This window comes from Blennius ocellaris, assembly GCF_963422515.1.
Source record: "Blennius ocellaris genome assembly, chromosome: 3".
NCBI lineage: Eukaryota > Metazoa > Chordata > Actinopteri > Blenniiformes > Blenniidae > Blennius > Blennius ocellaris.
This window is the reverse complement of record NC_137652.1, coordinates 27,887,854-27,959,942: the sequence shown is the minus strand read 5'-3', so window position 1 is coordinate 27,959,942 and position 72,089 is coordinate 27,887,854. Positions and strand designations below refer to the sequence as shown.

General features: G+C 44.4%; 2 protein-coding genes across 2 annotated transcripts; both read right to left on the bottom strand.

The window, feature by feature from the left end:
* Positions 1–16,301: 16,301 nt before the first annotated feature.
* Positions 16,302–24,104, bottom strand: LOC308149437 (voltage-dependent calcium channel gamma-3 subunit-like; the record flags this gene model as incomplete). The annotated part of the gene is made up of 4 exons (XM_080521169.1): positions 16,302–16,867; positions 18,849–18,989; positions 19,213–19,296; positions 23,894–24,104. The coding sequence occupies 4 exons, from the start codon at positions 24,102–24,104 to the stop codon at positions 16,302–16,304; spliced, it is 1,002 nt and encodes a 333-aa protein (XP_080377295.1).
* Positions 24,105–35,235: 11,131 nt separating this feature from the next.
* LOC308146340 (protein kinase C beta type-like) lies at positions 35,236–68,644 on the bottom strand. The gene is made up of 17 exons (XM_080518111.1): positions 68,222–68,644; positions 67,646–67,677; positions 54,221–54,303; positions 48,138–48,249; positions 42,278–42,406; positions 41,706–41,862; positions 41,197–41,331; positions 40,980–41,076; positions 40,742–40,888; positions 40,492–40,665; positions 40,220–40,311; positions 39,127–39,189; positions 38,468–38,606; positions 38,304–38,384; positions 38,119–38,226; positions 35,866–36,006; positions 35,236–35,391 (listed from the first exon to the last, which is right to left on the bottom strand). Exons 1-17 carry the CDS (start codon positions 68,383–68,385, stop codon positions 35,335–35,337), a joined length of 1,911 nt encoding a protein of 636 aa, XP_080374237.1. The 5' UTR covers positions 68,386–68,644; the 3' UTR covers positions 35,236–35,334.
* Between the last annotated feature and the right edge of the window lie 3,445 nt (positions 68,645–72,089).

Below are 72,089 nucleotides of genomic sequence, written 5' to 3'. Positions count from 1 at the left end.
AGTCAGCATGAGGCGGTCCTGCATGAGAAGAACCTCCAGACTCAGTAAGAGACGGTCATGTTGGGATTTATGGTTGGTAATTAGCATTAATAATTACTGTAAGTAATGGATTACTGAAAGTAATTTAGGAAAAATTGGAATTACTAATGAAGTACACGGTCATTTACTTATCAGCAACTCCGAGAGTAATTGAGTAGTTACTCAAAAGTTAATAAATAAAATCAAACATAATGTATGTGAGTGAGTGTGTGGAAGCCTGAGTGGGGGTGTAATGACCACGAGTGTCCACCAGGTGGCGGCGGACCTTGGAGGGTCAGTGTGAGTGGGTGTAATGACCTCGAACGGACACCAGGTGGCGGCAGGGGTCTGGTTCGAGGCAGTGACCGTAACGACCACTAGGGGCGCGGCGGCGCACGGAGGGAGAATGCAATGACTCGACGTGTCCACCAGGTGGCCTCTCAAGAGATTGCAGTCACCCACGCGGCCACCAGAGGCGCTCGGCGCACTCTTTCTGGACGGTGTGACATCACCGTGCTCGTGCACGGCTCGTCAGCCTGCTTGGAGCGGCCTGGGGGCTGGTGGCCGAGAAATCCCAGGGACAGTGAACTACACACGGTCACAGAGCGCATGGGGAACAGCTGTTACCTTTTTACGTGATTGTTTAGTGAGGATGAGAAGAGAGAAAGGAGAAGAAGGAGGGGGAGAAAGGAGGACAGATCCTACTGTGTGTCCAGCTCTGCACACTGTCTCGGCCTGCACAAGGGTCTAGAAATGATCTGTGCAGGTTGAGAGAGAGAGAGAGAGAGAGAGAGAGAGAGAGCGAGCGGGCTGGAGAAGAAGCGGGTTCAGGTCTGCATGCATGAGGAGTGTGCGCTGCCACTGCACACTCGGCTCCGGTGAAGAAAAGAAAAAGGAAAAAGGAAAAGTAGTTCCACGTTGGTTCTCGGCTCGGTGAGGAACTCCGGCCCGGTCAGCGTTAACACATGCAGTAGTTTCTCTCCGTGCGAAGAGGTGCGTCCGGCTTGGAAGAGAGAGAAGTTAGCTTCGCGGGTGTTTTTATACTTCTTTGTTTTGGTTCCGGGTCCTCACTGGGGTCAGGGTCATATGGACCAATCCTGACGGAGAGCCCGCCCTGGACATTCCAGCTGGTGAGGGAGCTCTCGTGCTCCCCTGCTGTTGGCCTCCAGTGTTGCACCTTGGACAGGGTGAGATCCGGGGGGGGATCACGTGACCAATGGCGAACTTTTCCAGTTCTGATCATGTGGTCTCTTTGTTCTCAAAACGTGGCCCCCCCTCCCCCCTTCCATGAGGTTGACTGGCCCAACACTTGTCACTACATCAACGAGAACATGCAGGTGTGTACATCTGTGTTGGGTGTGCAGTACTTTCCACAAAATCACACTGTTGGCAATTTGGCCCAAGTCAAAAGGGGGCGTGATGGAGGACTGGGCCAGAACCAGTAAAGTAAAGTGTCTTGTGAGCGACGCGGCACCAAACATGATTGCGTCACGAGACGGCTCCGAATTCACCACTCAATTTGCATTGCACATAGTCTAAATGTATTGTTAGGAGATCATGTGATCAGATCCCTACACTTAGATCCATGAGACACAGAGCTCTGCACATTGTCACATACTTTAGATCAAGCACAACAGCCAAGGAGAAGCTTGCTCAAGGGCAGCAACAGATGGGACGACCAACCCTGAAACTCATCAGTGAGGCGTCGACACGATGGAACAGCACATATGAAATGCTGTCAAGGCTCCATGATGAGAGGAACCAGTGTGGAACCTCTGGCCTCAGGACAGATGTGACTCCTGAGACAGCTGGTGAGCAGAACATCAGAGGAGAAACACTTGTTGTGCTTGCTCCTTTCCATCAAGCCACAGTGGAGTTGTCTGAAGAGAGGCGAGTGTCGGGGTCAAAGGTCATCCCGATGATGAAAATGCTCTATCGTGCACTAGAGCGTAATGCGTCAACCTTGCACACACAGGCAGCCATACACCTCCATGACCAGCTGAAGCGTGGAGTCACAGACACTGCTTCCAGTCTGGAGTCATTGAGTGTGTTACCATAGCAACACTTCTAGACCCTGGATTTAAATCACTCGGGTTCCGCAGTAACCAGCCAGGACCGTCTGCACCCACTTCAGGCATGTTGTTCAGCATTCAATGTTTGTTGTTGTTTGTAAATCATGTACTAAAATGCCAATTTGTTGTTTTTTAGATAACCTTTGGCAACATCATGACATGGAAGTGGGCAGGCAGAGCAAAAGTGCCACAGCTGATGCCATCCAGGAGGTGCAGAGAGACCTGGCAGAGGGCAACACTGCCAGTTCCCAGGATGCTTTGCGATACTGGGACAACCGAAATTCCAACTACCCAAACCTCTTCCACCTGCCACTACAGTTTCTCTGCACTCCAGCCTCATCTAACATTTTCATGTTATGAGACATGTTCACATCATTTATTGACTGTGTCTAAAAATATCAAAGATATTTTAAATAAAGATGAAGACATGAAATAACCTACAATACAAAGACTTAAGTTCTATTATTGTATATACACGGTCATCAAATCAGTGTCAGCTGAATCTTTCTCCAATGTTGCCTGTAGGGATTTTAAAGGTCCAGCAGGGGGCAGTATTCAGTGACACAGTATCGACACTATCAATACAGTGTGGCAGCGTGTCGAAACGCTTCATGGTGCCTCATCAACCCATCACTAGTGACAAGACTTCATTGTTTCTGAATAACTGAGACACTTTGTGTCCCACATGGAAAGAACCTATATAAACATATATGTTTTAATATAGGTTTTGATATAGGTTTTGGATATATGTGGCATATATAAAATTGGCCGTTTTCCTATATATTATGCACATATATGTGCATATATGTACCTATAGGCCATATATGTACCTATATGCGCATATATGTACCTATATGCGCATATATGTACCTATATGCACATATAGGCCATATATGTACCTATATGTGCCTATAGGTACATATATGTACCTATATGTGCATATGTGTGCACAATATATAGGAAAACGGCCAATTTTATATATGCCACATATATCCAAATGCTATATCAAAACCTATATGTTTATATAGGTTCTTTACATGTGGGGCAACACTGGATGCTGTTAATTGCTCAGTGCCCCAAGCAGGAATCGAACCAGGGTGTCGCGTGAACCAGTCCGTTGCCTTGCCACCTGTGCTAGAGATGGGGCAAAAGGGGCTGCTAAGGTGGGGGAAGAAAAAGGAAAAAAGGGGGGAAAAGGGGGGAAAAGAAGGAAGAGAGGAGGGAGGAAAAAAAGGCCCTTTTTTTTACTATTTACAAAGAAATGAAGTTTATTTGTGCACACAAAACGGAAAAAAGGCACTTTTTTAACTATTTACAAAGAAATGGAGTTTATTTGTGCACACAAAACAGAAAAAAGGCCCTTTTTTAACTATTTACAAAGAAATGAGGTTTATTTGTGCACACAAAACGGAAAAAGGCCCTTTTTTAACTATTTACAAAGAAATGAGGTTTATTTGTGCACACAAAACGGAAAAAAGGCACTTTTTTAACTATGTACAAAGAAATGAAGTTTATTTGTGCACACAAAATGGAAAAAAGGCACTTTTTTAACTATGTACAAAGAAATGAGGTTTATTTGTGCACACAAAATGGAAAAAAGGCACTTTTTAAACTATGTACAAAGAAATGAGGTTTATTTGTGGACACAAAATGGAAAAAAGGCACTTTTTAAACTATGTACAAAGAAATGAGGTTTATTTGTGCACACAAAATGGAAAAAAGGCCCTTTTTAAACTATTTACAAAGAAATGAGGTTTATTTGTGCACACAAAACAGAAAAAAGGCACTTTTTTAACTATGTACAAAGAAATGAGGTTTATTTGTCCAACAAAAATATTGCAATAAAAAGAAGACAGAAGCTATTTTTCCAGGCTCTCTCTCCATTCTGTCACAGTCTTGCCAGAGGCTGGACAGTACTATTCCCCCTTTATTTGAGTGTGCCCAGTGCTTTTGTTTTTTGAGAGGCCACACATTTTACAGGTGTAGTGATAGTCCTCCTTGAAAGGGGGCTTTTTTGGGTGTCTCCCCCTTCTCCATGGCTTCTCATCTTCAAGTGCTGCCCTCTGGTGCCTCCATTTTAATTGACGGTTCACATAAGAAGGCAACACGTCTTGTGTGGAGGCAGCGGAACCTGAAGATGAAGAGGGGACAGAGGGGGGGTGACGAAGGGGTGTTGGGGAGACAGATGGTGGTGCTGGTGGAGGTTGGTGCAGCTGATGCTGAGGCCAAGCAGCTGGTTGCAGCTGTTGACTCTGTCCAAGGGAGGACCAGGCAGGGGAAGGGGCTGGTGGTGGCTGCTGGTGGGGAAACATGGGCCAGGTGGGAGATGGAGCTGGTGGTGGGGAAACATGGGCCAGGTGAGAGATGGAGCTGGTGGTGGCTGCTGGTGGGGAAACATGGGCCAGGTGGGAGATGGAGCTGGTGGTGGCTGCTGGTGGGGAAACATGGACCAGGTGGGAGATGGAGCTGGTGGTGGCTGCTGGTGGGGAAACATGGGCCAGGTGGGAGATGGAGCTGGTGGTGGCTGCTGGTGGGGAAACATGGACCAGGCAGGTGAAGGGGCTGGTGAGAACGGACCCGGATGGCTAGACGATGGTGTGGAGGAACTCGGCCCTGTATATGACCCAGGATGCTGAGTCAGATCAGTTTTCACACCCCGGCGTCGACGTATCACTGCCATGCCTTCACGATTTTCCGGCTCATTAAATTCCATTTCCACATGTCCATGTTGTGCAGAAACGGCAGGGAGATCTCTTGCTTCCAGAATTGAGTCCTTCACCACAGAGACCTGTTGGGGAAGCTGTACTCCTTGCAGCAACGAGTCCCGGTCTGCTCGTTTCTGGCGTTCATGCAACCTACAAGAACAAATAAATAATGATCAGTATTTGTTTCTCATGAGCACAAATGCACGTGCAAATATTTTGTTGTTTCTATGAATAATGTTGAGCTTAATATTTTCAGAAATAGGCACTTATGAACTGTAGTTCAGGATAACTGCAACGTCTCAGATCACCCAGTGCATCAACCACTGAAGACTACGCCACTGTACCTTCAACTAGTCACTTGACACGATGTCACTTTAGATTTAGAACTTTAGGACTTCTTGTAATGGAGGTGTGTGTGCCAAGATGAAATCACTTTCCCACTTAAGTGTGAACAAATGCTGCATGATCTGCAAGTACCACATTGTAGGTCAGTATTCCCATTAAAATGTGTTTATGTTAGAGTTTCTGATATAATATGTCAGGCACGACTTCAATAGTGAACATAAGAACTGAAAATGTCTCACCAAGCACACACTGTTGTGTTGTTGATGGTAACAAGAACCAAATTAGTCTGGTCCTGTACCATCCGGCTGTCTTCCAGCAGTTGTTTTATGTGGCAGTAAGTTTGCACGACGGACTGTGGGAGGGGCAAGGTTTTCCCCTTGCAGTCTTTTGGCCTGTTTCTGGGCTGTTGATATTCTTTGAGAAGCTTGAGGGCGACACATTCAGAGATCCTGTTGTGATCAGGTCTCTGGGCAGCTTGTCCATGAGTCATGAAAAGTCTGTTGAATAAAAAGATAGCAGAGATCATCTTACTATGTGTTCCAGGAATGTGTGTGAAATCTCAGCTAGTAGAATACAGTGAAATACATTCCTTGTAGAACAATGTGAGTTTACCTTTCAGCAGCTTGTTGACCAGGTGCAGAGCCACTGCGTTTCCTGGAAGCTCTCCATGGCCCTAGCAAGGTCTTCTTTTTGCATTTTAAGGTGTATTTTGTGATGGATTTGTCCATGGGCTGGAGACTGGAGTATCGCCGCAGTATTTCTGTTGTCTCAGCGGTTGACAAGGCAGTAATCGTGCGATCCCATCCTGGAACACCCCTCTGGTCACATCTCTCCTGAAATTAAATTAAAAAAGGGGGAGAAATGATTATCAATCATGATATAATGATGATTGAAGAGAGATGAAATGATCAGGCATGAAAAACATTACTTCACGTGAAGTGCTGGGGCCACTGGCCGGATGCTCCTCAGTGAGGACACTTTCAGTGGGACTGCTGGGACTGTGGGAGACCCCACTCATATCCAAACTAGTATCCTTGGAAGAAAGACACAATCATTAGAAATGATGCCTGGACACATGTGATGACTTTGTGTGGAGGTCACTTCATGTCATGTGATGACCAGAATGAACAGGTTCACGATGCTGAACATCAATAGTCCCCTCTCTGGTACGGTTTCTAATTGACAAGGTTAGCAGCTGAAACTCTGGCAATCAATGATTTGCATCAGTTGTATTCTTATTTTGTAGGTTTTTTTTCAGTGCATGGTGCTTAAAAATGTGGCACAAATTGCTCCTGGAAACTCTGAAACAATGTGTAACGAGTTCTTCACAGCATGTACAAATGAATAATTACTATGTTCAGTGCCTGTAAAACATTCTTGTTCAATCCCTCATTACCTGAGATGATGGATGAGTGGAGTCACCATGGCCAGAGGGACTGTGAGGAGGGGAACTGTCCATGGTGTCCCACAGGGGGCTCTTCAGGTGCTCTCTCACAGAGATCAGCTGCATCACTTATTGTGACATCAGGACGTTCCTCCTCATCCTGTGCTTCAATTTGCAGATCTGGTACAATGATGCCCAGCTCACTGTCCTGTTTGGGGTTCAGGTCTCCCTTGTTGGACTGTGCAAGAAGGTATTCCACAGCGATGCGTTCGCCTGTTGTAAAAAAAAACAAAAACACACAACCAACACATTGAGAAGAACAAAGAAAAGGGAAGGGTGTTTTTGTGAATGAGGAGAATACACATGGTTGAATACAGCCCAGAATACACACTGGGCTGTCAGAGAAGAAAGAGTTATTTGCCTGGTGATGCTTCCTGCAGTAACTTACCAGTAGGCCTACCAGGAGGTGTAAATTCTGGCACAAGAGAACGACCAAGGACTCTTCTGCTTGAGGTCGTTAATGTTCGACAACAGGCGGATGTCGTACATTGTTGTGTGCGATGCATCTCTGGCAGCAACAGCTTCACGGGCTCGGTTCATGTTCCACCTGGAACCACCCTCCAGCATGTACATCTGAGCGTGCATCGCGTTCGATCTTGTTCCTTGCAATAAACACATTTCAAAGACCACTGAAATATTAGTCTTATGTATTAACATGACCCAGTCAAGTGACCTTATCATATTAGCAGTATGTACAAAAACAAGGTCCCAAATAATGTTTGAAATGATGTTGTTAGACTGCAAAGTTGTGAGAGAGTGAAAATTCATGCCTCAGTTACACAATTTGTATTACCTGGAATAAAGCTGCACTGGTGGTGATGAAAGCTTTCCACAGAAGATGAACCTCTCCCACATCTGTAGACATCCAGCAACACGTCGCCCTTTTGCAGACCCGAGCCAAGTCTGGTGTACAGCTCAATGCCAGGGGGGTCTTGAATGCATTTCAGGTGTTTTTGTTGCACCTCCCAAACGTGGGTCATGCACTCAGGGTTGACCAGGCGTAAGCCAGATGTGTCCGTCAGCTCCCACATGGAGTCCAGCAGACTTTGGATCATCCCCCGGGTTTCCTCCACCCCACGAGTTCTCCTCCTGCAGTGCTTTGCCAATTCACTGGAGCTGATGTTGGTCAGCACTTGAGTGTCTGTAGGGGACTGACCAGCATGCTTTTTTTTCTCAGTTCTGACCTCTTTGCTTCCTTGAGTCGACTGAAATCTCCCTGATCCCACTCAAAAATACAACTGGACATCTTCGAACAAAACATGCCGTAGAGAGGATGATGTTCAGTTGTGAGACCAGCTGTGAATCGCCTCATGAAGTGGAATATATCAAGCCTCACTTCAGTCTTCCAAGGTTGAAATAAGGTCAGTACTGCAGGTACACCTGTTTGAAAATGCAAAGATGGGTAAGTGCTTATTGTTGGATGTGTATGTTGATGAGTGATGTGAAAATGAAGTGTCCAAACTATGACTGGAGCAAGCTACAACACAGAATAAGCTATCTTATTTGTGCATTTGAATTTTTGCCTCATATAGCAGCTTGTTAAAAGGAGATGAAGGTCATGTTTCTTTTGTATTGAAAATGACACATTTCAACCTCAGCATAACGGTGACACACCTGAATCACTGCAGCAGTCTCTGTCCACATAGATCAGCTCTGGTTCTGGCTCACCAGCATCCAGGTATGGTTTCACGATACCCTTGCAGACGTCCTCCAGCCCAGCTCCCTCACCAGTGGTCAAAACACAGTTCAGCACCTGCCCACTTTCATTGCTGATGTTGGTCATCCAACTGGCTGTGTCTGCAACATCACCAGCGAGTTTCTTTGTGATCCATTTGGGAAAACAACAACAACCACAAAAAGAGCAGCATAACATACAAGTTTAATGTTTGAATTCATAAATTAAATGATTAGTATATGATTACAGACATTTGATTATACCTTTTTTGTTGAGTCCATCTTTAGTATCCTGCCATATGACGATGTGATGGCACCCCTCATTTCCTCCACATGACCCAGGATTTCGTTGCTGTGAGCTGTCTCAAACCACTGGGCAAGAGGCAAGGGGCAAAATGCTGGTGGTTGACTGTAGACCACCTCCTCACTCTGGACCAAGGAAGTCCTTTTTTTATGAAGTTCGCAGTCAGTCAGGTATTCGATGATGTCTCTAGCCCATTTCTCACTATGTATCTCCTGCAGTGCTTGTCGCAGGTAACTAGAGCTGTTACCTGCGGTTCTTGGTTTCAGCAGGGTCACACACTTCTTGTCCAGGGCCAGCTGTGCGGTGAGCACAGCAGGGAACTTGTTCCGGTGAGCAGGATCCAGTTGACTTAAAAGATCACAACTCCAGGGACACACTGGAATCATGCAGTTGCTGCACCGTGGGTAATCCCCACCAACCAAATAGTATTTGGAATCTACATCAACTACTTCTCGTGCCCTTGTGTAGATTCCAGCGTGGTGCATTTTGCGGCTGCACTGGTGGCACTTTAAGGGAATTCCCCACATGCGCATGGGTGCCCAGATGAACAAGCGCTGCCTGAAGTAATTCACGGGGTCAGGTGCTGCAGTGCTTACTTTGGGAGGATTTGGTGGGTGGAACCAGTTTTGCTGAAGGTGTTGCCGTAGCTGACCAGTAGGCTCATAGAGACACTGCGCTATCCATTCCCGGTCTGCAGGCTTAATGACCCTCAGGAACTGCTTGGGAAGGAAACTGATCTGAGTGGGCACATTGCGATCGATCGGAGAATAAATAATGCTTATTATTAAACCGTAATCCACCGACGGTTCAGAGCATTGCCGCGAGCAGAATGAAAAGCGAAGCGCATTCAGTTAAATTTTCCTCGCACAGTCCGAGACATAATATACACGTTTGCATACAAGTATATATGTATGCATACAGGACATATCGATAAAGATGTCTACTTATAGATATATACATTTATATTTAAAAGTGAATTACCGCGCACGCCTCCGACAATTTTTTCGGGATTCATAATCGCGCGATTATGAATTATGAAGCAGTTATGATATTAGGAGCGACTATGACGGTAGTATGACAACACGAAACTGAATTAGACTTAGGGAAAAGAACAATAATGAACTCACTGGACATAGTTTTCGTGACTTTTCCTCTTCTTCTACTCGAGTGTTCTGCGGCGCACATCTCAGGGAGGCGGAGTTTTGATGAAATGACGCGTGTGTACCACGTGACCCGTTAGGACCAGTTAGGTCTGCGTTCGGACATGTTAGGACTTGTTAGGACTTGGTTAGGAGTTGTTCGGTCTTTGTGAGGAGTTGTTAGTACTTTGTTAGGAGTTGTTAGTACTTTGTTAGGAGTTGTTAGTACTTTGTTAGGACTTCATTGGCAGTCAGATCGGCGGAGGTCTGGGGCTGGCGTGGCATCCTGGGACAGCGTCATATAAAATCTATAATTAATATACAAAGTTATTGCAAAAGTGCCTGACTGACAACCAAGAGCGCTGCCATTTTTCTCTTGGCACCGGAAGTGATGTCATCTTTATACAGGAAGTGGTATTCTTAGTGCGTCACAGTGATTCTTCTCTATTAATTCAGCATGAAGGCGCCGGAGGATTTTAAACCACAGTCGTGTTTATATTGCGTGAAGCAGCCGGCGGATTAGAAAAGAATTATAAATAGTTACCGGGTCGGCAAACTGATACTTTTAACGACTTTATACTGTATGTAAAACTGAGAAGATAAAAAAAAAATTGCAACGTTAAATCAATTGTCTTTTGAAAGTTGCCAATTCCCTTCAATGTTGCGTTTAAAAAAAATTTTTTTTTATTTATGTATTTATTTTTTACAATTAACACGTCATTGAACAATGGAATGTATTTACATTATGTTTAGCTTGAAAACTCTATAAACAACTAATGAATGAAAGACACAAACACTTGGACATCCTCTGCTAGAATGACAATTATTTCAGCTTTTGTGGCGTTTTAGTATCTACAACTCATGTGTAATATAAAGGATTCAGGGAGTGAACTTACTTATGCAGCCGCATGCTAGTCAATTCATAGCCATAGCTCCACCTATTGGTAAGAGGAAGTTTAAGGAATTATATTTTCAAATGCCATGGCCGCAAACTTTGTGATATAATCCTTGAGATTGATAGGGATGTGAAGCACATCAGGAAACACAAACATGCATCAGCATACCAGAGGATTTAATCTGGACAATAATGAACCATCTGAGATGGACGTCAATACAATTTCAGTAACGTGTGTTAACTATGCATTTTAACAAGATTAGGTGGTTTTTTAATTGGGGTTTTTGTCCCCAGAATTTAAGAAAACACAGGAAGACAGAAAAAAAAAATTCATGAGTAAGTTATTTCCTGCTGCTGGAATTCACCAACAGACCCAGATTCTACATTTGTAAAATGGACAAACTCCCATTATGTTCGATTGGTCAGCGAAAAAGACCCGACTCGCAGCTTGGAATTGCCAAGTCTAATTGAATATTTATCTTTTTTTTTCGATTCTTCAAGGTCATTTTCTTTTTCATTTTAAATATGTCATAGAATAAGCAGTCTTCAAAAAGAAAATGTAAATGCAGTTTGGACGATTGATTATTAATTATATTATGAGCCAAAAATACAGTTTTGATCTGAAAATGAAAAAGCATTTCTGTTAATACAATTAAATAAATATTTGATGTACCATAGTGAGACACCGAAACGAACTTTGCCATTGTTGCGCTGCAGCCATGACGCTCCACTCGGTTGCTAAGCAACAACGAACAAAGCTCCCCCACTAAGGTAAATTAGCGGAGCCAATCTACTTCCGGTATAATGCCAGGTCGCTTCACAATAATTGCCATTGCACGGTCGTGTTGCAAAATGCTAATGACATCTCAGCTTTTTATTTCACCATCAGCATAGATTTTATATTTTTAACCAAATAAAATAAATAGTATAGAATGGTTTTTTATTAACACTCTCGTCCCCGATGCTTAAACCGGCTCATAGTGCGATTGATGATTTTACATTGAAATCCAGACAACGAGAAACCGGATGTAGGTTGATGTTAAACCGGCAAAGGGACCATCGAGCTAAAACTACCAGGGTATCAGACATGAGAAGAGAAAACACTGGATTTCTGTAGTTTTTGCCGCGGGTATGTGTGCCAAGATAGGATTACATTTACGTTGGCACCGATGTCCGCCTGTTTTCAGCGACAAATGAAGCCTGGCGATGATCGTTGAAGCAGACGGCTGACGTTAGTGCGGGTCGAGACGAGCTGTGAACGATACCTGGTGATAAACAAACCTCAGCTCAGTCACTGCCGTCAAGTGAGCCGGCACTCAATTTTAACTGCGCGTTTATTAACGCCTTTACGGTAAAACACAGGTCAGCGTACGGCCGCAATGCTAACAGAAAGACAGATGGTCTGATTTCAAAATGCAATAAAACGGAATCCTTCATAGGTTTACACCCAATTTCACTTCAGCGCAATACTAGGCATACTCCTTTGTTACTACAAGAAATATGAAAGAATATTACTGTATAAATTTGGAGAAAAGTACTCTTAAACTTGGATGTGTTGATTGAAAATGATGGTCTCATCTATTTTCAAATTGCAATAAAATGGAATCCTTCATAAGTTTATGCCTGATTCCACTTCAAGGCAATACTAGACATACTTGTTTGTTACTGCAAGCAATATTGAAGAATATTACTGTAGGGATTTGGAGTAAAGTACTCTTAAACTTGGAGCAAATTAACGAAAATAATGATTTATCACACCTGTTTTCAAATTCCAATAAAAAAAGATTCTTCATAGGTTTATGCCTGATTTCACTTCAGTGCAATACTAGATATAGTCCTTTACCATTACCAGTAAGATCAAAGAATATTACTGTAGAAATTTGGAGAAAAGTAATGTCAAACTTGGATCTGTTGGTCGAAAATAATGGTCTTGCCTTCATTAATTTGCAGTTTAAAAGTACTTATCTCCAAATTCCTACTGTGATTTTCTTTGATGCTGCTTGTAGTAGTAAAGGAGTATGTCTAGTACTGCCTGAAGTGGAATCAGGCATAAACCTATTAAGGATTCCATTTTATTGCAATTTGAAATTAGATGAGACCATCATTTTCGATCAACACATCCAAGTTTAAGAGTACTTTTCTCCAAATGTATACAGTAATATTCTTTCATATTTCTTGTAGTAACAAAGGAGTATGCCTAGTATTGCACTGAAGTGAAATTGGGTCTAAACCGTTAAAATTGAGTGCCGGCTCACTTGATGGCAGTTTAATAACGCGTGGCCACGCCTTATTTATCTCGTTCCCACACCTTAATAACGCGTGGCCACGCGTTATTAAGCAATAATATTTTTTTCACCAATGTCACCAGAGGGGCTCCGTATAAAGGGGTTTCTCAACGCCCTGTATTTAAATGAAGTTAACATTGGCTGGAATGATAATGAGGAGCCCCACCTGAAACATTTATCACCAGCCGCCACTGTGTACATGAAATATGTCGTAACTGACAGATGATAAATATCACCTGGAAATCAGTAAAGTTTGTTTCTTAACTGTTGACAGAAATGGACGTTTCTGTTCATTTAAAGGAAAGAATTTGGGCCCAGGAGACAGTGAAGCCTAATTTGCACATCTTGACGAAAGTGACAGCTCATATGAGAAAAACCTGCATGAATAGACGCTGTACCTTGAGTGGTGTTACGTCATTCATTCATTCATTCATTCATTCATTGTAATAATGAGATAAAATACGATGACTTTGTCATTTGAACACAAACCAATAATCGCTTCAGCAACAATAAAAACGTTTCCCATATGAGGGACATATTAGGATATTAGTTCCGAGTGGCTACAAACAAAACACATCATCAATATTCTTCTAATTGTTTTAGATTTCCGAGGCTGGATGTTACATTTTCACTTGATCAAACGGCGCCGATTCATGAAGAAAACAAACAAAAGCGAGAATGTTGGAATTGTTGGGCAGGAAGCTCCGTGATTGGTCAAAAAAAAAACTCGATTGACCCGGTTCCTGAAGGCTCTCGTCTCTTCAATTAGTTAGAAAAACTAGGAAGTACTTCCTCCTCTGCCCATAGATGGGCATGTGTGGGCGGAGCCAGTCCAGCTCACACAGACACAGCAGATTCTGAACGCAGCTCCTAGGATCCCATATTCTAATGGCGGGAAATGAAGGAAAAGCTGGATTTGGAGCAATAAACTTTGACTATAATGTTTTAGGACCAACGAGACCAAGTGACAGTGTTGAAAGGGTGGATCATATGACTCCTTTAGTTTTTATCGATTTACATCATTTTGAAAGTCTATTTTCAAATTCTGCTTGACAGTGATTTTTCAGTTTGACCAGTTTTTACACATTTCGCTTTTTGTATTTGCTTGTCACAGCTAAACAGGAAATTGCAAAGTATTTGCAGGTCAATAAAACTCAACTCCAGACAACCTTTGGTTCAAATCTCACCACTGCCACACCTTCACATTTATATTGTGCTTTCCACACAAGCACTCTCACCTCAGACTTTCAGTAAAAACCAGATCTGTGTCTACAAATACAAGAAAAAGCTGTCACTTCAGTGCATCTGATCTATTGTGCCCACATGTATGACTGAGCGGCATGATCGCTTCAGTTTGACGATGAGCAGCCAGTTTTTATTCATTCATCATATGAACCAGAAAGGGTTGTGTCAGATCATCACGGGGTCGGAGTCGGACTTCCCACCTGGCCTCACGGTGAGAACATCCCCTGGGTTTGCATGTTGAGTATTTGTGGGCTGAATCCCACAAATCGCCGTCTAAATAAAAGCGCTCACAACCTACAGCTCACATTCTGACTGGACACTTACATGATGGAGTTTTGAGGTAATTTCCCGACAGAACATTTTCATAAGCGCTTATCGGAGCGACCGGCTGAGAGTGGCTGCTGCCATGGTAACGATGATTCAGGTCTCCTTGGTCCGGCTCCTGCTGCTCGTCTGGACTGTTTGTCCGGCCTGCCGCCGTTTGGAACCACGCTCAGTCATGCATGTGCACACGCACGTGTAAGTCCTTTTTCTCTCTGATGTTTATGTCTTTGTTCCAGACGAGGAAATTTTTTACCCTGTGCTCATTTATGAAAGGACAAATAGTTAAATATCCTCTCATCCGCGCACATGAGACGCCTGCTTGACAAAGGACACCACGCACCTGGACCGACACAGGATTCCTCTCCGAAGCACGAATTTATAAGACTCTGTGGATTTATAAACTTTATTCAATGTAAACAAATACTCAAGTGACACGAGGGTGAGGGCAGAGCCATTTGTTACACTAATGGATGCTCACCTGCTTACGCAATAAACACTCAGACGCACAATCAGGCGCAGTGAGAGACAGATAGTGGCCATTATTAATGCATTTAATGGGGTTTCGATCTCCTCGCTTATGTAGCCCCCCCCCCCCCCCCCCCCCCCCCCCCCCCCCCCCCGCCCCCACACCTGAAAAAAAGGAGGACAGGGACAAACTAGAGTCAGTTATGTCATTCCCAGATGTATGTGCCTTCTACTCTTCACAACAACCTCTTCTTTCTGTCTCCCTCTGCACGACTGCCACACACACACACACACACACACACACACACACACACACACACACACACACACACACACACACACACACACACACACACACACACACACACACACACACACACACACACATACACACACACACACACACACACACACTACAGATATAGCTAGATAGCGTAATAAGCGGAGCAGAGCCACAAACAAAGAGCACAAATATAGTCGACTGCAGGATTGTGTTCTCGTGTCCCCGTATGTTTTTCCTCAGAATGGGACGACACTAGTTAAAGAACAAAACGAAAAAAGACTTGCCTGGCAGGGGAGCGATGAGAAAGGAAAAAAGAATTCTGACTTGTTTATTTAAAGCAAAAAGGCTGACTTCAGTTTATTTTAAAAAAAGAAAAAAAAAGATTATTTTACTTAACGGGGGTCATACATGTATTATGCAAAATTCACTTTCAGTAATAATCGTCTCCACACCTGGACCGACGTCCCAGAAGAGAAGACAGTGTGTCCTCTCTCTCCCTGGCTTGTTCCAGGTTTTAAAAAGTGTGTTGCTCCAACCAGCCAATCAGAAATCAAACCCTATATAGTGTCATCGGGGGTTCAGCCAATCACAATCAAGGTAGGCTCCTCCCCTTTGACTCCTCCCACAATCAGGCAGCTCTGCTCTGGCACATGGCACCACGAGAGGAAGAACTTCCTCCTCTTCCCATAGATGGACATGTGTGGGCGGAACCAGTCCAGCTCTCACAGACACAGCAGATTCTGAATGTAGCTCCTATGATCCAATATTCTAATGGAGGAGAATCAAGGAAAAGCTGGATTTGGAGCAATAAACTTTGAATATAATGTTTTAGGACCAACGAGACCAAGTGACAGTGTTGAAAGGGTGGATAATATGACCCCTTTAGTTTTTATCGATTTACATCATTTTGAAAATCTATTTTCAAATTCTGCTTGACAGTGATTTTTCAGTTTGACCAGTTTTTACACATTTCTCTTTTTTTATTTGCTTGTCACTGCTAAACAGGAAATTACAAAGTATTTGCAGGTCAATAAAACTCAACTCCAGACAATCTGTTCTTATTTCATGTGCTGCTCCGACTGACCCCCCCCCCCCCCCCCCCCTCAGACAGGCGTGGTCCTCCTGTTGGAAGCACAGTTCCCCTGCAGCATGTCTGTGCTGTTGTGAGCGGCTGAAGTTGTTAAATCGTCGACGGCCAAGTCGATCTTCCCGTCCTTGACGGGCGAGGCTAGAGCGTAGAGCATGAACTCGGAGCCCACTGTCACCGCCGTGGGCAAACCCGTCAGGGTCGTGACCTTGGACTCGGCCGAGATCGACGGCTCCCGGTCCCTCGCCAGCGACGCCCGGAAGGAGTTGGCGTCCCCCACGCTGTGGTTGCTCCTGTGGCTGTACCGCCGGCTGCGGTTCTGGTAGTAGCGGTTCCGGTAGTAGGACGAGCTGCGGGAAATGGGCGGCTTCACCAGGGAAGGCCGGCCTTTGGTGCGCAGCTGGCGGTGCTTCTCGATGAAGACGTGCACGGCCAGGACGCCCACCATCTCGGCCAGCACGAAGGACAGGGCTCCAAAATAGAAGGACCAGCCGTAGGAGTAGCTCTTCTTGTTGTCGCTCTGGCTGGGGTCGTCAGAGTTGGCTGATATGTACACAATGATGCCGATGATGTTACTGAGGCCTGTCGGGAAAGTTTCAGAGGGATGGAACCGGTTAATCGCACTTGTATTGAGTACAGGAGGAGAGAAGAGACGTCAAAATAGATACAAACTATTATTCACACTGGGAAAAGGAAGGAACATTTGAAACGATGGACTGAAAACATTTAAAGGTTTTTTTTTTTTTCCATTGTGGCCTGAACAGAATTATACGTGGAATTCCTCAAGGAAAACGTGTTATTCTAAACATGCTGATGACACATAAAAGTGTCTCCCTCTTTCACTCCAGGATTATGATCCAATAGAATAGCTGAGTGTGGTGAACAGGAAAACCTTATTTTGTATTTTGTGGTTGAAAATAAACAGCAGCAGCAAAGTCAGAAATTTGTGGTCATGGACTCTGAACGGAGTTTTACCGGATAGTTCAAGAAAACAGAAAACTAATTGTCACTTGAAAAACATAGTGAGATTAAAGGGAGTGAAAATATCCACGCTGCTCATCAAGGTATCGTCAATCCAGTTCTCAGGTTTCTAAAATGGCCTCCTGTCACACAGGGAATTGACTTAAAAAAATATCCGTCCAAACATCCAAACTATGTCTGATCTTCTGCTGCTTCAGGAACCATCCGGACGCCACTGATCTCTCCTCCCCGTGCACAACATTTGCTGCGCTTCGGGCCTCATTTACTGAACAAATGATATGAGGAAGCTCCTTCTGAACGGCCCACAGTCCCACAAGTGGTGAGGGAGGACGTCCATCTCCAGACCACTTCCCCTCCACACGTCCACAGAACTCTGATGCAGGCGAGGAAACGAAGGAGAAAAAGTGGGGAAAAGTTTCTCCATGTGGCCCAATTCCTCTGCAGGTCATGACAGCGCTGGCGCCGTCAGTTTATATCATTACCAGCTGCGCAGCTCATCTTCTTTCTGTGTCTCCCTCTGCACGACTGCCACACACACACACACACACACACACACACACACACACACACACACACACACACACACACACACACACACACACACACACACACACACACACACACACACACACACACTACAGATATAGCTAGATAGCGTAATAAGCGGAGCAGAGCCACAAACAAAGAGCACAAACATAGTCGACTGCAGGATTGTGTTCTCGTGTCCCCGTATGTTTTTCCTCAGAATGGGACGACAACAAAACGAAAAAAGACTTGCCTGGCAGGGGAGCGATCAGAAAGGAAAAAAGAATTCTGACTTGTTTATTTAGAGCAAAAAGGCTGACTTCAGTTTATTAAAGAAAAAAGAAAAAAGAAGATTATTTTACTTAACGGGGGTCATACATGTATTATGCAAAATTCACTTTCAGTACTAATCGTCCCCACGCCTGGACCGACGTCCCAGAAGAGAAGACAGTGTGTCCTCTCTCTCCCTGGATTGTTCTGGTCCAACCAGCCAATCAGGAATCAAACCCTATATAGTGTCATCGGGGGTTCAGCCAATCACAATCAAGGTAGGCTCCTCCCCTTTGACTCCTCCCACAATCAGACAGCTCTGCTCTGGCACATGGCACCACGACATTTAGTAGGGCGGTCAAAAGTTGCCGTCCCCAAAATCCAAACCAAATATATCAAAAATTCATGAATCAATATCAGATGACCGCTCCGACTAAGAGTTCTTTTAAAACAGAGAACAGCATCAATCTGAAGAACACAATAATTGAAGCAATGAATCATTTCATGCAGGACAGCGTCTTTAACAGCGTCTTTTCTCTTTCCTTTACACTTTAGTTCTTTTATTCATGTTTCACTTCTCTTCTCTTTCTCTTTGCCCTGCTGCTATAGTTTCCTCAATTTTACTGTTTGTCGACGTGGAGAACTGTCATTCTGGCTCGGTGTTCAAATATTCCATATAAACACTGTACTTTAAAAATAAATAGATAAATAAAACATACATATGTATGTATATGTATATATCTATATATTTCAGCCACAAAAAGGAGGTTTTGTGTTTCTGTGTGACCTGCGGAGACGAAGAGTATCCCAGCGCTGAGGATGACGTTGTAGCGTGACTTGTAGAACTCGCTGGCAGCGACACACACGCCTCCCAGAAACAAGAGTCCCACACTGAGGATGGGGAAGAGGCTGGAGGCTCGCACTGCTCCTGAGGAACCCAGAGGAGAGAGAACGTCATGTCGTCCATGTGTCATCCCAGCAGCCACGTCTTCATTTATTTAGCCAGTAACATCATTATGAACATCAACAACAACCCTCAAAGTTTGATGATTTTCCCTACGGTTCTCACAGTTACATGGCCGAAAATGTAACTTTTGAACTCACGCCGTTGATAAGAAAAAGCATCATATAAGTGAAGTCTGTTTACTCACGTAGTAAATACTCCGCAGCGTCCTGCTCGTAGTCTGCGTCTTCAGCAAAGTGATCAATGTCTTTGCAAACACCGCGAAATGTACCTGCAGCACATCAGAGGCAATACAAAGTGCGTTCAATGTGTGTTCATTACATTACGTCATGCGATGCCTACTATAAGAGAAACTATGGATTTTCAATACATGTCCGTCCCGAGGCCTCCGCTGGAAAACGCTAGACGTTGTGCAAATGAGCGTATCTGCTAAAAACAAACAGGGACAGCAGCTGAAGCAAAAGGCCTCTGCAGGGTTGTCTCTAACAGTAACTTGTAACTTTTGAATACATCATGTACTCATAGGAAAGGCACTGATATTCTAATGGTCGTTTCACACATTTTGTGGTTATTCAACACAAAAGTCACAAGCTGCTCCGCCTGAACAAAGAGAAGCATCCTTCCTGAAGTTAAACAACGTCAAGATGCTCTCAATGAAACTCACATCAGATGCTAGTGAGGACGTTTAGAAGTCTGCAAAACTGTAAAATTACAGTTTTCAACCCCAACTTTAAAAAGTTGGGGTTGAAAAAAAGTTATATCCTGAGTTCACGATTCCGAATCAAATGCATGTGAAGATATGACACTTATCAAGCAGTGACTTCAGAGAAAATGTAAATGAATGCAGGTTGTATAGTCAGAATGTCAGAAGAGCGTGTTATTAAAAGAGAGAGTGATAGAAAGTGCACTCTTCATAAATATCCCTCTTTAAATGATTTGATGATTCTATAATCGTTTCATTGAGGCAGAGTTCCATATCTTCTCTGGTTTGGGTTTGATTTCCTTGTATCTTTTACTAACTGCCCTCTTGTTTTGCTCAAACACTCAATAACCCAGAGTACGTTAATCTCACCAACCAGCTTTAGTGCGCTTGATTTCAGTGCTTCTTCACCACATGCGACGACTCCAGTGCCAAAGGCAGCAGAGCAGCCCCAGAGCATGATGGTCCCTCCACCATGCTTGTTCATGTGACAGCTGCACTCTTTTAACAGGGTTTAGTTTCTGACCAATAAACAAAGTGATGCACTGCTTATTCCAGGAGCTCCACTCCAGTGTCATCTGTCCAGAGACTTTATCGCAAAGACAGTAAACAATGGGGGCGTATACAAACAATAATGCAGTTTTTAGGGTTTTCCTTCTTGACAGTAATCAATGACGTCTCATTTGGTTGTTTTACTGATTCCAGCTCAAAGCAGCAGTCTACAACTCTTTTACAGGCCTGGCGATGTGTCCTTGTCCTCTCTGTTCAGCTCTACATCCACGATGCTTCTAAACACTTTAGAGACCGTGTCACTTGGTGATAACAAACCTTTGAAAATGGAATTTCAAGTTTCTTGTTAATTAAGGTCTTTACAATCGTGTCTCTGGATCACAATTTCCAAACAGCTTTTTTCAGCTTTGAACAAACAAAAACTGGAACACACTCAGGTTGGGAGGTCAACACAGTGTCTAGAAACCATCTTAGCTTCTCCATGAGAGTTCCAGCAGGTCTTGTAGAAATTCCAAAGAGAACAGGAAAGTGATAAGAAATAGAGACGACAACTTAAAGCAGCCGAGGGTCTCAAAGTCTCTGCAGTCCCACCGAAGGACCGAAAACTTCTACACATTTCCCAACATTTTCCACACTTTATAATGTCCTCCTCTGCATCTCCCCAGGACTATAAAAGCTGCAGATTTGCAACAACAGCGTGATTAAGAGACGGTCGCGATCGGAGGCCTGTAGACTTTGATCCTGTGAAGATCATCTGGATTTGTGCTTCCTGCTCGCGGTAAACTTTGACCCAGCGATGCTTTTCAACGGTTGCACACAAGGAATATATTGATTCATGTGTCCCTGTGTGCTGCACCGATTGAGTGGTATTGATTGTGTGACCGTCACTATGGTTACCAAAACACAACTGGCTCGGCGGTCAGAACTCGGCCATGGCGAGCGGGTCAGGAGAGAAAATGTCGTGACGAGACGTATTCCTGTCCTGTTCTTCTGTGACGTGAGGGAAACGTGTCCACTAGACTTGGTTTGTTCAGAGTAACGGGAAAGTCTTCATCAGAGATAGTTGGTGCCACTTAAACAGTCAGCAGGACAAAGTTTCTCCTTTACATCTTCATCACCAAGCAAACATAGTTTATCAGTGTCAAGAGAGAGAGTTCTCAATGTTCCACCACACCAGTGTAGTAGTAATAGGAAGAAGAAGAAGAGGATGAGGAAGAAGAGAGGAAGAGAGAGAAGAGGAAGAGGATGAGGAAGAAGAGGAGGAAGAGGAAGAAGAGGATGAGGAAGAAGAGGAGGAAGAGGAAGAAGAAGAGGAGGAAGAGGAAGAAGAGGAGGAAGAAGAAGAGGATGAGGAAGAAGAAGAAGAGCAGGAAGAGGAAGAAGAAGAAGAAGAGGAAGAAGAAGAAGAGCAGGAAGAGGAAGAAGAAGAGGAAGAGGAAGAAGAAGAGCAAGAGGAAGAGGAAGAAGAAGAAGAAGAGCAAGAGGAAGATGAAGAGGAAGAAGAAGAAGAGGAAGAAGAAGAGCAAGAGGAAGAAGAAGAAGAGCAGGAAGAGGAAGAAGAAGAAGTACAAGAGGAAGAAGAAGAGCAGGAAGAGGAAGAAGAAGAAGAGCAAGAGGAAGACAAAGGGGAAAAGAAGAGGAAGAGGAAGAAGAAGAGGAAGAAGAAGAAGAAGAGGAAGAAGAAGAAGAAGAGGAAGAGGAAGAGGAAGAGGAAGAAGAAGAAATGAAAGCACAATATGTTCAGATCAAACACAAACAGGTTTTAAAAGTGGGTAAATTATTACGTCTCTGTAACCATTTTGACTAATTTATTCTTTAAACTGTACGACTAGTTTTAAAGTTTTACAAAGTCAGCTGAAGTTAAAAAGTTCTAACATGAGTGTGGGGTACGACTCTTACACTTTTGATGCAATAATATAATTATGTCAAAATACAAGTTTACAAAAACAAACCATTTCCAGCACAACCACGACTGAAAACCTAACCCTCCTGCAAGAAAGCAGTCAGAGCGGTTCTCCTCCTGAAACCCTCCAACTGCTGATTGTTGTTGTGCTGCAGAGCCACTGATCAACTGTAAACATTCCTTTATCAAGCGTCACTTCAACCAAATGAGAGACTGTGGCGGCGGAGAGGAAGAGATGGATCAAAACCCAACGAGGCATAAATAAGAAAGCGGAGCATTTCCTATTCAAACGGAGGACCAGCAGTGAGACGGAGACGTGTGCTGCTATGAAGCCATGAATGATCAAAGAAGTCTCTTTCATCCATTTGGTGTTGGAGACTCGCGCTCCTCCTGCTCAACAATAAAAATCCAATCAGGAAAGCTTCTAAGACCAATCACGTCTCTGATGCAGGTTCCAGGAAAGTGTTTTTTCATTCAGTCGCTTTTTGTTTTTCTTGCAGCGCAAAACTGTTTATGTTCAAACAAAACGACAAAGAGGAAAAGAAAGAATCAGCCTCAATATATTTTTAACAGTCTATTTTTTCCCCGTGTGTTAAAGAAAAACAAAAAATCCAAAGCTTGAACATCTCAATCATCCAAATGATTGACGTACGGCTGATATCTTACATTCAGGGAGCACTGCTGTACACGCTTATCAATATTTCTCTCATATCTACTGAAGGACCACTTTGTTGGCGACAGCAGGAGACTTTTAGAAAACCTTTAATTCACAATTCTTTGGGAGATACAGTTGAAAGTACCTCTACTTCACCTGACTCCAGCAACCCAATGATATTTAAATAATAATCAGTGATAATAACCTGGAAGTCAAATTATTTTTTTGTATAATATACTGCAAATGTACATTTTGCTTACTATTCTTATATTTGTACTCATCTTCCTTTACCAACTCTCAATTAGCTGTAGAAACGTTGGTTGTTTTTTTGTTTTTTTAACCACATTGTAAATACTTGAGCAGGTTCTAAACACTTCCTACTGCTGGATGTTAAAACTATTAATTAATCTCCAATCTGGTCTGCAGACATTCTGCCAGGAAAACAAAGAAAGAACCAGAAATGGATACTGAATGCTTTATCCGTTTCCCATCCTCTTCATTCCCCAGCGTTTAGCTGCAGTGATCAGGTGAATCATGTGCTACATCTGTCAACAGCTGCATTTAAAGACCAGTTCAAACATTTTTAGAACTTTGATCATGTCACTTTGGCTCTCTGTTATCAAAATGAAGAATGAAGAAGCAATTAGCTTCTTCATTGTATTTGTTTAAAAGGGTAACAGTGGGAGACTTTTAAAATATTTCATGCCATTTATAACTTATACCTGTACTTATCAGACAATAACAATTGCTTTCATGTACTGCTTTTATTTCTTTGTAAGGCACTGAATCTCCTAATCATCTATCTACACATCTTTTTGGAGATTTTGTGGATATTCTTGCAAACCCTGCCGCAAAATCCCATTTGAGTCGGGGGAAAAAACTGCATTTTATTTTAGAAGGTATTTAATTTTTTAACCTTTTTTTTTTTTAAGAACATGAAAATTACTGCAAGCTTTTTTTGGCGCAATAAATGGGTGTACAACATATTGGCATTAAGGTGCATTTATCCTTAAACTGCTGCCTGACATGTTAAAGGCTCCACAGGGAAGTTTGGATGTGGTGTAACAGAGTGGGGGGGGGGGGGGGGGGGGGGGGTGTACCCTCGGTGCAGCAGGTCCTCCACAGCCCGGAGTGCGTCAGCACCTCCTCGTTCTTGCGCACCGTCTCGTTGTCGCTGAGGCCCTTGGAGCGGCACACCCCGCGGGAGTACAGCCAGTAGTCGGTGCCCACGGCGATGGTCATGAGGCTGAAGGCGCAGAACGCCCCCGCCGTGGTCAGCAGCATCATCACACCCCGGTTACACAGCCTCATGTCGGCCCAGCCTCCTCCTCCTCCTCCCCCTCCTCCTCCTCCTCCTCCTCTTCCTCCTCCTCCGGTTCACAAACTCTCCAAAAGTCGCTCCTGGTGTTTCTATGTTTGTGCGCATCCGGTGAGGAAGTTCAGCCCGAGCGCACATCTTGTGGAAACTCCGAGCTCCGCTGGACTGCTGCTGTCAGGACGGCTCATCTTTCTTTTCTTGTCTTTTTTTTTTTTGTTTTTGTCGTTGTCCTGGAGTGTGGGAAACGGGACTTCCAAAGTTTAAAGAACAAAATGAAACAAAACCAAAAAAAAAAACCCCAAACAAGCGGCAAAGATGAAGAAACAGCGGAGCGTCAGACGCACGAGAGAAGAGCCTGACTGACTGATCAGCGCTTCTCCGGATACTTTCTGCTTTAATGCAGCTGCACTCTGCTCAGTGTGCAGGATAACCCCGCCTGCCCGCGCGCGTGTGTGTGTGTGTGCGTGTGTGTGTGATGACTGAAACCAGTTCAGCACCATGGAGAGCTCCACTCATGTAAGCGAGACGCAGCAAACAAAACACATTGAGGCACAATTTCAAAAACAGCCCCCCCCCTCCCTCAAAATACAAAAAGAATGAATGAATGAATAAATGAATAATGTTGCAGGGGGGGGGGTTGTACTGGTGCAGTGGTGAGCTGGCCTCTCCTCACTGAGTCCAGGCTGTGGGACCAGAATGTGGAGTTTAGAGCTGGAATCAGTTCCAGTACCCATCGACCTGAATCTGAAGAAAGTAATATGAACGAAGGATGGATGGATGGATGGACGTACAAACAGTATATTTAATTGTTTTGTGTTCAGTGTAGGTCACAGTATATATATAGAAAACACGTTTTATTTGCATTGGGTGGAAATAAAAGAAACGGTAGAGGAATTGTTGGGTATTTTCTCACTGTGCTATTGTTTTGAAAAAAAAAATGAAAAGAGTGTTTGTCATTTACTTTATTTTATGTGTCCATCCTGTTTCATCCCAAAGTGGTGGTGGGGTGAAGGTGAAGCTTCGAACAAGCTTCCAGTCCGTCCTGCAGGCAGAACCAGGGACTCCTGTCTCCTTCACACCTACAGTCAATTCAGTGTCACTCATCTAGTAGCATTGATGTTAACAGATTTCTTTTTTTAATCAGTTAATTTACTTCAGGCTGAAAGATATCAGACGGGAAAGGATTAAATCAGTTTGATACATTTGGGACATTTCTAAGGACAGCTGTTCCAGCGGTGGTGTTAATCGCAGAGCTCGCTGGGGCAGGAAGAGCTGGACTTTATATGTTCCTGTGGATTTAATTGCTTTATATAGTTTTGTAGGCTTCAGGGTGGCGTAGTGTCGAACCTGTGCAGTCATAGAATTACAACTCCTTGTGTAATAACGTCGCATTTTGTAATAAACTTTGCCACATTTTTGCAATAACCTGTTACATATTGCATCAGTTATTACAAAATGCAGGTGTGTAGAGTCACATTATGTAATAATAGTGCTATATATATATATATATCTATATATATATAGATACATATATCTATATATAATAACAATGTAGATTTCATGTGTTTGTCTTGCAAAATGTCAGTGTCCCGAGTACATTTTGTGTCAGTAATAATTCATTAATACGGCTTTAGTTTATAGCTAAGTTAACCATTATAATGAATACAGCTACTTTTAATTTAGGCTACTTTTTTTTTTTTCATAAATAAATCCTAATTAAGTTGGGAAGCTTAATGTTATTCTGATTGAAGGCTTTTCTAATTAACACACCAAATTATTACATTTTCTTTTAAGACAAAAAAAGGAGAGCATTTTGTAATGTTGCAATACTTAGCAAGTTATTACAAAATGCAACGTTTATTAAAAAATGCAGATTATTATATAATGGAAATGTGTTGCATTATTGTATTATCATTACATAACGCGGCTCTGCACATCTGCACTTTGTAAAAACTGTTGCAATATGTAACTAGTTGTCACAAAATGTGGTGACATTGAGGCAGCAGCATTACATATCCACTTGAAAATGTATTACATTGATTACATATTGCACCGTTATTACATGATGGGGGGGGGGCTGGTCATTAGAGGCAGGAGGGGCTGAGCGCCACCTGGTGTCATCAGAAAGGACTGCATGCAAACGATGCTGTTAATTCTTAAAGACTATCCACCATATTTCCTTGTGTGTGAACAAAACTTCCTCTCACACAGTAAATAGTTCCAGTGTGAGGACTGTCGTCCCTGGTTCTGGTCTCCTCTTGCTGCTTCAGGCTCTGGTTCCTCCTGATCCACAGCGATGGTTGGATGAGGGGCGGAGCTCCTGCTGGCCCCTCCCCCACCACGCAGTGTGTATTGCAGCAGTGAAGCGAAGAATCACGTGATTTCGGTGCCTCGTGGGGCTTGAAGGCTGAAGCCCCACTAACTACGTCATTAGGAGCTCAGAGCTGATTGGCTGCTGCTGATTGAGACACTGATGACACAAACACCAGCTGGTTAGCTGCTAACGCTAACAAACAGTTACCAATCAACATTAATTAGGTCGATTAGTTCCGTGTACGAGCTTCAAACTTATTTTAGCTGAGAAAGTGAAGGTTGAAATGACTGACAAAGTGATTAATTCTAACTAATTAGCAGTTTTACTGGTGAAAGAACTTTTGTCTTTGAAACTACATGACCTGCTTCAATTCACGTCAATGACTTTTCTTTTTCAATGGCTTTTTCAATGTTTTTATCAGCTTTCTCCAAGGCTCAACATTTTTACTGGATAAGTGCCCATGTGGCTGTTATAATGTCGTGGCTAAAAGGTGGTGCACCCACTTTACTTTGAAATGCAGTGCTTGTCAATAAACCTGAAATCAAATCTTTCCCCACCAAGTGTTTACATCCAGAAACGCCACTGATGACATGATACGGACTAAAATACTCTGTGAAGTCTCCAGTTCTTCACATGCAAGCTGGGATGATAAAATATTTTTAGCATTTTGAATAATAAATCCGTCATATCAAATTCAAATGATTTTTTTTTTTTTAAACGGTGGGGGAGGTTGGGGCGTCTTCACGTGTCCATTCTAAAAACCTCATCAGGATTCAGACCACCAACAGATCATAACATGGATGAATAAAAGATGGACGATGCATATTTAATGCAGGGTGAAGAGAGTAAAAGCAACGCAGCAACCGGCCAATGAGGCGCCTCCACGTAAATTAAGAGATGATAATCAAACTTTGTCAGGGGCGAACAGTGGCCTTGATTCACGCTGGGGGCTTCAGTGCATCATGTCCAGTACTAAATACAGTAAAGTTCTCCTTTGCAGGGAGAAGAAATTAAAGCCGTTAGCCTGCTGCTCCTGAAAAGATCCGTCTTGAATGAATGAGAGAATTTAATCCTTCAGGTTTGAAACGAAATGATTAACTATGGCACTTATTGCTATGATGACTTACAAAAGGAACATTTTGAACATTGGATTTGTTTACAATACTTCAGGGGCTCTTTTTATGGGAGGGTTGTTTGGTTTTTTTTTCCTCCTTCTTCCTTTAAAGAAAAAATAAAGTATAAAAGCAAACCATGAACAAACCGGAGCCAGATTCAAACTCCATGAAGTTGTCCACACGTGTCGGCGTTTGGACGTAAAGAAACATTCATTATTCAGTGTTGTCAAAACAAACAATACCAAGAACCACGAGAAACAAAGGGAAGTGGTTTTTATGGTAATCCATTTTAATGTAGATATCTTTCAGAAGGCGTCCCTCACGCGCAGGTAGAGACGGCGCATGCAACACATTTATACTCTCCTGTTGCACCATTTTCTCAGGTTGCTTAATAAAAGACGCCCTCTTCTCCTCCTCCTCATCCTCTCCTCCTGCCTTTTGCATAGTAAACGTTTTAATTCTCCCCTCTTCCTTCCCTCTCTCTCTCTCTCTCTCTCTAATCCTACTCATCCGATTTCCAGGAAATTGTGTGATGGGAATGTTAGCCGGGAGACGGAGGGACTGGTGAAGGGAAGAAAAAGAAGAAAGAGAGGAGAGGTGGAGCACAGGAGGAGAAAGGAGAGGAGGAGATAGGGAGTGGGTACCCGGGTTAAAAAGAGGGTGTGAAGCAAAGTGAGTGAAGGGATGGAGGTGGAGGGGGTTCTGCCTCTGGACCCCGTTCCTATGTACACATACACCGAAAAACAGTTCATACAGAAGTATTACATCTATATTATATGTTTCATTTCAGTCTCATATTTACTTGCCGAGGACAAGCGGTCTTCCGTGAAGCCAGCTCTCCGGGCCGCGCGGTGAAGACAGCGTTAAGAGATATAGCGTACGCAGCATTCAGAGTGGGAACGGAAAGATCTTGGGCATGGTTGTTACAAAAAAAAAAACGGACCCGCAACGAGAAGTTCTGGACGCGTGGCGGGGTTCGTCCCCCCCTCCCTCCCCCCCCCCTCCCCCCGCGGCCTCGAAAGCAAATCTAGAAACTACTGCACCCGACAAACATGGCATGCATAGAGGAGCCGCACCACAAAGACTGCAGAGGCCGACAGCACGAACCCACTGCCACACAGTGCCAGAGACAAGAGAAAGAGAGATTAAGCAAGAGAAATACTTCTTTTTTTCTTTTTTAAATATCGCTCTTCTACCCATCTTTTTCAAGAGTGGTATTTATACATACATACATATATATATACACATATATATATATGTATGCTTTTCTTTTTGCATCGATTTGGAAGACAAGACGTGCTTAAGACTAAGTTTAGGACTAACTTAGACATGAGGTTAGAAAACAGGACTTATTTCAAAACTTTCTTTCCCGACTCACTGCAGCCCACACACACACACACACACGCGCACACGTGTATGTGTGCGCGCACATACGTGACACATCGATCATGGAATGTTTATGACGCAACTTTTACAGGCCGAAGAGAGGGAAATTGAGTAAACAGACACACAGCTGCAAATCAATAGCGCGCACACACACACACACACACGCACGCACACACGCACACACACACCTCTAACAGATGTGTGTTACTTGATGCCGGGGGGGGGGGGTGATGACATGTGATGAGCGTAGGGAGTAAAGTTTGTTGTGGGCTGCGTGCGGCCGCCAGGGACTCCTCAGACTTGTATGATGAACTCGGGGTTGTTGAAGGAGAAGCCCTGGAACTCGTTCTGGTCCAGGTTCATGATGAAGAGCTTGTCCGTCGGCGTCAGCTCCACGGCCATCTTGGTGAACTCCTTGTCGAAGTTGCCGACGTCCCGGCGAGATTTCTGCCGAGGAGGGAGGAGGGAGACGGGGAGACGTTTACACGAGATCAAAGAGCCGCGCCACTTCACACCACGATATAGTCCCCCCACCCACAAACAAGGCAGTTAGGAGACGAAAGCATAGTCGAGAAGCAAAAGGAACAGTCTACTGAAGCAGAGGGATGAGAGAAGGAAGCGGAGCGATGAAGACACACACACACACGTTTTGATAATCTGCAGAGGTGGAACAAAGTGAGGTCTGAAATACCGCTTGCTGTTCAAACCTTTAAATCCAGTGGGATTATTGTGACACGGTCACTAAAAGTCCTGAGGAGGTCAAAGCCGGTGAAGCTCTCAGTTCACGTGAACTTCAGTGTGTCATTGTGTTTGGTTTCACACGTGACGACGCCACAGCAACGCAGGCGCCACACAAGTTCAATGAAAAGCAGCCCAATGCATTTATGTAAGAATGTGGTCAAAGATGAAGGATGTGTTCGTTCCACATCCAGACGATTAGGAATTCTCACATGGATTCAGTGTTTCCATCCTGAATTGCAGCAGAACATTTAAGTGATTTCAAATTTCATTCTTGGTAAAGTTAAATCTCACTTGTTTTAAAAGGAGTCATACTATCCACCCTTTCAACACTGTCACTTGGTCTCATTGGTCCTAAAACATTATATTCAAAGTTTATTGCTCCAAATCCAGCTTTTCCTTGATTTCCCTCCATTAGAATATTGGATCATAGGAGCTACATTCAGAATCTGCTGTGTCTGTGTGAGCTGGACTGGCTCCGCCCACACACACCCATCTTGGGAAGAGGAGGAAGTACTTCCTCTCGTGGTGCCATGTGCCAGAGCAGAGCGGCCTGATTGTGGGAGGAGTCAAAGGGGGAGGAGCCTACCTTGATTGTGATTGGCTGAACCCCCGATGACACTATATAGGGTTTGATTTCTGATTGGCTGGTTGGAGCAACACACTTTTTAAAACCCGGAACAAGCCAGGGAGAGAGAGGACACACTGTCTTCTCTTCTGGGACGTCGTCCAGGTGTGGGGACGATTATTACTGCTGGAAAACCTCTAGAAAGTGAATTTTGCATAATATGACTCCTTTAAAGACAACCTGTTGAGGTCATGAATCGAATCAGAGTCAATCTATGTGTTTGTTTTTTATATTTTGTGAAGTTAACCAGGTCCAGGTCAACTCTGATCACCTGGAGGTTTTAAACAGAAGCCAGGAAGCAAGAGAAAAGGAAAAACGGACTAATACACCCAACCGACAAATTCAGAAACAGTGAAATGATGGACGAGACCCCCCCCCCCCCCACCCCCCACCCCCCCGGAGCCACTTCAACAGCACAGATGCAGAAAAGATCCACGACAACAAAGTTTAGAGAGAGACAGAGAGACAGAGCTCCTGAACAGGGAGGGATCCATTAAACAGAACAAACCACCACCGAAAAGGATTTCACATTGGGAAGTGAAGCAGTGAGCCCCAGGCAAGACACACACACACACACACACACACACACACACACACACACACACACACACACACACACACACACACACACACACACACACACACACACACACACACACACACACACACACACACACACACACACACACACACACACACACACACACACACACACACACACACACACACAGTTTCCTACCTCCTTCCTTTGTCTCATCACAGGGCTTCCAGTTGAAAAGAGGAGGGCCTTAAAACTTTGCCCACCTCTATGACTCGTCCACACCTTCCCCACTAAAGTCAGCTTAGTGACGTGTGTGTGTGTGTGTGTGTGTGTAACACTTTCTTTTTATGTGGGAATTATGAGTATCTAATACCTCAACCTTTACTTAAGAAACCACAGTGTAGTTGTTTGCGAGCAGATGAGGAAATGTGGTACAGGAGTGATCATAAGTGTGACTTTAGGACCTGGGAAGAGTCGAGAACTAGCAAGAATAAATGAAGAAGTTATAGAAATACAAAAATAAAAATATCGCACTTCAGTTGTCCTCAAACTGATTTCTACCTTCGCATTTAATTTATTGCAAAGTTGAAAGTGGACAACGATGGAGCCAATAGAGACAACATCTCTTGTGCGTGCACATGGAGAGACGTGTCTTGCTTTGTGTATATTTGTGAGTCTGCAATAAAGTCTCTTATTGCATATCCAGATTTGTGGAGATACAGATGACTAGAACCTGTAAACTTCTGTCTCCACAAGGCTGGACTGCCTTAAGTAGATTTTGCGACACGACAGGTTTTTCTTTGCCCTCCGTCTGGACTGTCAGGCTCATTGTTGCCAATCCTGGTTCCTATGAAGCTCACGTGATGTCACACATGAAACCACTGAGCAGCACTTAGTATTATGACGGCTTTACCGCTGACAGGATGAGGTGCAGACAAAAGTGTTCGTGGCCTGAAAGAGTGAGCCTGCCAGTCCAGATTGAGGAGAATTAACACCAGACAGACACACCTGTTGTTCAGAGCACATGAAATGTGAAAAATCCTGTTTCCTTTCATGCTCGATGAATTCAAAATCACATAATCGTAATTCGATTCACAAAAACTGTGCGATTATTGAGTACAAATATTTGTACTTGTTTGACAGCTCTAAAGAAATAAAAAGCGATGAAACCCCAACATGATTAGTTAAAAGGCTTTTATATGAAAAACACCAGAGAAACTACCTTTAGCAGCAAAGCATTTGCCCTCAAACTTATTGAATGTTGGTTCGGGTCAGTTTATGTTCACAAATGTGCCATTTTATTCAACATGTGAAATTCACAAATACAGTTTTTGTATCCGTTTACAACTACGTGCCAAATTGTTCAAGATACATGAATATAAAATGTGTTGCTTATCGACTATTTGGTTTCATGGGCAGAGCAGGATGAGAACCTCCACCCTGAATATCAAGCAACAACCAGGAGACGACGTGTCTGACAAGCTCAGGGATCCTCAACCGGTGGGTTGAGGCCCACAATTGGGTCCCCAAGGAGCTTATAGCGTGGACAAACAGTTAAATTAAAAAAAAAAAAATTAATCCATGTGCTGTAAATTCAATTTACTTTGTTTTTCGTGGCAAAACACAAGTATGCTGCAGAATATGAGACATGGATTTTAGTATCTTGAGGATAAAGGACAAGACGTCGCGGCGTGTGAACCGACATCCGTATCCCGAGCATTTTATTTTATTAGTGTGCATGCACAGTTCCATTTAGAAACTTTTTGTCTCCACACCAGAGTTTTAATTTGAAATAAAATGCAGCCAATTCAACATAACACTTTTTTTTTAAGTGTTCTTATTCATTTTAATGCAGTTTCTTAAATGTGCAATACAAGTAAAAATATATTACTATTATTATTATTAATCTTAAGTTTGTGTTGGATGACTCCACTATTCTACTCGAAATCCGCGGCTTCAAATTGCACCCTATGTTAATTTGACAAATGAGAAAAGTGGAATATTTCCCTCGACTTGGTGGCGGCTCGTCACTGAAGGGAGTCGACGGGTCGAGAAACCAGACCGGTTGAGAATCGCGGGTTTTAGCCGACCGAGTCGGACGAAGATTTTTGCGAGCGTTGGGGGTGTTGGCTCAGGCCTCCTCGCTCCCCGAGTCTCGCGGCCGCCACGCGTCTTACCGAAAACGAGAGTAGGACGGAGCCTCTCATCAAACCTTCTCAACCTACGTGCCCAAAAATGTTGACGTGTGGGGTTCAGGTGCGGCTGCGGCAGTAACAAGGCGACACAGCAGGAGGAGTCTGGGAGGCAACAGTGAGTATATTATCAGTTTCCAGTCATACAGGACATTTACACAATCCACAGCTTTCCTGCCACCCACAGAAACTATTCCTCCGGTCACCGCTCTCATCAACGACTCGTAATACATCCATATATTATTATAATCTGCCGCGTCTCTCGACTCGTCATTATTACTAGCGTCCCTGCAGGCGCCCGTCTCCTTCGTGTCCGACGTCGCCTCTCTGACTGATATGCGCTCAAAGAAGAAGGTTTGACACGTTGTTACTACCCTGCATTGTTACACGGTTACAAAAGTAGAATACAATTCAGACAATTCTTTTTATATATGAAAATGACTCTGCGAGGGTTTTCTATTGTCGGTCAAGTGATACGTTATTGATGCATTTTGTAATAATTACACATGTACTGCAAATTGGCACTAGATATCCGCCCACCTTCACGGTTGTGGAGGATCGTTTTGTCTCCGGATCCCCGTGATTCTGAACCTTATTTTGGCACTTTTGGACATCCTGTCTGTGGAACTAGAAAAACCCGCCGCCCGGCGAGGCCCTAAACAACCTCGCTGCCTGTGGAGGTCTCCAATGACGGTCGCTTACAAGTGAAGACGTGCGTCTTTATCCGGGTGAAAAAGGCAGTGTGACGTGGAGAACGGGTTCAGGAATGAATGAGAAGTAATGAGCCTTCAGTCAAAATGTCAATAACCTGTATAAAGATTTCTATCCTCTCAAATTAATATACATTTTATAAAAAAAAAAAAAAAAAAAGAAAGAAAGAAAAAGTGCAGATAAGCTCACCACAACACTGACTGAACATAAAGTGTTTAAGTATTTGGTCCTATGGACAAAAGTAAAATCAACGTTAGGAAACTGATTAGTACTGGAACGATCATAGCAAAGCAGATGGTCAGTTTTCACTTACAGTTCGAATCACCAACATGTGATCATAGTTACACTCATTATCACTGGCACGTTGCCATAATCGATATGCAGTTTTACAGGGAGGGGGGGGGGGCACGGCAGGTTCACGCTCTGACGTTGACCGGCATGATTGGCCAGGCAGCATTCAGCAGCGAGCAACATCATCGTGCCGGAGAGGGAAACGCAGCCAGACGGGCTAAACTATAGTCAAACTGAAAATACTGGTGGGAAAACACAGCCCCCCCCCCCCCCCCCCCCCCTCCACCCCCACTGGCACATTGACACTTATTAGCTAGTCTGTGATGCATTTGTCTGCATTTCTATCTTATGAGTTATTTGCAATAAGCCAAATTGCCTCTATTAGGATGGAGGGAAACTTTTTTTTCCCACCAACATACTTGGAAGTAAATCTGAATAAACTTTTGTCGTCTGCTCGTCGACACAGGTCTGCTAATTGTCTCCATGTGGTTGAAAGCCTGTGGCTTCGAGGAGAAAACCTTTCCAACACACCGAAACAAAAGAGAAAACTCTGCCGCCGTCAGTCAATATGAACCGCGTTCAGCTCCTCAGCTCAGAGAATATAGACCAGGTTCGACATTTACTTCTGAGTCAAAGTAACGGTTGTGATGCTGCTCAGCCACAATCAAACAAGAGACGACAAAAAGTTTTGTTTCCCTTCTGCTGTCGACTCGACATCCCCCCCCCCCCATGTACAGTTGGCTGATTGTTTCACCAGACGACACTCGATAGCATTTACAAATGCAGCTTTCCTGAAGTGTGTGAAGGTTTGTGGCGCTGCCGTATCAGTGAGTGTGAATCAGGATGACGGCTAAGATGCAAGCAAATCTACTGCGATAAACAGAGACGGCCGTTACTTCTGATCACCATGTTTTTAAGCTTTGACAAAACTCTAAGCTAAGCTAAGCTAAGCTAAGCTAAGCTAAGCTAAGCTAAGCTAAGCTAATCACACTGCCACTGGGACCGATGTCGCTCTGCGCGTCTTCCCCACAGGAAAAGCCAGAACCTCCCAAAATGTCCAGATTTCTGTGTAAAGTTTCCCCCCCTGCTGAATGCAGTCTGGACAGGACTGACGAACAGTTTGTTTGTTGTAGAGTGAGTGAAGTGTTGGGGGGGGTTTGGGGTTTGGGGTTTGGGGTTACTAAAGCACCCGGTGCATATGTGGCGTGGTCAGTGGGTGGTGTGAGAGTACTCAGGGGTTAACAAATGAGGAAGCCTTGGAACTCTTCCTGGTCCAGGTTGGCTATAAGCTCCTGATCTGGGGGGGGTCAGCTCGGGGGGTGGCGCGTGAAAAAGCGATCAAAGTTCTCTGCGTCACGCCCACACTGCCATGGAGAGGAAGAAGAGAGAGATGGAGGGGATGGAGTGAGTTTGATGAAGCATGAGGGGTGGGGGGGGGGGGGGGGGGGGGGGGGGGGGGGGTGGGGGGGGGGGGGGGGGGGGGGGGGGGGGACAATGACAACAACAAAGAGAAAAAAGAGAAATACAACTAAAACATGACATCAACCAATCAAATCGCTCACAGCCGGAGCCGTGGATTTCCATTGGTCAAAATGCGAGCCGGCGACGTCGCAGCTTCATCATTGGTGACGACACTCACAAACCCCCGACTCTGTGTTTGTGGGCGTCGTGACCAATGGCAGGTGATGGTTGGGTTTGGGGGGGGATGAGCGAGCCAACCCAGTCTAACTTACCTTGAACGTTCCACTTAACATGTTATTTTCTTCCTGGCGGCGAGTAACGGCTAAACAGTGACGGTCGGACGGGACTAAACAGGCCACGAGTGCGAAGATACTCACAGCTTTCGGTTTAAAAGGCGGCTGGACCTCTTTGTTTTCCAGTTTTTCCCAGTCTATGTAGCGGAAGAAGGCGTGTTCTTTGATGTCCCGCTCGCCCTCCGGACCACAGCCCAGACGCTTACCTGGGTGCTTGGTCATCAGCTGCAAGTCACACACACACACACGGGTCGAGATCACCTTTAGCCCACATTCAAGTGACATTTTCATCCACTGATCTGAGGAAAATAACATTTTCCGACTTTTGTCATCAGTATTGTTCAGTTGTGAAAACACATTTAAAGCTTCTCTATGAATACATTAATGAACGAATCAGTTGTGATATGAGCCACTGACTGTAGTCACGGCATCCGTCAAATAACAAAACTATATGTATATTATCAACCATGTATTTTGCTACTTTGTGCACTCGTATATAATAATATATATAATGTAATTTCTAATGGTGTGTAAATGTTATCATTGACCCTGATATGACACATGGTTATATTGTGATACTGAACTTAAGGATAACTTGACGCTGGTATGTTTCCTCCCTTTATTTGTTCAAAACATAATTTCCTTCTTCGGTTAATATGATTGTTGGATTTCAATAGAATACGTGATAAAATATGAAAAAAAGTGTTTGAACAAAGCATCACATGCAGGAATGTAGTGCAAATGTACAAACATATGTCCAGTGCAGTTAGAAAGAAGCGCTTAGGGTATTTTTTGCAAATAATACACTACATTGTAGGTCTGTGATACTAAATAACACAAAGCCAATATTGTACAGCTATTCAGAGAGAAAGTATAAAATTTTAGAGACTTTTCACACTATAATCAAGGACATGTGTGATTTTGGCTTGTATTTTGACTTGATTTATTATTTATCATGATTAAATGGCAGATAAGGGTTTACTTAAACTTAAAATATCAAATTCATACCTATAGACAACACTCATTTGAAAAAGTCTCTCATGAAGAGTTAAAACCAAACAAACTGAGGGAGACAATTAAACCCAGCAACCTTCAAGGCCTTCAAGGTCTTCAATGCTTCTCTGCAGGTCTCAGAAAAAGATCTGGATCACAGACTGATGTTGATTATATTTTGTCCATGAATACTTATTAAATAATTCCAAGTGGTCTGCAGGTTTCTCCTCATCTCTTCTCCCCGACTGCTGCTTCCAGACTCCTACTTCCACATTAAAGCTTTTAACCAATCACCTTTTAGCTATCACCTGTTGCCGGGTAAAGAAACCTGCCTGAGGCCTTCACATTCAGTTCTGCAGGCGTCTGCAGTGTAAAACTAGTGTCGTCACGCTGCTGCTTCAACCAATCAGGTTTTGATATTGGTGACTCAGAGCCTTCTAGAAGGCCTAGCGTGACGTCAGTGTATTCAAGCCCTCTGATTGGCTGGTCAGAGAGTTCACCCTCCAGCTAGCTAGCTGCATCTGTAGCGAGCTGCACCAACAAAAATATATTTAATAGTGGTTTTATCAACCTACAATGACTAAAGGAGAAGATAAAGATGGTTGCAGATTTATTGTCAAAACAATTTTCAAGAGGAACTTTTCCAAGAGGTCATTGAACGCACCACAGCACTCGGGGGCACGGAGGTCCAGTACAATTTACCTGCGCTCACTACAAACTCTGACAGGATTCAGGATTAGATTATTTGACTTCATATTATTTTCAAGACCATGAAAAGCTTGTCTCCCTCCTCGACCCCCAGAGGTTTCTGGAGAAGCAGCAGCTTTTTTTATGCAGCTGCAGGAGAAGAGACGTGAACTCTGACTTGTTTAATTCGTAAGGTATTTATTCTGGCTCCACGAGTATCTGTCTGTGATGCAAAGGATGTTTACACTGCATTTGTGCAGTAACATGGTTTGGCCGCTGATTAAAACTGACAGAACCATTTAGAAAGTACCTGATAATAACTTGTGTTCAGAAATATAAGATTGTATTACTCGGAAATGCTTCGGAACTCTTGCAAAAATGTAATCCAACACGTCACATTCGGTGAATGTAACTTAGCTGCTGAAGCCAAATACAAAACACTGCCTGAGGTTCTCCTCAAAGTCTTGAACTGATGCAGCGTTTTTTATTTGCAGATGGTCACACCTGCAGGCAGAGGGGAGCAGAGAACGGAGCTGCTCAGGGTGGAGGAGACTGAGCACTTCCACTCCAGACGAGCAGCTCCCCTCCAGTGTTCAGAGTGGGCGTGAAGAGCGAGCAGGCACATGGCCCCGCGTCGTACCAGTGTGTGTTTCTCACCCCCTTGCAGATGGCGACGGCTTCTTTGGACATGGACTTAGGGTAAGAGACGTGATGCTCCATGATGGACTGGAACAGCTCATCTTCATCCTCGCCGTCGAACGGCGGCTGCGGAGGAGCGAGACGCACGCCGTCATTCTCGCCTCTCGTTCAATGACAAACGCCGACAGTAAACGCCAACCAACCTGTCCAGCAAGCATTTCATAAAGGAGTACTCCGAAGGCCCACCAGTCCACAGACTTCCCATAGGGCTGATAGGCTATAATCTGTTTAAAAAAAAAAAAAATTATAAAATGGTGATGTGAAATGGCGAAGCACAGATCAGGTGGAGGACGTGACGGGAGCTCACCTCCGGAGCGATGTAGTCTGGTGTTCCACAAAAGGTCTTTGTGGTGATTCCATCGTGCATGTTTTCTTTGCACATGCCGAAGTCAGCGATTTTTATGTGGCCTTCTGAGTCCAGCATCACGTTGTCTAGTTTTAGATCTCTGCAGATGCACATACACACACACACACTAAATAAAACGGCACACGGGTGGTGTCACTCGGGGGTCTGCACCTTCTGTGGTAGGAGTTATTTTTCTCTACCACAAAATTAAACTTGTCTGGAGCTGAAAAACCCATTTAAGCTTCAGAAATAATGGGGCCCACATCAAGTTAAATTCCTGATCTTTGAGAATAAAACCTGCTCAACAGGCAACAAAACAAATCAGGACAAGAAAACTGTCAATTCAAGACACGAGGAAAAGGGGAAAAAAAGCTTTTAAAGGTAAAATAAGAGGGATTATTAAAGTTGTGTAAAATAAAACTAATGACAAATGCAAATACATAATGAAAAAAAAACATGCGACGTAAAACAAGTGTTAAAAAACCCAAAACAAAACTGTTTAAAACACTAATCTAGAGTGAATAATATAGAAAAACAACTCAAACAAAAGTTACTCTCGCAACGAAATAATAACAGTCGAAGGAAATTCACCAAAACGTCCTGGAGTCCAGATTACTCACCGGTACACGATGCCTTTGGAGTGAAGGAAGAAGAGGCCGATGGCTATTTCTGCAGCATAAAACCTAAAACATACAAACAACAGTTTGCAACAACATTTGCATTTCTTCCAGGTGTTACAGGGGACCAGTCTTTGGTTTCTTTTGGGAATACGAAGCATATCAAGGTGAAATATACAATATGATAGAATATTTTATAAGTTGCTACTCATCCAGGATGTAATTCTATAAAACGTAATGTACATGTGAGGACAACAACGTCAAACACACGGTCAGGGTTTATTCAGAGCTTTCAGTGTAAAGAAAGACGAGGGGAACTGAGAGGTGATCTGAACGTGATAAAGTCTTTGTTAACATGAACAAACAAAAAGGTCCGTGTGAGAAAACTGTTCAATCGTTGTCCTGCTGATCAAAAGATTTGAATTGTAATATCTAGTAAGAGGCCATACGCACACACACACAATATATATATAGCAAGTAAATTTGATTTATATAGCACCTTTCTCAGATATAGATCACAAGGTTTTTTTTTACAGTACCTTGAAAAATAAAAGAAATAAGATCAGTAAAACTACAGAAGAAAGAAAAACGTACATTCGCAAGATAAAAAAACTAAGTAGATTTGAGCAGCTACAGGTAAAAGGACTGTCTGAATGAAAACACGCACACACACACACACACACACACACACACACACATACACACACACACACACACACACACACACACACACACACACACACACACACACACACACACACACACACACACACACACACACACACACACACACACACACACACACACACACACACACACACACACACACACTAGCCTGCTATGGTTCTGACACTTGAGGTCATTTTATCAATTTAATTTGAATATAAATCACACTCACAATATAACAAAGAAGGAAATAAAAGCATATTAAAAGATCTTATGAGTAAATAGGACAAGGGGAAGCGATGTAAGGATCTTCCAGGACAGACGGGAAAGTCAGACATAACATAATCAGCGCGTGAAGGTTAAGGTGAAACATGTTTCTGAAAGGTTGAAGCGGCTGGATGGTGGACTTACAAAAAGTGTGTGTACTCACACAGCATGAGGCTCCTTGAACTTGCCGACCTGCTGGATTTGGTACATGAGATCTCCTCCGTTGATGTACTCCATGACAAAATACAGTCGGTCCTTGAAGGAGAAGGAAGGAGCAGTGAGTCCATTTAAAATTTTTAAAAAAATAGCGAGCTAGTTTGATTAAATACACCACATGTGGCCGACAACAACTTGCCATCACTCCGATATGAAACCCGGGGAAAGACTCAACCAGTTGCAAAGGAAGAACGGCAGGTGAGCGGCCACATTCCTCACCATCGTTTGGAAACACGAATGCAGCTGCGTGAGAAAAGGAGGCTTTCCAGCCAGAGCCAGGACTCTCTTCTCCACCATGGTGCACTCCACGTCGTCGTCTTGGATCACCACGTCTTTTTTCAGGATCTTAATGGCGTACAGCTCCTCCGTGCCTTTCCTCTCGGCCAGCATCACCTGGAAGGGATTCAAGACTCCACTTTGCTGCCGCTTTCCAACGCAAAACGACACTTTCCCATCAGCCCCGTCTCACCTTGCCAAAGCTGCCTTTACCCAGAACCATGATGAAGTTGAAATCTGAGAGCTTGACGCGGTCCTGATTGCCGTTGCTGTCGTATTTGCACACGGAGGAGGAGGAGGAGGACGAGTCCGTCGGCTTCCCAGGACCCACTCTCGCCCTCTGAGGAGAGGCCCGATCCCAGAGAGAGGAAGAGGTTATGCGGGAGAAACAAACAACCAGGAAGACAAATCAGAGCTTCGGTCAATCTCACCTCAAACTTTTGTCGTAGCTCCTCATTCCCGTCCTCCCCCTCTGGCTGGACGGGAACATTGAAGTATTCTCCTTCCTCTTGGGACAAAAGCTTAAACCTGAATCCCAAATAAGATAAAAAAACAACAGAATTACTGCCAGAATATGACAACAAAGCCTCTGAATAGTCACCTTCCTCCGTAGTTCTCTCTATATGCCTCTCCATCCTGATCGCTCACCATCCATCCACCCCTTGTTTCTGAAGCTCCGAGATCCCGAAGGACAGTGACCCCATGAAGTCATTCCTGCTGGTCAAATCCCAGTCCCAGATCTCCACCGACAGACGGCGGTCCTTGTCACTTTCTTTGAGGTGGCTGAGAAATGAGGACAAATAGCAGGACAGGGAAACGGAAACCGAGATGAAGGACGTCCTTAAAATAGGTGAAACCAAGTCACTCGCTCTCTTCTTAAAGAAGCTTCAGAATAGTAAACATCTGGACAAGGGGGACTACTACATGTCGGCGCCTCTCTGAGAAGTCACAGTAACCCAGAATAGCTTGATTAACAATGAGCAGAAACGGGGGAGAACTGGGGACGGGGGTCACTTTGCAGCTCGGTGTGCTTGTGTGACTCAAGAAAACCAACAAGATCAGGCCAAGACCGTAACTTTAGATAAGGCAGGCTACACTCAACGGCGTCAGGAAGCGGAACGTGTGGATGTGGTGGCCCAGAAGGAGAGGAGCCTCACAAAGTGAACGTCTCATTCCAGGTCGGGTTCAGGCAGCACTTGATGGTCTTGGTCTTCTGCTTGCTCTCGCTCTTGGGGTCCGGGATCAGCTTGAGCTTGACGTAGGGGTCTGACAGGCCGTTGGGGTCCATGGGCACCAGGTTCCTCGCCTCTTTGACTGTGAAAAATTGAAGAAAATGGATTTAAAAGAAAAAAAAAAAAAGCACTTTCGCCGGGAAATTGGTGGTTTTACAGAGGACGGCGGGAGGCGAGTCTGCAAACATGTGTGAAGCTTCCAATTCCCACTCTGACCTGCCCCCATTTCCTTCTGGACACATTTGACAACATTTAACAACATTTAACAGCAGTTTAGTTTGTGCTCCATAATCAATCCACGGTTGTCTGAGGGACACAGAGTTCGGCACGTGGACACGCGTCCCACTGGGGATGTGGGTCAATCGTTGGGTCATCGACCACCTAATGGACTTTCCAGTTTCATTCTTGGGCGGATCCAGAGCTTTGAGCGGTGCTGTGTGTGTGGGTGTGTGTGTGGGTGTGTGTGTGTGTGTCATTGGGGGGGGGAGAGTACCCACTGGTGACTGTGAGAACTTCCTCCACGATTTGGGCGGAGATGTAGATGCGTCCCCGCCGCTCCGTGTGATCCGTCCCACACAGGTTGGGGACGTTGGCCACACACCTCTTGTGGATGTTCATCATACAGTCTGCACGGAGAGAAGACACCAGCGTCAATCAAACCACAGATGGGAGGGAGAAGCTCGACCAGCGTATGACACACAGGCACAATTCATCACCAGGAGGAGTTGCAGAGCCGGAGATTGAACGCAGCTCTTTGCCTAATAGAAATATCAAAACGCCGGAAAAAATAGTCCCTTTTCCCTCCAGTCGTCCGACTTGAGAGGCACTAATTAAATAAATATCACAGCTGTGGTTTGTTGTTCATTTACGTCAGGCTTATTAAAATATACTGAAACAATTCAAGCCTTTTTTGTCTCATTCATAAGATGTTTTTCCTCGTTCTGGAGGCCATAACAACAAAACTTTCTTCTTCTTTTAAATGCTTGTAACTTTTTAATTTGTTGTTCAGCTTACGATGTTGTGAATGAAAAGACAACAAACAAAACAATCATCTTTTTTTCTAAGACGTCCCTGCAGATAGAGTTTGGATTTCCAGTCAGTTTTGCTGGGGTGTTTTTGTGTTCGTCATCAACACTTGTATCACTACGTTTGTGCCGTCAAGAGTTAAAAGCAGCTGTTGAAGTTTCAGCCAGATTCCATGAGCTTAAGGTTTAAGGCCCTTATTCCTCTACAGACCGAGCTTCTCCTTTACTTTTACTTTACTTTTTGTCCACACAATCTGTCAAACTGTTGAAACCTCGTCAAGAACGTACAGGAAGGTTCAGCAGGCCGTCCTCACATATTAACTCAGACTGCTGTATTGTGGCTTCATTATTGTACTTTATTTAGTGACGTATGTTTTTGAGTGTGACGGGGACAGAAAAACCCGCCTTGAGGAAAAGTGGTTGATGAGGAGGAGTTTTGCACTCTTGTTGCACCATGAAGAAGGTCCATGATTCAGTTTAGAACAGTGTTTTTCAACCTTTTTGAGCCAAGGCACACTTTTGTCTTTGGAAACATATGGAGTCACACCACCACCAGAAAATGTTAAAATGTGAAACTCTGTAGTCTATATTAACAATATAAAGTCATGCTCATCAAAGTTTTATCAACAGGAATCAAATAAATACAGAAAAAAAGTATTTCCCAATGTCTTTTTTTAATAGTGACTCCCTCAGTGTGAAACCTGGACCTGATGGATGAAGAGCTGAGATCCTGGTTCACATTCTTCCTTTTCAAAAACTTCTCCATCACTGTCACTGACACAGTACTTTGATACAAGATGGTAGCAGGAGGTGGAGATTAACCACACTGACGTCTGTCACTTTACATTTCAACGGCAAAGTTCTGTGCTGCCCTCTAGTGGTGAAGAGTATTGTAGCATCACGGAGTTGGTCGCTGCAGGGCATGATGGGAGTTCAGGTTATGTGTTGCCGGAGGTTATTGAGGGTTATTGTTGGGGTTGTTGTGTGTTGATTTGTGCTTGTGTTGTGTTTTTGTTCCTCGGTTCAGATAGTTAATTATTTCGTCTAGTTTGGTTTGTTGGATGTTGGTGTGCAACCATGAGTGAGAAATGTGTTGTGTGGAATGTCATCCTGTTATGACGTTCCAGTTGCGCATGTTCATGTCAAAATAAAAGCCTCTGGTGATCAGCTGGCAGAAAAGAATCTCGACAGAGCAATTCTTCCACGGCGCTCGTCACAGTATTTATACATGACTACTCTACACACTGCTCTGACAGCGGCTGTGAGAGCAAATGTTTTTTTTTAGAAAAAATGTGAAATTGGATAATTTCCCACGGCTCACCTGACTGTATCTCGCGGAATACCAGTGTGAAAAACACTGATCTAGAGTCTCTTTCTGTGCCATGTTTGCATTTCCTCTCAATTTTCCTCCGCAGCCCAAAAACATGCTTGTTGGTTCAATCAGTGTCTCTAAATGTACCTTTCATGTGAATTTTACGATGACTGGGATTGACCTCATCTCTCCCTGCACACCCCGAGCAGAGTCACAGGTGGTTAGAAAAAACCCAAAACAAAACAACAAAACCCAATAAGCCACGAAAAGGAAATCGCATCAAATCCTCTAAATACGGGATTTCATGAGAGGAAGTTGAGGGTATATTCAAGGGTTTGTTTTTCTGTTAAACCTATTTGGTGCTTTGGGATTAAACCTTTTTAAATGAATTTCCTGGAGTCAGAAGTCAACAACCAGCCACACGCACAAAATGAAGCTTTCCAGGCTGGAGTGCCTGTGGGATTAAATTAATGAGGTGGAATCAGCAGAAGCCCATTTATTATGCTTCACATCGTCACTGTACCAACAGTTAGAATGCCACGCATTAGACACACGTCTGCTTCAGTCTTTAATTGGGACAAACATTAATGGATCCTTTGTGCAATTTTGCATTAGGCTATAGAATTGTATATATATGGTGGAGAATATTTGACAGGGCAAACTAACTGATGTTCATCAGAGTCATTCTTTGTTGTTTGAAGTAGTTTGGTTTTTGAGTTCGTTTGCTGATGGGCCAAGTTTTCTTTCTCTTCGTTTAACTCTTGACAGCTACACGGAATATGTAAATGAAGTGGGTATTGTTAATTATAGCACTATAGCAGAGTTATGCAAGTCCGTGTATCAGGTAAAAGTAGTGACAGATGGTAGCAAAGTACAGACAGAATGACATTTGTTGTAACTAGAAGCAGTTTGAGGTGAATTTGCAATAATCTGTTAAGGAGTTAATGTATGGATTCCTTTCATTACGAGAATATATGATAAACATCTTTTGTTATGGATGTCCTTCATTGAAACTGAAATGTTCGGAGTCTGAGTTTGAATAACGCCGCAGAAAGATAAATTAATTCCCAGTCAGTCAGTACAAAGTGTTAAAAATGAATGAGACACTTAACTTTGCATTCAGGACTCGTTTTCAAATGCTCAGAACTTAAAGATGATTCAAAGAGGAAGATAAATCAGGACAAATAAAATCTATGCAAAATGGGAACTCAGAAATAAAAGTATCTGCAACAAGTCAACTAAATATTTACAACACGTAAAAGCAATTATTCCATCAATGCTTCACTCTGCAGAAATCATCAATCAGAACCCAAAGAATTTAAATCACATTTTTCAAAATATTTATACTAAACTCTAGTTATCTGCTCTGAAAGAAATGTCAAGAGGTTATGGATTCTGCACATTTACTAGTATTCAGAACAAAATAGTGGGAGGGGGCCTGTCGATGACGTATTCAGCAGCCAATAGCAGTGACCCTGAGTGACACACCCACAACAGTGAGACTGGATATAAGGAGCTGCTGCTGCTGCAGAGGAGACATCGAGACACCGACACCCAGTGCAGATTCATCACAATGACAAGACAAGGACAAGGAACTTTAAGAAAACATTTCTATTGGATGCAGAAGGAGAAAACGCCCCCAGGCCATGTGGATGAGTCATCACACATCAGACACAATGGGGGGGGGGGGGGGGGATCGTGATGCGAAAATGGCCCAATTATAGCACATTTTAACCATCGTTTTATAAGGAAGAGTTCATCTATATATACTGAAAAAAAAAAAAACATCTTTAAAATGAATGGGCCATTTAAAGCCGTGATATCTCCAAAAAAAACGGAACATCTTTGGAACATTTTCTCAAACTACTCCCTGCAGTAACCATCGTCATGATCCCACTGACAGGAATCCAGGAACACATCCCATCCTGAGTGTCTAATCCAAACTAGTGGTGATATTACAGTTTAACCTGCACTTTTAATCATATCAAGGGGAAAACTATTGAAACTTGGAGCCTCTTGTCGTTGCTCGTTCTGCCCACTAGATGGCAGACTACTCTGATGCACAGCCGCACAGCATTCCGGTGCTTGAGGGTCTGCAGAGGTGGAAAGTGAGAAGTTATTGCTGCCTGTGTGTTTTCTGGCTGCATAGTGGGGAAAACGGCGTCGTCTGATAATCTCGTCCGCATGATTTTATTTGTATCTCACTAAAACACATCATTCATTTATGTAATATATTCACCCGGTGCCGCTGCGCTCCAGCAAACCATTAAAACTTGATGCGCTCCAAGGAGGGATGGCACAGATAAAAACAAGTGTTTGATGTGGCACAGTAACGACTCATTGCAGACCTCAACTAAAAGTCTGAGGAAAGGCTCACAGGCTTTTTTTTTTTTAGTATCTCTCAAAACAACCGCCAAATGTCCAGATGAACTTTGAAACGTGCTTCAGTCGTCCTAATAATAGAGTTTAGTTAACGCACACTGCTGACGCATCACTTTGGCTTCAGAGAACATTTTCCTGCATATTTGTATTCGACGGAAGTGGACTATCGAGTCTGCTATAAGTTTTATGACAGAAACCATCAGTTAAAGGAATAAAATCTGACAGGAACATAGATCCTCTTCATGTATTCACACATGGATTAATAGACGGCCGGACTACCAGTAAAAGCGGGGACTCATTTTCATAAAGGAACGGGCAAGTCAAAGTCCACCAAACACCAAACGCTGAACACAGGCACAATGAGGAAATGTCTGCTCTCTATACAACGCCGGGCAGTGAAGGGACAGAACATACTTCCTGTTTGTGTCTCTGCTGCCGACATCAGACCAACGTGACAGTCGAGGAATTCAAAGACAAGTCCTTAAAGTTACACAAAATGTGTTACCAGATAAAACCTTTCTTGCCAAAATGTGAAGTCAATAGTATTAAGTTGAAAAGATGGTGACATGTCCACAGAGAAAAGATTCCATCACAAGATAAACCAATGGGCCAGAACATTATGACCAGTCAATGAACTCCAGTCGCTGGCGAGGAGAACTGGACCACGGTCACTCCCACTAACCAAGGCAGACCGGAAACACCCAGCAAGAGCAGAGAGGCTCTGAAACACTACAATATTTTCACCTGCATCAAAGTAACCTAAATCAGAAATGCCCGTGTTTCCTGCATCCACAAGATCAGCCTTGAAGCCCACGTCTGTTAACGCGTTAACACAAAGTCTCACCTGGGGAGTCTGTATTCACCTTAGTGACCGACTGTTTTCACTTCATCGGTCAGTGGTTTTAATGTTGTGGCTGATCTACGTCTGTCCAAGTTGAACGAAGAAGAGGAAAGGTCGTTTCTCTGAGCCGTTTTCATTTCAAAACAACTGTTCATGAAGATGTCAATGTCATAGTTTTAAAAGTTAAAGACAACTGAAGTCACGTTTTTTCATTCAACGCTTGTTCACATTTTTAAAAACTTCAAGTTATGACAAACTTTACGTCCTCTGACTATTCCAGTGATTTAAACTGGCTTCAATGTAGTTTTGCTAATGAATGAAACAAAGACTGGCTCTTTAATCATATTTCTATATTATGGTTGGTTCTCTGCTCACAGCCATGTGAAGCTGCACGTTCTCTCTGCACCCGGGTCGTTTTTATGGCCGATTATAAACATCTCTCAGCATAATGTGCAAAACAAAATGTCATTAAACCACATAAAACCAATCTCATCGTTATATACACGAATACAAAGCAAATACACTGCAGGAATGTTACATTAAACCTGGTACAAAGAGGAAAGAAAAACATCAGGGATTTTCAGTACAATTCTAAATGATTAGCCGTCCCCTGCACTTGTATTGCGCTCTCACACACACACACACACACACACACACACACACACACACACACACACACACACACACACACACACACACACACACACACACACACACACACACACACACACACACACACACACACACACACACACACACACACACACACACACACACACACACTCTAGTGTACGTACGGTCACACTTCATGCCCTGGTGGATCAGCCCGTACAGCAGGGAGCCACAGTGGTCGCAGAAGGTGGGGCTGGAGTACGTGTGGACCTTGAACTTGTGTTTACTGCGAGGATCCTGCAGAAAGGGGGAGAGGAGGAGAGAGGAGAGAGGGGGGGAGAGGAGGAGAGAGCAGAGAGAAGCAGGGAGGAGAGGGGAGAGGAGAGAGGGGGGGAGAGAAGAGGAGAGGAGAGAGGAGAGGAGGAGAGAGAGGGGAGAGAGGAGAGAGGGGGGGAGAGGGGAGAGGGGAGAGAGAAGAGAGAAGAGAGAAGCAGGGAGGAGAGGAGAGGGGGGAGAGAAGAGGAGAGAGAGAGAGAGGAGAGAGGAGGGAGAGGAGAGAGGAGAGAGGAGAGAGAGGAGAGGAGAGGAGAGAGGAGAGAGGAGAGAGGAGAGAGGAGAGAGGGGAGAGGAGAGAGGAGAGAGGAGAGAGGAGAGAGGAGAGAGCAGAGAGGAGAGAGGAGAGAGGGGGGAGAGGAGGAGAGAGAAGAGAGAAGCAGGGAGGAGAGGGGAGAGGAGAGAGGGGGGGAGAGAAGAGGAGAGGAGAGAGGAGAGGAGGAGAGAGAGGGGAGAGAGGAGAGAGGGGGGGAGAGGGGAGAGGGGAGAGAGGAGGAGAGAGAAGAGAGAAGAGAGAAGCAGGGAGGAGAGGAGAGGGGAGAGGAGAGGAGAGAGGGGAGAGAAGAGGAGAGAGAGAGAGAGAGGAGAGAGGAGAGGAGAGGAGAGAGCAGAGAGCAGAGAGGAGAGAGCAGAGAGGGGAGAGGAGAGAGGGGAGAGGAGAGAGGAGAGAGGGGAGAGGAGAGAGCAGAGAGCAGAGAGGAGAGAGGAGAGAGGAGAGAGGAGAGAGGAGAGAGAGGGGAGAGGAGAGGAGGAGAGAGAAGAGAGAGAAGAGATAGGAGGAGAGAGGGGGGGAGAGAAGCGAGAGGAGAAAAGCAGGGAGGAGAGGAGAGAGGGGAGGGGAGAGGGGAGAGAAGAGGAGAGGAGAGAGGAGAAAGGAGAGGACAGAGGAGAGAGGAGAGAGGAGATGAGAGAGGAGAGAGGAGGCAGGAGATGAGAGAAGAGGGAGGAGAGAGGAGGGAGGAGAGGAGAGAAGAGAGAGGAGGAGAGAGGAGAGAGAGGAGAGAAGCAGGGAGGAGAGGAGAGGGGAGAGGAGGGGAGAGAGGAGAGAGGAGAGAGGAGAGAGGAGAGAGGAGAGAGGAGAGAGGAGGCCGTTGATGGTGGTATTAGACAGGTCATCACTAGCAGTCTTCCTACATCTATTAACATTCACACCTGCAGCCTCAGTTGTTCCCCGTTGCTCTTTAAAGGAGGGATTTAAAGCTCACGGAAACAAAACCCAAACGAAAAACACAAAACATGTTGTCGAGAACCTCCAGACGTGTTGAGAAAGGCAGATCTCTCTGAGATCCATGAAACAACCTGCTGCTGCTGCTCACCGTCTCACAACAGGAAAAGTTTACAACGGTTGAAAAACACAGGGTTTTAGATCATTTTGGGAAAGTGGCCACAGAGGTCGGCTCTCGCTCAGCCAGGATCGTATTGGCGAGGGCTGGACAGTCGCACCGAGTGAGGAGCTCTGGCCTCCAGTGAATCACCAGAGGGGAATGATGTGGGAGCTCTCTGCAGGCCACATCACTTCCTCACAGCCAAAGAGGGGGAAAAAAACAGCTTCTGTGGGAATCTGGCATTTTGAGCACCGGCGCAATGTGGAAGTTGCCATCAGAAAGCTTACGAGTGCAATTTTTATTTGGACAGCCTGGATTTATTTTTGATTTGATGGCCGTGCATTTGTCACAAAATATGTCAGGAGCGAGTGCAACTCCAAATGTGTGACATGCTGGTGGATCTGATCTGTGACTGAACAGTCGTCCTGCAGGCAGAGCAGACGGTTTCATCGTCAGCATTAAAAGCTCAGCGAGGTTTTGGGCCCCAGCATATTTCCCGATATGTCATTAGCCTCTTTATGAGCCACTGCTGGGAAATTCTCAGCCGGTACCCTCGACTTGCCTAAAGAAAAAAAAAAAAGGAAGAACGTGCGGCTTCTTCCACGTCGCTCCCTGAAGGATCCTACCGCCTGCGAGAGACCAAAACGTCTTGCATGCTAAACTGCCAGACTGTGCAGAACACATGTGAACGTTAATCATTTGAATTTTATGACATTTCTGTAACTTTTAAGTTGAATCCTGTCCTGTTAAAAAAAAAAACCCAACTTTGTTATTAACTGTGGCATTGATATTTCTACTGTTATTCTTCTAAGCCAGTGGTTCCAACACTTCAATTGTGGCCCGTCATGCATTTTTAAACGGCCTTCTGGTCTAATCAAGGATCATTTGGCTCCATATCCGAACCTTTAAATAAAAGTCCATTCACACATCCAGTCACTGTGAAAATGCACACTGTGAAGAAGAATAAAGGAAGCATACTTTATTTATTAACCCCTTTGGGGAAGTGCCTTCTCTGCATGGGCCCGTCCTTCACTGCTCAGGGAGCCACAACAGGATCCTGTCAGCAGAGCGATTCACACCCAGACGGCTGAACTGGAATCAAACCTCTACCGTTACCACTCGTACTGTCGACGTCCTTCCAGTTAAAACCCTGCAATGTTGCCTTGAGTAGCACAGAAACTGCCTTTTAAGCACCCACTGTATGCAAAGATCATTTTTACGGCACTCAAATTGTGCAACCTTTTTTTTTGCTGTTGTTGTTTTTCACTCTGTGAATAAAAACAAATGTTGAGAGTCGCAGCACACTGATTGACTGATTTCGTTGGCTGCACAAAAATCAGCCCAACCATTTTTGGTGATGTAACAAAAAAAACAAAGGACAAACAGCGGAGTTTAGTGATTAATAAACATCAGTCGAGTGACTTCCGCCGCCGCCGCGCTGACTCACTGGAGGAGTGTGCGCCAGTGAACGAGAGCCATCGGCTCATTAGGCCGAGGCAGCCAAGCGGCACATTTTCCCTTTACCGCTGTGTCTTAATGGGTTTTGGGGCCGACATGTCAGCAGAACAGAGGCCGAAAGGTGACATCTGTGTCTGCGTGTGTGTGTGTGTGTGTGTGTGTGTGTGTGTGTGTGTGTGTGTGTGTGCTCATTAACACACACCAAAGCCCAGTTCTGACATCACTCATCAGATCCAACACAAAGAAAGTGGACCTGGACAGCAGGTCTCCATCACTGGGCTGCACCCCTGCAGGCCCGGGTCGTCCGCGGGGTGAAGCCGAGAGACGGAGAGGGTCCGCGGAGCATTTCCAGCCTCGTGGCTGCGTCACCAACGGGCACAATGGTCGCCTAGCAACTATGGCGTCAGACCTTTAATGTGGGGAATTGAAAATGGGCAAAAGGCTTTTATTTCTGGTGACACTTCAGTTCGGAGAGCTCCAGATACTTCACTCCACCTCGACCAAATGACGTGCGCCGAGGACGATTTGTGATTTATTTACTTGGTGAATTCGATTAAGGCGAGAGCCCAAAGCGGCGCGCGTGTCCCCCCCCCCCCCCGTCGTGTGGATCAAGTCAAGTTCAGGGGCTTTTTCCACAGATTGATGGCGGTCGCCGCTCTGGACAAAAGCCAGTTAGGAAAGGAAAGTCACCTCCAATTGCTTTCTTACGCAACACAGAGTCTCTGAAGGACACACCTGTAGGAGGCGTCACCGTCTTGGAGTCGGAGGACACGTCTGTGGGCTGCAACTCAATGAAGGAGTCACTGGAACCCGTTTGCCTTCTGCAACTTAAATAACAAGCCCTGAAATGCAGCATTCTAACCATGCAGCCCCCCAATTTCTTTTTTTTTTTTACACCAGTGTTTGGAAATTAAATATTTGGTCAACTCGAAATTCTAATTTTCTACATGAGAAAATCTCATTTGTTCGGACATGGGAGTTACTCAAGTGTGTCTGCAAACCTGCTGCCGAGCGCCAGTGTGCTGTCAGAGACACCGACCTGGCGCAACACAACACCATAGACACCAACAGTGGTCGACATCAGATTGACTATAATGCACAGGGCGGACTGATTCCACGGTGTCAGCCGGCAGCTGTCGTGGATAAATAGCGCAGCTTTGGCCAGGGATATTTGGCAAGAATGAAAGCACAAGGTGCCGTGGCTGATGTAATGATTCTTCATTTATCGGTTTGATTTTAATAATAAATATCCTTCCAAATAACACTGCGGCGTGCATCCCGGTGTTCATTATTTAAAAACTATTAAAAATGTAAGGCCGGCCCCCTGCCGTCCCTCCATGGAGCCCCGACTGAAGACGACTGATCTCCAGCCAGGTGTGATCACTTCTCACAGGTTTATGGCTTCCACTTCAGTTAATGACGAAAACAAACCTCGATCGACATCGATTTGATCCAATTCCATCGAAGAAACTTTCAAAAATCTTAACAATTGAGCATTTATAGAACAGAGAAGAGAGAATTTCACAATGATGCACATTGTTACACTGTTGGTGTTTTTTTTTTCCCCCAACCAATGTGTTTTTTCTGAATGCAACAAAGGCAATAGCTTAATAAAATAGTGAAAGATGTTTCGCAGCCGTGATTGAGAGTGCTGCATCGTATATATCCTCAATAAATGAATATCAGGACTACCTCATCCACTTCAATAAATGAATATCAGGACTACCTCATCCACTATACCTACTTTTGATTTGCAAACTGCATGAAACCTACAAGGAAAACTTTATTTACAAGAAATAGTGTCCTATTTTTGTATTATAACATTACTAGATTATTTGTTTTAAGTGATACTTCAATAATGTAATCTCTAATTACACTATTGGCACTTTATTTCATGTTGGGCTTTATTACATTAAAAAAGGAAAAAAGGTGGCTACCCTAGTGGCAGGAGTTTCAACCACTATGATATTATTGGCTGTTGGTTGTTACTAAAGTTTGTATAAGTTATCAGAATTGATCATCCCTTTGGATTATGGTTCATTCCGAATCTAAATAAAAACTGTGTCCCACTTCTACATCAAATGCCTGATCCTCAACATGTCAAGCATTGACAGAATCACGAGGTGGTGGGAGAAAGAAAGACGTTCAGGCTGCGGGAGAGGAGGACCGGGTGCAGCATTCTCTTCACTCTGGGGTTCCTCCCCTTGGTACAAAGTGCAGTGGGTTCTTATATCTGGAGCTTCACTCTCCTCCAGTTTTTGTGTAAAAGTTACAGAACAAACCAGTGCAATTTTTAACAAAACTATCCAACAAATCCTGGGTTGTTTCTCTTGAACCATCAGGTGAAGGGATTGTGTTTTCAATCTCTGGAAGCAGAGGTTTGACCACTTGCTGCAGTGCTTGAGAAAGAATTTTCCCCGTCCAATTTCGATTTTTGTTCTGCTTTTTATTTTGTCTTTTGGTTTTGTCTTGTTAGTTTTTTTTTTGTATTTTGTCTTACTGTTGTTTTTTGTTTTTTTCTTTTCTTCTAATACCAACCTGTATTAGAATGAATGGACCTTTTAATTCTCAGGCCTGTCCGCCCACACCCTCTTTTACTTTCCCTTCTGTTGTAAAAAACAAAAGTGAAAACACTAATAAAAAGATTAAAAAAATAAAGTGGCACACATGAAGGTGTTTTTTATTCTCTGCCTAAAGAACGTATTTTGTCATCAAACAACCATATTCTGAAATTCCCATCTTCCTTTCTTTAAACTCGTCTGTATTCAAGGACTTGTTTGACTCGTGTTCGTTCTGTTTTCGTCTTTGTTATAAATGTTCAAAGTTAAAACAATATCCCTCCCCCCCCCAAAAAAAAATAGATCATCCTGTGAACAATTTATTCTTTTTCAGGCAGTTTCAGGACTCAGAAGTGACTCTTGACTTTGGGCAGATTGGCAGCAGCATAGATGCGTTTTTGCCAACCACCAGTCAGCAGGAGGTCTCAGATGAGCTCTGGCGTCCAAACTGCCCGTGGCCTGAGCAAATTCACCCACCACTTCGTGAATGTACCCACATTCTGGCCAGTGGCCGCGTGTCGATTCGGACACAGCTTGTGGACTGCCAGAAAACCTGAGAGTCTCCATGTTCTTGTGTGGACATTCTTTACTTACGTCGGAGGCAGGTCCTTTGTCGGCCCCCGGACAGGAGAAGGTAACGAATTCATGACAGCGCTTATGGACCACAAAACAGCACACTAGGAGGAGAGAGAGAGAGAGAGGGAGAGAGGGAGAGGGAGGAAACAAACAAACAAACAAAAAAAGTGAATATCAACCTCCTTTCAGTGACACAAAAAGCAACAGAAATGAATCAATATGTCAATTACACAGCATTCGTCAGCGCACAATAGTCCACTCGTATTTCAGCAGTTCACATTCGCTCCCTCTTTGCTGCTTTGTCTATATTTAGGTTCGTCTCTTCTGTTTGGATGTTTTTGCATGAAACCCGTGGCGTGCTGGGACGCCTCATAATCACGCCACGTAAAAACTAAAGCTGCCGCAGGAAACTTCCCACAGCTTTCAAATGGCAGGCGGCTCTGTACCTGGCGGTCCGACTGCAGGCTTCCTGCTCGCTGCTTGAAGCCGTTCGGCAGAGTGAGCGACTGAAATAAACACCCTTTATACACTCTGCCTAGTATAGCGCATCCACCCTGTAATTAAATAAATCCTTTTATAGGGACATTGGAAGGACAGAAAAATGCTCGAGATCTCCGGATGCTTGCTGACTGGCGTTTAAAACAGATTAGATTTGGTGATAAACATTGATAATCGGCTAATTATTGGGTCAAATAAGACTTTTGGCAGGAGCGTTACCAAACACCCAACATCAGTCCACATTCAGACGTCACAAAGGAGTGAAAACGACGCAAAATATTCACATTTCAGAAGCTACAACAAGCATGTTAGATCATTAAGAGATAACTTGTTCTTTTACAGCCGACTTCTGAGTTCTATAAAGGGTTTCAGTGAAAAGCACCAGTTTACCGAGGACTCCAGACCCACACTAATCCACTGGAACAGAAAAGTGATCCTATATTGCCTCACATTAACCTCTTAGATCATGGAATCAATGAAGGAGGAGAATGTTTTGGGTTTTTTTTAGCTTGTAGACAGAAGCAAAAGTGGCTGCAAATGGATCTGGTTGTAACTGTATACTGAAAACATTGTTTTTCTTCTCCCCTTGGCGAAGCTACAAGAGGCTGTTGCAAATGCACTGTTAAGTGGCTGAGACACGGTGCGATCTGATTCCTACCGTTTCTACCAGAAGAGCTGCTGCGTGTTTCACATTCTCTTCGTTCAGATCCATTAGAAATACTTAAGGAGTCCATTTATGCCAAACGACATGCAGGAAGGAAAAAAAAAAATAAAAAATCAATTGAGTTCCCACACAAAAGATGTAGTGAATCTGGTGTTTTTGCATGACTGAATGAACCTGTAACAACCGGCCTGAACTCAAAGTCACAGAAATGTGTGGAAAATGATCAACAACTTCCTGAGGCTCCGGTTATGGAACAACACTTCAAGTGAAAACGCATCGTTTTTGAATTGTAATTTCAGAAAAGTTTCACATTTACTCAGCGTTTTGAAAGCCATGTCTGTTTACACAGCAACGCTGAAAAAGGGCGTAGTTTTAATGTTGGGCCACTAGTGGGTGCCGTTTGGTTTTGTAGTGAAACCCCACACACACACACACACACACACACACACACACACACACACACACACACACACACACACACACACACACACACACACACACACACACACACACACACACACACACACACACACACACACACACACACACACACACACACACACACCAAAGGGGCCGTACTATGCAAAATTCACTTTCTAATGGTTTTCTGACAGTAGTATGGGTTCTTATACTGGGGGGGGGGGTGAGACCCCAGAAGCTTTTCCCACTTTTTAGAGGACGAGCGCACCATGGAGCAAATCAGAAATGCGGCCCTGCGCTGCATCATAGAGGGCGCTGAACAATCACAGTCAGGGGAGGCTCTCCCTTTGACCCTCCCACTGGTAGTGTGATTAATGCCAGGACACATTCAACATGAGACGTGTGATGTGCCGCTTAATGCAGAGCAACAGGCTGAATAAATTCAATATAATGTGAAAATCTGCAACAGCTAGCCTGAAGGCTAATTCATACTGTCCTTGTCTGCAGAGTCCGCGTGACGTCAAAATGGTCATCCACAACCGTGCGCTGCGCCGGAGCCTATAGTCTGGACATTACAATAAATAACATTTTGATTTTTAAGTGACTTTAATGACATAAAATGTGTTAAAAAAAAAAAAAAATGCATCTTTCCATTTTTGTAGCTCTAACCAAATGATGAAAAACACATTTTATTTGGGCGGCAGTGTTAAATTCATGCCTTTTCTCATTATATCTTGCCGTTCGGCCACCGGGGACGGGACTTGATTTGGCACAGGATTGTACACTGGATGCCCTCCCCGACATGTCCGCAGTAGGATTCAGACCAGTGGACTTCCAGTCTCGAGCTCGCTTCCCTAACCTCTCGGGCCGCCACTGCTCCTCGACAGATTCACAGCTAGAACAGTCACAATTAATATCCAGCATCCTCGCCTGCAAGCACAGCTGTGTGTGGGATGCAGTCCTGAATGCATTCAGGCAGAACTCCACACAACACCATCACAATATGGGCAAACTCCGCGACGCCTCATACCTTTGTTCATTATTACAGTGATATTACTTGTGAAGGTGCCAATATAGACGTGGGGATAACAGTAGATTACAAGTGTCAACCAAACTGCATCACTCACTCATTGCTCAGGCACCACGATGGCACTTTGACATCATTCTCACAAGGGATGGCTGACGGGTTGAATCCATAAGCTCTTCTGATTGGTCTAAAGTGCAAAGAATACACGATTCAAGGTGCTTATTGGAGATATTTCAGGGGCAAGCGTAACTGTGGCCTGGTAACGTGCATGCGTTTGTCTTTCTCCGTTTGTCCTTTGGTGGACTGGTGAACTGTCCAGGGTGTAACTTGACTTCTCCCGCAGCTCGCCGCGATGCGCTAAAGCGCCAAGTGACCCAAAATCGAATGAAGTGGTACATTATATAGAGCAGTATCAATGATTGACCTTTTAGCATTTTGAGGAGCATTTAGGTTTATCATTTGGACACAACTGCATAAATGCCTTTTCAAAAGCCCGAAAAACATTAAAAAAAAAACATACAGAAAGATTGTAAACATGTTTGATTTGATCAATTCGTCCTCACCCTTTTACTTTACAAAGCACTTCTGGAGTTTGTCACACAGAAAAGGGAAGGTATCACCTCAGACGTTGAGACAGCTCGTATTATTGCGGAATTTTAGGAAACAGTTATGTCAGTAATCCGGATGAAGAAATCTGATAATGAAAGTGAATTTCTTTGAACAGATGTGGTGCTGATTCAGCACATCTGGAGCGACAGAGCTAAACTCACATTACTGTGCTTTAAAATGAACAAGTGACTCATAAGGTCTGCCTCCTCTCGAGGTCGGATGCATATAACATGAAATCTCGGCCTTTAAATTTTGATCAGTCACATGCGAACCACAATGACTTGAACACAGCCAACATTAAAACTCCATTTAGATAGAAACTGCAGTTCCGAGTGACACACTCTCTTTACAGCAGCCTGACTTTGTGGTTTAGCCTCATATCACGAGTGTATTTTTACATTAAGAGCCCTGCACAGTGCTGGTTTAATCCATTTATCAATAACTGGGAATATTCGTGTCTAAAAATGGATTTAAGACACAAATATGGTTCACATCTTTACAAAAAGGGTGAGACGATTATGGAACAGAATCACACAAAACACCGACCAGCTTCATCTAAACAGAAAAAAAAAAAAAAAGAGCACACAGGCACACCTGTAGGGTGACATTACGCTCTGCTTTAATCTTAATTATTCAACCTTCTCATTAGATTTTCATGAGGCTCTGTGGCAACCGGAGGCATTTAGTACAGGTTTTCTAGCAGTTAAGCCGAGCGTTCATGATTGTACGTTTATTTGTGGCCACATCAGGCTGATTTTTGACCGAGAAAGAGGCGGAACAGCATCTTGCAGTGCAAATCAGTTGAACTGCACAATACAGCAAACTGTGAGGGAAAAAAACAAAACAAAAGGGACAAACTAAGAAGAGAACTGAGAGGGAGGAATGAGAGAGGGCGATAAGAAACTGAAGAGTGTGTGTCTGTCTCTCTCAGAAGCAGATGTGAGGGACGTTCTGACTGAACGAAGCTTCAAGGAGTCGTTTGACGGCTCAGTGACGGTGTGAAGGTTCAACTACGGGTAAAAGCCGGGGTGAGGCAGCGCCACGTTGGCTTGGGGGGGATTAGGGTACGCATTACGCCAATGAGGGCCCTGGTAAAGATGGAAGCAGACATGTGTGTGTGGGCAGGAAGGGATGGGGGCACAGCTGGGTTTGAGGCAATGTGAGGGGGCGGAGATTCAGTGGTGTGTTTGCAGCATGTCAGAAAGAGAGAACGAGAGGAGCGGCGGCGGAAAAACGGCGAAGAATGCCGTTGCACTTTAAAAGCTTTTCGTCCATAAATCTCGTCCGTCTCCCTCACACACACGCACACGCACACACACACACACACACACACACACACACACACACACACACACACACACACACACACACACACACACACACACACACACACACACACACACACACACACACACACACACACACACACACACACACACACACACACACACACACACAATATACTGAAAGACAGGCCCAGTGACCTGGCGAGGAGGTCTCTGCTCTGTTGCCTAGCAACCAGGCTGAACCCCCCCTTCAGTGGAGTCTACGCATGCCGCCCCATTCCGTGTGATTGACGGCGTTGGCGGCAAATCAAGAGCCCCTCCAAAAAAACAAAAAAAAAAACAATCCCTGCAGAAAAAGCAGGCGGGAGGACAGTTTCACATCAACGGGAGGAGTGCTGGGAAATTCCTCCATCTTGGATGAGTACGAGTCCACAAGCCGCAGACTCGCACAATCACAATTCCGTCCTCAGGGGGGAAAAAAGAAATAAAGTAAAAAGCCAACAGCAAGAGCAATAAGCCTTCTACTGGAGGGTCAGTAAAGGCCGCCGGCTCCTTCTGGACAGGCCGATCCACAATCTGACCAGATTGTGGCTCGAGTCCAGTTACCTTCAGGTGAATTGGGGTCAGCGCTGGCTGTGCCCGTGTGGCGGCGCCGCGCTGTGCAGTGCAGCTATGTGTTTGTTTTCTCAGCCTCGGTGACACCACTGTACCTGCAATCAATATCTCAAAGCGGCGAGCCTGTCGTCCAATCGATGCCAGAGCTACTATTTCAACCGCCCGTCAGCCAATGAGCACGATTAAAAGTGAGCCACAGACACGACCCAATAGGATTCCCTCTCAACACATCTGTCAAACCAACATTGTAAAGATTCATGTGAGAGTGTTTTAAGTCAGCGAGGCTACGACGACTGCCCTCTGTCCTTCAACAGCCAGGATCTGACCGCTTTACATCTCCTAATCAAAAACCAAACAGCGCTTTTAACAATACACAATTCCTCAAAAAAGGTAAGGCAGACAAACAAGCAAACCCACTAATGGTCCTCGGATACATTCGTTGCCTACAACACTTGCAGTCAGTCTGATTTACAGCAGTGAGGTGAAGAGCCGTGACACAGTGGGACGAATGAACGAAGCGAACTTGAAAAATATTCCTGGCCAATGATTTTACACAATTGAGACAAATGTTCAATAAAGCAGCCGATTCATGCCAGCATATTCCTTTCAGACATTAAAAATCCTCATCGAGTTATGGGAAGCCTCTCCTTCACTTTCTCCTCTATTGAGAGCAATTTGGACACATCTCCCCCTTTATTTAGAAAAAAAAAGAAAGAAGCAGAGTCGTCGTCACGCTGAGGTTCTTACCTACGCAAGAAAGTGTGTCCCAATAAATTACTGACAGTCTGACACTATTTGAGATTTCCACGGAATGCTAAGTGTGGAAACACAAAATATCATCAGGTTGAACGGCGCTGCTGTGACGTGGTGTCTGGTGCCCTCCAGCCAGGGTTGAAGGACACTTGTGCGGAGAAGCGAGCTCGGAACTGCAAGGTCACCGATTCCAACGGCAAACAAGGGGACATTATACTCAGACCGGCACCGAGGAGAAGGTAGCCGATCAGGGAAAATCCACAACATCCTCAGAGGGGACAGACACAATACTTCACTGAAGTCGCTTCCGGAGTTTTGTGAGTCCGTCGGTTCTGCAAAGTCTGCAGTCATCCAGTGTCGTCATAGGCGTGACACGACGTGGACATTATCACATCATTTGGTTCGATATTGGAGGATCCCACTAATAGAATGCCTTCGCTTGACATCAGGTGAATGTTTCAAAAACAACCACCCAAAACACATGGATTACGTTATAAGGTTAATATGTCTAAAATCAATAAATAGCTACATAAACAAAACTATTTTAAAACCATAGGCCTATAAATATTAGTATGCTGTATATAAAACCATAGTGAAAGAGTAAAACCTGAACCTTTGGCACAATTTATGAGCACATCTGTCAAAAACACCATGTTAGTCCGTCGTTTCAGTCGGTTACTTCATATTTAACATCCGCATAAGATTTAGGAGCCACAGTTAGGATTCCGCTGTGTTCACCAGATAACAAATCTGACTGCAATCAAGATCCACTTCACCAAGCCGTACGCCCATCACACCTCACTATGATCTACATTCAGCAATGACTTGGCCAAGTCCACAACACGGTAGATTGACATTTCACCCCACTGTTTCAAGGTTTAAACCAATATCCTGCTCTAAGTCTCGGATCCTGTGGTCTTTGTAGATTATTCCTCTGCACGGATCCTTCTTTTACTAATAATAGAATCAACTTTAAATCCAGATATTGCACAGTTGGCAAAAGGTTTGTCTTTTTCCTTAATTAACACAAGCAGAAGAGCACTAAGCTCAGTCTGTATCGTATTTTACAGTTATTCAATATGGTGTCGGCAGTATATTTAGCAGAACATCAGCATCAGCAAACGCTTCATCACTGTGCCTACAAAGAAAGGCACTCAGTCACAGATTGAATAGATTTAATAGGAGATTATCTGCTCATAGTCCACCTCTTGGGCTTACATGCATGGCATGAATACATGTGCCCAAAAAAATCCTTTTTATATTGGGAGTTCAATCTGAAAAAGGATTGTCAGAGCAACAGCTCTCCAAGACTGTTGCTATCCATGCATTTTTTAAGATTTTCTGGACCCTCTCCCAGATAGTAAATGTAGAATGGATGTAAATGGACTTTACTTATTTAACGCACTTCCACTGAATCAACAGTCACATTCATCCCCCATTCAAACGCACCAATAGCGATGGCCGTCATGAGAAATGCTCACACCACTGGCAGCAATGGGGCTCAGTGTGTCGCCCGAGGAAAGACGTATTTACAGGCGAAGATGTGGCGTCGAACATTGAGATCAGAAGACAAGGCGCACCACCACCTCAGCCACTGTCACAGCTGCTAAAGACCCCCTGACACAATTCTGGATTTATTGTGAAAACACTTCAAAGCAGAGGAAGTGCTGAGGAGACGGCAGAAAAGCTGCATATGCATTGCTATTGGATGCAGAATTGGTAAAAAGCCCTGGAGTGCAGGATGAGTCATCAGACATTTGACACCGTTTCACAGAAAGAGCAAAACAAGGAGAGAATTGAATATAAACAAAACTAAAGTTATATCATTTGATGGTAATTTGTCCCGGATCAAGGGATAAAGCTAATTTGACAAAGGTGGACACTCGTGGCCCTGGGGGCGGGGGGCTGGCACAAAACTGCAGTCACATTCTATATATGCTTCAATTGCTCAGGTTTAAAGGGCGAATGTTTGGTCGGCCAAACTATTAAACATTCGCCCCCTTTGCAAGACGGCTTCAGAAACAATAGTCCGATAAACCAATTAGCGTTTCATTCATGTGCAAGTCCTCTTAACTGTCAAACAGCCGCCCACCACTATTTGGGGCTACAGAGCCATCAGTCAACAATTCCCCCTCCCTACTAGTGGAGCTTTAAAACGGCGTGGAGAAATGTTGGAGGGACGGCCTCTTGTAAAACAAACACAACGCAGCAAGTAGGCTGTATCACAATAAACAGACTGGCATATAATCAATCTACTGCTGCAAAACACAACAAAACTAAGCTGAGGAGTTTAGATATTGAGCAATAAGAACCAGTTGTTGCTGCTCGCGGTTCCACACCCAGACCAATCGGACATCGTTTACCCCGAGACGCTGCAATTGTCCCTCACTCAGTTGACTTGACTGAATTAGAAAGGAGCCATATTATCCAGCTTTTCAACACTTTCACATGGGTCTCGGTCCAATAACACTGTTTCCTAACTTTATTGCCCTAAATCCAGTTTTTCCTTGATTTCCCTGCATTAGACTATTGGATCCTAGGAGCTGCATTCAGAATCTGCTGTGTCTGTGTGAGCTGGACTGGCTCCACCCACACATGTCCATCTATGGGAAGAGGAGGAAGTTCTTCCTCTCGTGGTGCCATGTGCCAGAGCAGAGCTGTCTAATTGTGGGAGGAGTCAAAGGGGAGGAGCCTACTTTGATTGTGATTGGCTGAACCCCCGATGACACTATATAGGGTTTGATTTCTGATTGGCTGGTTGGACCAACACACTTTTTAAAACCTGGAACAAGCCAGGGAGCGAGAGGACACACTGTCTTCTCTCCTGGGACGTCGTTCAGGTGTGGGGACGATTATTACTGCTGGAAAACCTTTAGAAAGTGAATTTTGCATAATATGACTCCTTTAAAGACAATCTGTTGAGGTCATGAATCGAATCAGAGTCAATCTATGCGTTTGTTTTTTATATTTTGTGAAGTTACATAGCATGACACCTTTAAATGAAATTATTGTTGAATTGGCTGAGAAAGTAATTGCCAAGAACGTCCTTAGTGGCTTTTTAATGTGCTTCATGATGAAACTGGCAATCCCCAATCTCTGCCTGTCCATATGTTGAAAAGCAAGAGAGAGAGAGAGAGAGAGAAAGAGAAAGAGAAAGAGAAAGAAAGAGAGAGAGAGAGAGAGAGAGAGAAGTGGTGAATGTGACTAATCATGTAAAGCACACAGATTGCTGGAGCAGTAAGCCTGGGCTGTGCACATGAAGTCCATTCACCATTTACATATTTGTTACGCTCTTGGAGTCTTGAAATGGTGAAAGACAGCAAGCAGAGAAGAAAAGTCAAAAAGCAAAGGATTGGACAGCGAGCCGGCTTCACCAAACAATCAGCAGCCAGTGATGAGCTCCACTAATAATCGTGGAGCTAGCCGCAGCTAGCAGCCACCGCTAACCAATGCAGAGCGAGATGGAGATGTAATTGTCTTCACGGGATCTAACTCGCGCTGCTCTCTCATCAGATCAATGCTCAGATGGTGATCCAATCTGTCCAAGGATTGTTCCCAGAGTCTGAATCTAATCTAAAGTGATGTTTTATGTTCTGAGCTCCAGCCTTTCAGACGTCACCCAACAACACCCAACCTCACGCAACGCGAAGGTAACATCGTTTGGGAAAAGGACAGATGTGAATCATTTATTTGGCGACAGCTGAGCTCCATGTCGCAGCTTCTATATCAGGATCCCAGTATAGTATTAAAACGTATATGTTGTATAAACAGCAGGACTTTAGCAGGAGGAAGAATCGCATAACGTCACCGGTGCTTTACTTTTAATACGACCAGTTAAAATACGTGCACTATAAAGGTCCGTCATGAAAATGATTGTACCAAGACCCACCAACACTGTCTTTTCCACCTCTTCAGATCAATATTTTATAATCACTCATTTCAACTGAATGGAATGAGCTAATGTGGCTTTTTCCAATCGTGATAAATGAGCCAAACAAGCTACGCCAAAAGTCTCGGCCCGACACCCGATCAGAGATACGTTTCTTTCTTGAGCAGGAAACAACATGAGACTCACTTCCTCTCTTTTGCTTTTGGTGTACTCAGATTTGCAGACTCACACAAATAAACAACAGTGAGAGAAAAGCTACAGGCAGGAAAGACGGAAAGAAAATAATCTGTGGATACCTGCAGAACAGGTATCCAAACACACCCACAATGCACAGAAGACACCTTTGTCACACACACACACACACACACACAAAATAGTGCATTTCGCTGAAACACTCCGTCAGCGCCGCACGTCAGAACAAGTCCACACCACATGTCTGGAATTCCTCTGAACCACGCCACTGTTCACACAGTCCTCACTGTGAGCTGCTCACGATCCTCCCGCTTCGCTCTCACGTTAGGTGAAGAGGACGAAGAAAATCCCCGAATGAACCGAGTGGTGGTGAAAAGGCAGCAGCGTAAAAACCAACAGACACTCGGGGTTATAAAGAAAATCGGTGTTGTGATAGATGTTTTGGACTTTTCCCCGTTCAAACAAGCAACAAGTTCAACTTCAGTCACCAAATCTCCATCAGAACTACTGTGTTGGTTCCAAAACCTGCTAGTTCACAGCAACTGTTATGGATTTTAGGAGAATTTGTTGTTTGCAAACACAAGAAAAAGTCATTTGAAGCAAAGCTTTAGAGAAAGCAGGGGGGGGGGGGGGGGGGGGGGACATAAGAATCACAGTTTTTGTTCCAACTAATCCACGGGCTTTGAGGTTAGGTCCAAAAATAAAGAGAAAGAAATGTGAATGAAGAACAACTCACAAGCAGATATTCTACACCGAGGCAACAGATGGATGTTTAACAAAAGTCTAGTTTTGGACAAACGTTGGACCAACGATCGACTGTCATGCTTGTTTTCAGTTGAGACTTCAGCACATGACGAAGTTTATGAACCGAGCTGAGATGTAGGTGAGTGTGAATGACCAACCCAGTGCCTTGTGGGATCTGAAGAGACACTTTGTGAACCTGATGTGAATCCCGTTGCAACGTGTGCTGCACACTGACATCGTAGTCAGCAATTTGACAAATGTTGGTCTGAACGAAATTCCTTTGTTGTTTGGGTCCAGGGTGTGCCTGACCTTTCACCCACTGTCAACTGGGATCTGCTCCAGTCCTAAGAGGGGATCCTAATGCTAATGCCTAATGCTACAACACCGTGTGATTTTCATCTTATCGAGTTCATAGCTCGCCACGCTGTACGACGTCAATCCAACAAACCTTGGACTCGACAGAAGCCCACGATGCAGGTGAGTCGGCGTGACTGTGCAACATTAAACGTGCGTCATCCATTATGAAAAAGGAACCATCCAAACACGAACAGAGTCCTCGCCCTTGTGCAATTCCTGTTTTTAGAGAGAAATCCCAAATAGTTTTTGTCTACATCCCCACGTACTTTTTTTTTTAGCGCCAGTTCCCCGTCATGTCACCGTCCACGTCTACGGTTGGTTAGTTTGACGTAGGTCGCAGCAGCCGTCACACTCGCCCCACATTTCTGACCCCCTCAGAATTTCAGCGCGGGTTATATTCGGTAGCCATGACGACGGCTCCCCTGGAACCCGACTACTGGACGACCGATTTCGAGACAGGACAAAGATATCACCACGACTGCTCGCCTTTGTCTGAGACGGACAGAGGTCACAGTGTGCAAAAGTAAGAGCTTGTGTTTAGGAGCTACAGAAGCTGGATGACCAAACCGTTGCTTGCTGGGAACCCAAGGTGAAGATCAGTCTGAGCAACACTCAACAAAACCACCCCGTCTTTTATCATTTTCACCTCGTAAAGGATTTACTTAATCCAGCTTAACTTTCTCACATTTTCACTGCGCGGAACGTTTCACTGTAATCGTGGATCATCAGTGTGCAGCACCAACCTTTTGAGCCGTTTGATCACGGAGGCCCAGTAACAGTGTAAAATTCTTTTTTTTTTTTTTTAACTACCTTTTTACTGAACAGATAAGAGATTAATGTAAAGCAAGTTCAGGCGCCTCGGTGCTGAAACAAGATAAGTAGACAAGCTGGACGAGGGAGAATCTGCAGAGATTCTACTTTTTCACTGTTGACATTTTACTGCTCATGTTTTCTTTTTAAACCTACATCATTTCAAACCAGTTTTTTTTTTTTGGAAAGTAAGGGAAAAAAATGAGTTCTTGACGTAAACATGCAAATAACACAACTTGCACTTTTTTTTTTTTTTTTGCTGTGAATAATGAAACTTGCTGAAAGGTGTTTTGTTGCTGCAGCGCCACCAGATGAAGCTCAATTCATTCTCAGCTCAGTTTCCACTGATATTATTAAATAATCAAGACGCCTGAACTCTGACCTTCGAAGTTGCTTACTTCAGCTGGTTTAAGAGATGAACTACTTTTCCTAACATCCCTGTAAACTTTGGTCAGCGACTCAACACAAGCACCCCCCCCCAGAGTCTGTCTTATTATACAAGAGGCTCTCTATATATTTAAGAGTTATCCGTTTTCAGTTAACTGCTGGAAGCTCACCGCCACGACACCTGATCTGACCACAGCACCACCACCTGCGCTCTGTGCACCATGTGTGCACAGGCTTTAACGGCCCGAGGGCTAAAACTGAACACGTACCAATCGGTACATTTGCACATGTGTTCAAACAGTTACACAAAGTGGTATTTTATTTCTAGTACCAATTAATTTCTTGGTTTACCAGCATAGCTGCAGACAGGAGAGGGTTGGTGGGAGGAGGGTGGGGGGGGGTACGTTTCTTTTACAGCTCAAAAAACAAAAATGACAGAACTTTGCAGAACTACTCCAGCTGCTGGAGGAAACTCCGTCTTCTCTCTAAGCCTGGTCACATGACTGGAGCCAGATGAGCGGCGGCGAGCGTCTGAGAAGAATCAGTGAAGAAGAGGAAGTGATGCTGGGAGCAGAACAGCAGCGCTTGCTGCAGCACAGTGGCACGCATGTGATTGCGGGGAGCCACTACGTTGCGGCAGGGGGCCGTTTATGAGACCATTTTGTGCAGAAGGTCGGCGTCTAGACGCCCACCCACCCATCATCGCCATCGCCACGACTGGCCCGCCCGCCCACAGACACACATCGCCACACTCCTACGCACAAACCCACCATTTTACAGCTCCAATCAGATGTCAGGCTCGATGTTCGGGGGGGGAGCAAACAGCTGAAGGAATCTAACTTCCTGGTCTGCCCGCCTCCCTCCCGTCTCTGCTCGGCCAAATAGCAGACATCTCAGCTTTCACCACTCCGCCGACTCTTCTTCTCTTACGTCTCACACTGTCTCTTCGGGAGGAGTGTTCTCACTCTCATTTATCACTGCTGGCAAGCACCTGCTTTGAGTTTGACACCTGCCTGCCAACACCAACGTGCTGTCAACAGGTCAGCCTAACAGTGTGCAGACCCCCCCCCCAAACACAACACAACACAACAAACACACACAAACAGCAACACTCCCTCAGACAGTGAACATCCGTCCACACACCCACAGCCATATGCAGCAGAGGGATTTGTGAATGAGCCACTGCTCTTACCTTGGCACTGGAATCCCTGCTTCCCAAAGCCCCTGTGGTGGACAAGAGGACAGGGGTGAGAACGTTATGGGGGGAACAAGTGGTGACTTTTATGACGCAAGCTTGAGGAGACATGCGATCACACATGGACACTCTGATCAACACACACTGCTGCTGCTGCAGCACCAGCAGTGGGGCCCTGCGTCTCCAGCAGCATTCCTCCACCAGACCTCCACATCCTGAGATGGGTGTCGGAGGAGGAGGAGAAGGGGGGGCGTGTTAGCGCATCGACCCCCCCTCCTCTCCTCCTCCTCCTCCGACAGGCCGCCGGTGCTGTCGCATTGTGGAGGACCGGAGGGCTGATGGCGCACCGCGGTGGTTCTCATGACAATGACAATGAATGAAACGCTGCGGTGTCAGTGTGGAGGCAGGCCGCAGCAGCAAGTGAATCACCTGTGTGTGTGTGTGTGTGTGTGTGTGTGTGTGTGTGTGTGTGTGTGTGTGTGTGTGTGTGTGTGTGTGTGTGTGTGTGTGTGTGTGTGTGTGTGTGTGTGTGTGTGTGCGCGTGCGTGTGTGCGTGTGTGTCCCTCCACTCACCAGATGAAGTCCGTGCAGTGGCTGCAGAAGGTGGGCTGCTTGAAGAAGCGCGCGATGAACTTGTGGTCCTTCACCTCGTGCACGTTCTTCTGTCGGAGGGCTCCCTGGCGGGCAATGCCGCGCCCGCTCTCCGGTACCTCTCCGTCGCTGCTGGGGTCAGCCATCTTAACGAGGAAGCGGTCCGAGAGGAGCGAGGGGGTGAGGAGAGCGACGGCAGAGACGGAGAGACGACGGAGGCGGCGAGGGAGAACGAGTGGCGGCGCAGGTGCCTCCTCCTCCTCTTCCTCCTCCTGCTCCTGCTCCTGCTCCTCCTGCTCCTGCTCCTCCTGCTCTCCGCCCCGCTGGCCGCCTCGGTGCCGCTCGTGCCGCCGGTGTCGGTGTGCGTCCGGCTCTCGCGCTGAAGCTGCTGCCGCTGCTTCTTCCGGCGGGTCCCCGTGCAGCCGCGCGCCTGCTTCCCTGTTCTCACCCAATGTGTTGCTGTTGACACCCCTCTCTCTCTCTCTCTCTCTCTCTCTCTCTCTCGCTCTCTCTCTCTCTCTCTCTCTCTCTCTCTCTCTCTCTCTCTCTCTCATTAACCCCACTTGAACCTAGACTCTTGCATACTTCCAGTGAAGAGACACTTGACTGCGTTCAGGGGGGTCGAATCGAATTGAATCGAATCGAATAGCTTTTATGTCGCATAGAATTAAATTACAGGTGTCGCTCTTTAAAAGTGTAAAACGAAAAAGTCGACAAATTGTACACGTGACATAAAAAAATGAAAACACTAACGGTAAATGGACTTTACTGATACACAGCAGCATTCCCAGCGCACTTTACATTGTCCATCACATCCACACACCAGTGGAGGCTGAGGTCACTCCATTGGGAGTCATTTGGGCTTCAGTGTCATGCCCAAGGACACTTTGGCACACGGATAGGTGGAAATGGGAAACCAACCTGCAACCGACCTCACACCAACCAAGCCATGCTGCCCCACCAATAGCCCAGGTCAACAGTTGAGTAATGATCTGATGGTCCAAAGATAAAAAACAGTTTGACAGTGTGGATGTGTGGGTCTTCTTCAACCTGCAGGACCTTCCAGGAGGAAGCAGTTGAAGCAGTGAGCTTGGTGGAAGCTGGGTCTGTGGTCTTTCAGCTGATCCAGGTCTGAAGACGGGCAGAGATTGAACCACCTGTCTAAGGAAGTGCAGGCAAATTAGTGCAAAAGGGATGTTTCTCAACATGAAAGTGCAGAAACCCGGAGTTTTTTTTTAATCATGTGTTGCATGACTTACTTTTATAAAGGTCATCAGCTCAGAAAAGCCATTGCCTGTGAACATCGCTTCGTCAGCAAAGGTTAATAATATTCTACCACACAAAATAAAGGCCGTGCTGTATATGAATACACACAATATAGATGCTGCTGCCCTGACTGTGTCTGGGTTCTTTTGAAAGGGATTAATTCACAAATTAAAACTTGTTCCTGCTGAAGAAGCGTTCAACCATCCAGGTTTTGTTTTTTTAAATCATTGCATTGTTCCCCAAAGCTGGATCTGCGAGTTCATTATATTGCACATCACATCAGTGACTTTACACGTCCATGGAAGCAGGAAACAAAACAAAACATTTTGGATCAATATTCAGGCTACCAAGTTTTAACTCACTTTACAGTAGATATACCTGCAGGTATGATGGAAGACTGTCATTCAGCCTGGGACGATTAGATGTTTTGGATCCATCCATCCATCCATCCATCCATCCATCCATCCATCCATCCATCCATAATTGTGTTTATTGATGTTTTTCTCAAAATGCCGGCGTCACTTTCCAGATTATTTAAACAGAAATTTATAAAATGATGGTATCTGCAATACTTTGTGCCACGAGAATTTACTGAAAGCGAACTGCAACAGTCCCCTGAAGGATGTACATTCATTATTTATTGTGTTTTTCCTTATTTTCAATAATTTGTCACCGATCTCTGCATCGTTCACAGGAGAACGCATAGAGGAGGTCCTCAGGAGCCTTTCTAAACAACCCCAGCACACAAATATGTTAGATTCCTCAATACGTAAAGTTCACTCCTGAAGTTATTCTTATTAAATCCTAAAACTAACCCTTAAATATATGTGAAACATTTATTGTTCAGTCTGAATTCATGTGTTGCTTTAAACTATCTGATCTCCTGACTAACTCCTAATTGATATTGTCTCATTACGCAGTAAGCAGGTTAGATGAAGTTGTGTCTCACTACAAGAACATGATTACATGCAGCTTTAAAGATGTAAAGTTAGAGCAAAGCTAAAGCAGAAGTACTGGTTACCATCTAAAAAAGGGTCAGTAGTTGGGGTGTATGTTAGCAAACTTTCCAGTGTTTCTGTATTACAAACATTAAACAGTCACATCCAGCTCTTTTTACAGCTTTACATTGGTTATTATCTGCATGGCTGCATGGCTGCATGTCAGAGTTGAGGCTGGGATGTTTAACTTAAGCCAGACAGAGATTCAGTTCATCTGTGTTGCAGTATCTGTTGGTATATTTCTGGCTGAGAGGCCCCCGTTAGTCACGTTTAGATTAAACACTGGGCCTTTAGTATCTCTGAACGAGCCATATAAATGTGTAGGAAGTCATGTGTGAATGACTGAAACCACTGCTTCCTTTTGAAATTTGAACCTGCGAAGTTAAGAGGTTTCACACGTGCATGAAACTGCAGGTCGCCGCAGCAGCAGCGACGGCACTTTCTCCCCGCTGATTCAATCCAAACAGCTAATTTTGTATCACACAAGATGATTATGTAAGAAAATCATGTGCATGTTCCAATCGATGAACCAAACACTTCATCAATGGCAGCCTTGTCTGTGCTTTCATTTATCTAACCAGCTTACACCACAATGTAAAAAAAAATAAATAAAAATATGCGCGGTAAATACCTGGCAGCAACTACCAAGTAAAATATTTTATAGTAAATTCATGGGAACAGTTCTATGGCAGGTTACTGTAAAGGTCTTTTTCCTGTGAACAGAAAATAGATTGAAACGTGACGCTTAACCTCGTAGTCCAGGTCAGTTGTGAGTTTAATTAGTTTGAAATTTTTTTAATTCATAACATTCAAGTGCCTTTGTTACAGTTGTGCTTTTGCTTCTCTCACAGCTCACAGCTGAAACATCAACGCAAATAAACCTCAATTAAAAAATTATCTAAAACCATGATATATTTCACACATTAATCACTAAAATACTCAAAATATTTTTCACAGTAAGTTTATGGTGAAAGGTTCACAGTAGACGTTGGCCATGAGAATGTTTTTGCTATGACATAGTCAGAAATTGTTTTTCAAGTAATCTCATGAAACTTGCAGTAAGTTACTACTGACTTGATGCCAGCAGAGTGTAAAATCCTTTCTTCACAAATGTTTTTTTTCCAAATCATCTTTTTTTACCATTACTTTTAACAGTATTGTGATGTTTAGTGCATTTTTTTATTGCCGTCCATAAAGTCCATATACTCATAATCTTCGACTGCTGCATCAGATGTAAAGTTGTTCCTGAAGCAGCTGGGTGTTGTGGAAAAGGCCCTTCCGTCCCTCAAATGACACTCATAAGCAGTGGCGGGTTTTGCTATGGGTGAAGTGGGCGACTGCCCAGGGAGCAAACTCAACAGGGGGCACGAGCACCGGCTCAGATATGGTCTTGTGACTCCGCCCCCCTGTCTGCACAGACATAGTCAGCTCTTGCAGTCAAAACCAGGCCAACACTGAAGCTCGGACACAAACTTAAGTCTTTTATTACTGAAACACTTCCTAGCTGAGGCTTTGAGTGATGCGTTCAGGTACATCATGTAAGCCACCGCTCTCCAACACGTGAGCGAGCTGCGGTGGCTCATACA

Coding starts and splice junctions, on each gene's coding strand:
- LOC308146340 (XM_080518111.1), bottom strand. CDS start 68,385: ATGGCTGACCCCAGCAGCGACGGAGAGGTACCGGAGAGCGGGCGCGGC. Junction 41,863..42,277: donor GGAAGTTCTCACAGTCACCA/GTGGGTACTCTC, acceptor AATTTTTCACAG/TCAAAGAGGCGAGGAACCTG. Junction 41,077..41,196: donor AAACAAGGGGTGGATGGATG/GTGAGCGATCAG, acceptor TTTGGGATTCAG/GTTTAAGCTTTTGTCCCAAG.